This window comes from Aulonocara sp. 'chitande type north' Nkhata Bay, linkage group LG5, assembly GCF_057382095.1.
Source record: "Aulonocara sp. 'chitande type north' Nkhata Bay isolate Kocher_YH1m ecotype deep benthic linkage group LG5, A_spYH_male_GT1.1, whole genome shotgun sequence".
Lineage (NCBI taxonomy): Eukaryota > Metazoa > Chordata > Actinopteri > Cichliformes > Cichlidae > Aulonocara > Aulonocara sp. 'chitande type north' Nkhata Bay.
This window is the reverse complement of record NC_141348.1, coordinates 5066106-5137197: the sequence shown is the minus strand read 5'-3', so window position 1 is coordinate 5137197 and position 71092 is coordinate 5066106. Positions and strand designations below refer to the sequence as shown.

Sequence of the window (71092 nt, the reverse complement as noted above, 5' to 3'; positions counted from 1 at the left end):
TGGCTGTTTTCATGCATCTGCAGCACAGCCACACGCCAACACGTCGGTATGTGGAAGCCAATAACTGTGAGTAAAAGTTTGGACGTGCACACTTTATAGAAGCTAACACTATCCAGCCCTCGATCGAAGCAGTTAGACAATGATGGAGGAGTCAGATCAGCCTGTCGTCGGTCAACATGTCCAGTCGCCCAACCTTAGCGTGCACTTTGTTACAAACACAAACCTTTATGAGAAATTCACTGACATAAAAATCGGATTGTAAATGATGGCATCAACTGGTGAGGCTCCCCTGATGTGCACCATGAGCAGGAGCTTGGTGCTAGCTGGAACCACAGGCCGGAAACGCTGCAAAGCTTAGAACGACGAAGCTGGCGTGCACGTGCCAAACACTCACGCTCCTCTACGTGCCAAATACGCTCCAACACACCGTCGTCACAGACGCGTGTTACAATGCACAGCATTACAAAGCATGTGGCTTGTGTAGTGTTATAAGCTGTTAATATAACTACAAAAGAAAAATAGAAATTTAAGCCTATTTCCAACAAAAGCTGTGTTCACGATAAGCGACCTGAAACTCAGCGTGAGCTCTGTGAAGACTCTTCATTGTTAAACTTTGACGAAACATTCGGAGTCTGGCCAAAGTTTTTTAACCAAACCTGCACAGCAGATTCAAACTAAGAACAGTGGGGGCTTCAGATCAGCCTTGTCTGGCTCTTATGGCCGTGTGATCCTCACACGCACTGTCAGGTACCCCCGAGTTGTGGTGTCATGTTCTCATAAACAGCATCCAGCATGTGTATGTGCAAAGGTGTGTTTGTTAGAAAAGCTGAGATCCATAAGTATGAGGCATGTTTCCAACCTGCACACTTACCCTCTTTACTGAGTGACATTGCCTCTGCAGCCTTTTTGCCATTCTTATTGCAGTCATCCACATCAGGCCCTGAAACACATGTTCAAGACAGCCACTGTCAGCTGTGATGTTGGTATCACCATTAGTAATGCTCATCTTACATCACACATAGCCCATATTAATAAGCTGTGTTATGTAATTGACTCAGATCTCGTTTCTTCAGGAAGTACTCGTAGTCCAAGTATACGATCAGCAGGCAGTAGCTAATGGCACTGGGTGGTGGGGAGACTATCTGACAGTTAATGGGCAGAGCAGCACTGGAGAAACGCCAAACAGTGACTCTAAGCTAGCAAGAACACTGTGGGCAGAAGCCACATATATGAGGAATCGTGTGGCGAGTCCACGAGTATCATTGTTTAGGAAGCGAAGTGGGAACGACACGCAAAATGTTTCCTTCTATCACAGGATGGGCCAGCGGTGCAGAAGCGTCAGACTCCTCCTCCGTCACCGGCTCTGAATCCGGCTGCTGCTAGCGTTAGCATGCTGATGCTAACTACCTCGTCGCCACCGGCTAGTCGGGCTCGCATGGTAGCTTGTATGCTCGCTTTCCACGGCCAGCCGTCCACACTAGCTTCCTTCCGCTCTGATGTCAGCCAGCCCTGCCGGTTTTCTCCACACGAATGGTCTCCCCTAAACGCTGCAGACTGTTTTATGACCACACAGGTGGAAATCATGCTACAATGACTGTGTCCTTACAATTATAATTTTTGTAACCTAGTGAAGACCAACATGTTACCCACCCAGCACTAGGACCCGGTAGGGTCTTTGTTTGGGTAACATGTTTAGCTCCGTCCTGCGTTTCCGCGAAAATAAACACTGCTGCTTCCGTTAAATGGCTCCGTACCGATCAGTGTTTGTGTCAGGGTGTTTCCTTACCATCCGCCGGCGTCATGCCCGCCCAATCGGCCCAGGCAGTCCAGCTTTGACCCACGAAATCATCGAGGCTAGGAACCCGCCGATCCAGAGCAGCCATTACTTTTACTGCGCGTTCACGAACCGCCATCATCACTGCGCGGCAAGCAGCTTACGTCATCTCGCGTTCTCGACAGGAAAGGAACTTCCTGCGTGCGCGTGCTGGGGACACCCACACAAACAGAAGGCTTGGCTCTAAGAGCTGTCCCACTTTTGTACCGTGGAAATGACAGAATGTTATCAACACAGCACACGCGTGGACGTAGTATGGTTGAATGCGCAGTGAAAACAGAATGACATGTAAGAAACATCACAGCTTCCACAGATCCGCTGCCGCCTGTCTTTACACCTTGTCGCGTGTGGTGAGGCACATGATCAATAGTTGGTCCACGACCCTGTTATGGGACAGAGGCCACCCACTTTGTCCCCTCTGCATAGACTGGTACTCCTCTATCATGTACCAGACAGCCTGGTTAGAGTGCCACAGCTGCACACCTGCACAGGTACATTATCCTCTGAGCTTCCTCCATTCATCCTTCTTCCACCTGCTCCTGTCTGACACTTACCTCCACCAGACTATTTGATCTTCTCCTCCATTTCACTTCCTGTCCACACCATGATGGAACAGTTGGAACTTTGCTTGCTCTCCTGCATATATCGGCCTTCTTTCCTTCTGTCTCCATCATATCAGCCAGCTCTCTCCCTGTAACAGTCCCTCACTGCCACACGCCTGCCTTTCCTTCTCTCTTGTTGCCTCTTCTTTTGTCTTCATGTAAGAGTAGCACATTTGTACCGGCACCCTGCTGCCCACCAGCACCTGAGGCGATCATTGTTAACCAATCTAAAGCCCAGCACAAACAGCAGGACCTAGTTCGGCGTTCTGTATCGTACACTCACACGGGATAATGTTTGCCAGGAGGTGGCACAGATCAGTGAAAGGATGTGGTCTTGGTGAGGAGAAGAAGAGAATGAGTCCAGGCAGCGTTTCCAGTAATCCACATGGATATTGCACCAGTGAAAAGGGAGCATTGGAGGGTGAGCAGGCAGGCGAGTGCGGAGTTAAGCAGCGTCCTGTGGAGGCGGCTGAGTATGACAGGCACTCCTATAACCAGCAAAGGCACACACAGGAACCTGGAAGGGAATTTTACCAAAGGAGCAGCCTGGTTAGTTAGTTAGCTTTTAACACGCTGATCTTTCCTATTGGAAGTCAAACTGTGTAGTCAGGTGAGCGCAGTAGTCCACTCCAGCGTTGTCCATTGGAGACAGCGAGCCAAGGTAAAGCCACACCTTGCAGCTGATGTCTGTGAACGTGTTATTCATGTGTCCATTACTTGCAGACTGGACTGCTGCAGTTCTCTGTACTTTGGTTTGGACCAGGCCTCTCTTCATGATCTCCAGTTGGTCCAAATGCAGCTGCTCGCCTGCTGACGGGCACTAAGGAGCCTGTAACCCCAGCGCTGGCCTCCCTGTTCCTGTCTAATTTAACATCCTACTTTTTGGTTCTAAGTCAGTTAACAGCGAGCTTCTACCTGTCTGAGTTGTGTATTTATGCTCCAGAAACAACTATAAGCTAACGTTAACGAATCCACAGACTAAAGTGTGGTGGTGACCAATGTTCCCTCTAATGTTTCATGTGTCTGAACACACAAACTCCCTGAGCGGCCCTTGGCCCAGGGTGAGCGACAGCAGACGTGGTCACTGTGGTCACGCCAGCATCCAAGTTACATGTTTATTAAAATAATCAAATTACAGCATTTACATTTATGTTAGACTACTTTTAATTAACTGCTTTATCCCACTTACAATGAAAACAAAAATCTTGTTCATGACCTGTGCAGCATGTTAACACTGTTGGAAGGAAAAATAACTTCAACTGCAATTTTGAAAACACAACTTTGTTTTTTTTTTGTTATAAAGCTCTGACTGTATTATGAGTCTGACTCTGTGGGAGAGGGTCTGTAACTCTGTCTGCAAATACAGGATATAATGACCAATGTTGGGCAATTAATTATATAGTTACTTCTTCAAAAAAGTAACTGAGTTTTGCAAACAACAAAGTTCCGTCTGTCCTGCTCACATCTCCAATGGTCGTACCAGGGGCGATTTTAGCCCATTTTTGGGGGTGCTTCAGTGATTCCCCAAAATGAATCAAAGCACCCCCAAAGATTTCTTACTTCTTTTTTTTTTTTTTTTTTACAATATTTGCTGTTTGTGTGACACACTACTAAAAATATAAAAAGCATACAGTGCTGTACTTGTTTGAGACGTAACACTTTAACAACAAAAGTATAGATAACCCCCCCTCCCTTCCAAAATGGTTTGTTCCAGCTCTCCCCTGCTCTGGCTCTAGCGCTCTGTCTGCCAGAGCGATGGTGGCTGAGACGCAGCGAGCGGAGGTGGAAGTGCCTGGCTTAAAAGAGTTAGGTAGGAGTCAGGCCTTGTTTATTTTTATTTATTTGATTTTATTTGTCACTGAATGATTGATTTATTTTGAACATGACTAAAATAACAACAAAATACACTTTAAACAACAGTGAGACAAAGAAAGGGTTGGTACAAACAGACTTAAAGGTAAACTCATTTGATCCTACCTCAACATACAACATACATATAATTACATACAATTCTATAAGTCTACAAACAGATGTCACGCATAAAAATCCTAATGATGAAGCTAAATATTGGGTTTAATTGTGCCTCATTTACAGTGACAGAGTTTTCCCTTCCTTCCTCTCCTTTTACATAAAGTATAATTACCATTATATAAGCAATCATATATCTGTGTCTATACATACATATACCTAAATAAGTATATACAAAGGAGGGGGAGAAAAAAACAAACAACCCCCCCACCTGCCCAGACCAATGTGTAAAATCTTGGAGCAGATATGGTGCCACAAAAAGTGCCATTACTGGGTCTGTGGGAGCTGTTTTTTAAAAACATTTAGACCAGCAGGTGGCGATATTAGGACATGTCCAAAACATGTGACAACGAGGCAGAATTCTGGCCACATCGATCACAGCTTGAGTCCGCCCCTGGAAACATCTGTCGTAGGATCCAAAACGAAATTAAAATCATCAGTTTATGGGTGTCCATATTAGGTAAAGAGGATATAAATGATTTAATAAAACCTGCATCATCAACATTAGGGCATAAATATTTGCTAGTGTAACCTGATTGTTATAAAGTTTCCCTGTAACTATGATATAACGTCCACGTCTATTCTTAGCTGTGAATGAAACACCTGCGCTCCATCCTCCACGTAGCTTCTGATGATCCTGTTTCTCAAACGGCTTTCCTGCAAGTATCCTGTATCTGTCCCCAGCTTTTTAAGGTGTGCCAGAATGTTGCCCCGCTAACAGCACCATTGAGTCCTTTACAATGCCATGACACAAAATTTACTAGGTTTTAATAATTATCAATAACCATTATTTAACTTGTAAATAAAGATTTGCAACCCAATTAAACCCTTTCCCCCTCCTTTTTAATAAAATGGCCTCCAAACAAAATACAAACAAACCCAAACAGAACACTGAAACAGTCTCTGCTCCTCCCTGCACAGAGAGGCCTCCATACAACCAAAGTATTTAAGTCTCAGCTCAGAGACACGAACATCTGACTTACCACTAAGCTCCCAAAGATTTATATTATTCATATCCAGTTTCATTTTGATAAAGTTTGATAAAGCACACTCACAGTAATAATAATATCAATAATAATAAAATTAAAGGGAAAGAAAGTAGTTCAGGCTCTGCCATTGACCTTAACCCTTGTTATGATGGTTTACATACAAGGAGAGATTACATTGGTAAGAGAATAAACATCATCTTGTAACTTAAATCACCTTAATATTAATCCATTTAAACATTAGCTATGAATTTACCTGCGGACACATAATTCATTCTCCTTCTATAATCTTATTCATTCTCTGAAAACAGAACAAAGAAAGGAAGAAGATGTAAGAATGTCCTGAGCAGCATAATAACATATTTGACCTGAATAAGAGTTTACCACCTCAGTCAGTGAGCGTCACCGTCCGGTAACGTCTTTCTCGAGCAGCTGCCAGCGCCTCCTCCAGTTTCACCTTCCGATGTGATCAGCTTGTTGGACGGGATACATTTCTCGTGTCTCTGGAGCCGTTTGCTGTAACCACCTGGCTGGATAACACAGCTGTGTTGGATGCTGCGGAGTTTCTGCTTCAGTTGATTGAAGGTTGCTCGCATCCGCCCAGCCTCAGGACTTGTGTCGGGGAAAATATAAACTGGAGACCCGTCGAAGTGTAAGTTTCCTTTATTACGAGACAGTCTCAGGATCTTCTCCTTGTCTGTGAAGTAGTGCAATCGGATAGTATCGGGCCTCGGTCGTTCCCCGCTGCGTGGTTTGGGGATAAGGCTTCTTCTCGATCAATAACAACAGGGCGGTCAAAGTTATCTACTCCAGAAACTTTGCGGCAAAATCGGTGACGCTATTCGCTTCTGCGCCTTCTGCAACACCAACTATTCTGATATTCTGTCTGCGACTTCCATCCTCTCAGGCCATGTGTCTCTTTAGCTGAAAAACATGACACCAGGTAACCTGCAGTGTTGGAAACGTGTTTCCCGACGATGTTTGCTGCCCTACAATCCGCCCTGCTCTGCAGTGAAATCAGCACCGTCCTGTTGCTCCCATTGAAGTGTATACAGCCTGTTTAAACTCTAAAACTCAACACTGTCCTGTTTGGAATGGGTACTGACTGACTGGATGCCCATTAACCTTATAACTGTTGTGTGTGTGTGTGTGTACAGATAGACAGCCAGGTGCATATAAGGAAGGTTTTTCAAAAAAAGGAGCCACATTCAGGTGAAAGTGTAAAATCAAATGACCTGTGAATCAGGAATAATGTTGGATCAGTGTTTCAATATTTATCCTTTATTAGATGTTCGTGTGGTTTGGTTATTTGCCTTTTGCTTGAAAGTACACTGAGAGGACTTTTCATTAGTGATCTTAATAGTAGTTTTTTCATATTAATGTAATTTTTCATCTAATTGAATCTATTTGTGTATGATTGTCAGTCCAAAGAGGGAACGTGAGGAAGAAGCAGGTAAGCAAACAGACAGGGAGCAGTGACAGGCAGAAACTGTGAACCTGACAAAGAGGAAAACCTGATTTTACTCACAGTCTGGAAGTTGTGTCCTCCCTGTATTAAAGCTGCTAAACAGAATCTGCTAAACAAACTGGGCTGAAACACTTTGAGCCTCTTTAACAACATCCCAACATAACATTATCATTGATCGGGGAGATTCAAGTTAATGATATATTTGTATGTGGTTCAGCCACAGCTCTACTGAAACCTCAGCCAGTAACAGGTCGGCCAACCTTTGGACCGTCCAGTTGTCTGTATGACTGCTGCAGTACGTGCATCACATTTGAAACACTATCAGTGCCAAAGACTGTCCTGGTGGAGCGAGCAGCTGTAAAGAGAAGCAGATGCTCTGTTTCTAAAAGTGTTTTAAGCTTGTTTCAAAGATTCTGTACTGCAGCTTTAAATGTTTTCCAAAAGCACACACACACTTATCAGTGTTTCTCACACTTGTTACAGTGTGGACCACCTGAGAAAAGGTCAAGCTCTCCCAAGCACCAAAGCATGAAACCCATAAATCTTACAACACAAAATTAGCATCTGCAGTAAAGATGTTTTCATACATGCTACCACAGGCAGAGTTGGCTCCATTTTTTAAATGAATATTTTGTAATAATTTATTCTGTTTTTGGAGTGTATTTTTATGTGTCTGTATTATATTAAACACACATTAAAAGTGAATCTCTGTCCAAAAAATACAGTCAGTTTACTTCTTACTCACTGTGAGCATCGTTCATTATTCTCCCAGTAATGAAGGTTAGCATATGTATTTATTTATTCCAATCCATTCTTCTTTGGCAGCATTTAAATAACCTTGATCAGATTTGATGGTTTTGTTACAGACTTTTCAAAAAAGTCACAAATGTACAAAACAGTGACGTCATGTTTTGTGACGAGGACCCAGGCACAGAGAGACTTGAGGAATTTAAGAATCTTATGATTTAATAAAGAAATTTGCAGACTTGCACAGAGATGGTAAAGTTATGATGACGGAGATGAAGACAGCAGACGAGGAGGACAGGGAGGAGCAGGGGTTTAAATGCACCGAGGAGACAGTCAGAGGGAACTCGGGACAACATTTAAGGACGCAGGGACTGACAGAGACGGGTTTATCTTGGCTGGCTGGGCAGCTCTCTGGGTGCTCAGCACCCCCAAATCTCTGATCCTAGAATCGCCCCTGGGTTGTACACGTTGTCATTAACGTGGCTTCACGCCACATCAGCCGCTTTGCTCGCTACAACACCGGTGTGGGCGCATGAGGACGCTGTCATAGCCTGTCAGCGACGTTGATTGGCTGCGTATATGCGAATGTGAATGGCATCATTGGCTGGACTGTGGGATAAGGTGGCATGGTTCTGATCCCATACAGGAGCAGCCAGTCACTGACTCACACTGCAGGACAGAGTTGTTCAAGTATTCACGTTAATTGCAGGTTCGATTTTTGCAGCTTGGAGGGACCATGGTGGTGACAGAGTGGGAGGCCCACACTCTGCTAATATCAGATCTGCACAAACACTCGGACGTTTGAAATCATTACTAACGGCGCGTTTTTATGGCCTGGCTTTTAGCACGCGTTGACACAAACATTTCGCTTTTAACAGCCTTAGTTGTTGTTTTTATTGACGTTCTATATTTTACTGCATCATTGTTGTGCATTTTATTATAGTGGCCTTTTACATTGACAAGCACGTTGTGCAGCATGGCCTGTTGTGCTGTATAAATACACTTGAGCTTGAATGTGTGAGTGGCAGCACGGGTCCATCTGTACTGGCAGCGCAGACGGCTTCTGCTGCGCTCCTGCAACACTCACAGGAGGCTAATAACACAGAGCCGGCAGACTACAACTGTAATAAGATTCTGGACCTTCTAGGGTCTACACTGGAAGTTCAAAGTGGTCTTCAGGGAATGGTATGACTCCTCCTGTGCATCTCCCCCGTTTCTGTCCCTGCCCTTTGTTTCCCCTGTCTCTGTGGTGACCTACTTTACAGAGACAGGATCCTCCTGGGAGCTCAGATTCTCCTGGACACACCTGAATCAGTCTGACAATCAGCTGTCTGCCATTTAAGCTGGTCCTGACGTTCAGTTAGTCACCGCTGAGTTGTCTCCCTCCTCCTCCTCAGTGTAAGAAGCCCTGACTGTGGCACTGATGAGACCCTTACACGGCTCCATCCACCGGCTCACTCTGCTGTCAGAGGCGGCTGAGGTTTTTTAACATCTGTCCCACAATAGGATTTTCTATGAGTCTGCTGTAGCCAGTGCCATCTTCTATGCTGTTGCATGCTGGGACAGCAGGTTAACAGCTGTGCATGAACTGATGCACAAGACCAGTAACGTAGTGGGGACGGAGCTGGACTCTCTTAGGGTGGTGTCTGAGAGGCGGATGTTGTCCAAGATAAAGACAATGCTGGACAACAGCTCTCACCCACTCCATGACGTGCTGGCCAGTCACAGGAGAACGCTCAGTGGGGGACTGAGATTACCCATGATGCACCACTGAACGAGACAGGAGATCATGCCTGCCGTGGACATGGCTGCACCACTCCTCCACTGAATGCACTGCAAACGCTGATCGTGACACCGCTACCTGCACATCCTCTGCAGAGGAAATAAAGTACAGTTTGATAAGAGGGGCACCTCAGTGCCAGCATACATACTTAGCACTGTAATATGCATGTGTAATATACGGGGATGTTTACTGTTCTTACTGAGACAGCAGGGTGGAGCTTCTGCAGCAGCACAGGCTGCTTGGAGGATCTTTTAATAGAACTTACAGGTGGCGTCAACACCTGAAATACAAACGTGGACACGAACAGACGACATCATGAAGCACCAGGAAGCCCTGAACTGAAGCACAGACCAGAGGAAGAGCAAAGATGTGCTAAAATGTGAGTAACCAAAGCAGGCAGAAGTACCTCCGCTTATATCCACCTGCTGACAAACACTACGACCTCTGAGCCAACTGGAGGCCACAAAAAAGCTTTTTGTTTGTGAAAGAATCATTTGAAAGACAGGATGTTTCTAACCTTAGACACACTGCAAAAATGGAACAAAGCAGTGCTATACAGTGCCTTCATATGCACACTGTTACAGGCTAGCGCTGGTCGTTGCACACTGCGCCTAGGCCTGGTTTGTCCAGACGAGCAGGGCACGTGATCAGTGATGTCCCGGCTCCATTTGGTGCATCGCTGCTTCTGTGCCTGATTCAGTGGTCTAAGGAAGTGAATCATGGGTCAGATCTTTGGTGAACCAGTCTGTGACATACTGGGAGTCATGGAAGCAGCGAGGATGTACTGCCTGCTCCTAAATCAAAAACAAATACACTAATGTGTTATTGCTTCAGCAGTGCATGAGCAACTCTAGCCCTGGAGTTTCATTATAACACGAGTTATAATGCACCTGCACATAAGCACAGGGAGGCAGGGCCTCACAGCACAGGCACACTCCCAACCTATTAAAAGAGTGTGTGCTTCATTATTCTAGGTTTTCTTCATTATGTTTACAAATGGCCAGAAGCAGAGAGCATGTTTATTGATCAAGCAGACACAAAGAGCAGCTGAGGTACAGAGAAGCTGCCAGTTCAGCTCTGAGCTGATGAAGGAGCTTGTTTCAAGCTTCACATGGTGCCAAACAGGACTGTGCTGAGGAATCAGCCTTTTCACATGACAGCTCGATTGGACCAGAGTGAGCATCTGACAGGTACCATGTTTCTCCAACAACCTCCGTTTGATCTGAAGTTAGAGTCCATCCAGGTCTACCTGACTCACCGATACATAAAGCTGAATATCATCTGCACAGGAATGAAACCGCACGCTACGCCTTCGAACGCTCAGCACTGTTCCAGCTCGACTCCACCACCCACCAGTGTGTGTGGACTTCATGTTCTCACTGTGTTTGTGTGGGTTATTACCAGGTACTCCGCCTTCCCTCCACAGTCAGGTGGAGTTAGGCTGTCTCTGTGTGTTAACCCTGCATCATATTTGCAATCAGTCCATGGGCCTCTCGCCCTGTGGTAGCTCAGAGGCTCCACCCTCCACGACCCCGATAAGAAGAAGAAGAAGAGGAAGAATGAATGGATGTCTCTGAGTGAGCTGATGCTGCCACAGGAGAAAGGAACTGGTCCCAGCAGTGCAGCTCAGCGTGTGACTCCCATCGTCAGGAATAAATGAAACTGCCACACTTAATTCATGCTGTAATCGCTCTAATAGGATGTTATGGTGGACAGCATGGAACGCTGCACTGAGGTGGAGCAGGACAAGCACAGAGATGAGTCCACTGTCAGAGAAGATCGTCTGTAACCTTCACTGAAGCCGTTTCTGTGCTGAGCTCTGAAACCTGACTGAAACTCTTCAATAAGCAGAGGATCTGTTAGCTGTTTACTCTCTCCACACTGAGAGGATGAAATCAGTTCATTCGATGTGTGTGCCAGTGTTGCACTAATACGAGCTCACCCCAGTGATACGAATGAAGGAGACAGAACATATTTCAGTCACGGCTTTTTCTCCTTTGGCATCAACACAAATTCAGCATCAACAACACAAACAGTAATCAGTGCGCTGTAATTACATCAGAGCCAAACATAAATAATGTTACTAGTGTTACATGGAGACATTTAAAGTACAGTGTAGTGTAATAGTACTGCAATGAGACAAACACAGTGTGTCCTGAAAAGCTCCTGGAGTCAGTGTGTAACCAGCCTGCAGTGATGCAAGGCTTCACAAACACAGCAGACTGTAGTGTGACTGTTTCAGGCAGCATGCGACAGCAGCTGCAGTGCTGAATCTCCAGAACAAATGTTGAGGGGCCCTGCTGGGAGCTGCCACCTGTGGATGTGAGCTGAGGGTCCTGACACGCTAAAGCTGGAGGGGGCTGCTACAGACCAGTGTTTCACTGGGGGGATTTCTCTACATCAGTGTGGGACATCAAGCTTTTCTTTAAGGGTGCGTGGCTGTGCTGGGGAACCCTAACTACATGATTAGGGTCCCGGGGCTCCGCCTTCCTGCATGGTGGTGGGGGGGGCAGGAACCTTGTGGAACGGAGTCTCCTTGTAAATGAACCAGCAGTTACCTGCCCACAGGATCAGGTTCAGAAAGCCAAAAATCTGCAGAAACACATGAAAACACAAGTGATGACATTAAAATGTAAAACATGAGAAAAAGAAGACAGAAAAACATTTCTGCCACATTTCAAAAGAGCCGTGAGCTAAACTGTTACCTTAAATCAAAGATGACTGAGCTGGCCTCAGTAACTACAGCTTCAACACACTCATTCACACAACATTTAAAGAGAACGTGTCGTTGTTTGGAGTTAACTTCTGCTGCAGCCTAGTCCTATGCAGAGGTTTTAAACATAACACATGAAATACTTCTTTACAAGTGAAAAAGTCCAAAGCAGCTTGTTTGAAGACGTTTCCATCAGCAAAGCCAGCTGAACCTTTATATTGATATAGTAAACTGGTGCAGGGGAACACAAGCGGTTTCAGTTTTACTGATAGTGAACAGACTGAAGCTGACTTTACATTTAAACCTGAACAGTAGAGCTGGGCGATAGAACGATAACGATATGTATCGCGATATAACTTTTACTCGATAGAGAAATTAAGCTATCGCGATAGACCTCGCCGCTCTTGTCCTCAAAAAAAAAAAAAAAAAAAAAAAGGTCAGCCAATCCAAATTCAGTAGCGCAGAGCCGAACCAATCACAGCCGCAGCGTCACGTCGCGTGACTTGTTACGTACAGCACAAGTGCCAAGCCACACGTGTGTTTGTTTGGGAAGCAGCCAGCGCATAATGGAGGAAATGAGTGTGCCGACTAGAAAAATCAACCGAGCGTGACCGAAGAGAAAACAGATGATGGTTCCAACGCCGGAGAGATTGTCGAACGGAAGAGCCATAGAAGCTCCGTAGTGTGAAGGTATTTCGGCTATTTCAAGTCTGACAAAAAACAGAGTAGCGTGCACTGTAAATGTGCCGAAAGCAAGTCTGGAAATACAATAAACTGGTGCATGCGTCACACTGTGCGCCACGTTATTGTTTCGGTGAAATGAATTTCTACAATACTGTTACTGTTAATTCTGCTCTCTGCAGTGTTTAAATGCTTACATATACACACAGTTACTGTCCCTCCACACATACGACTCGGTTCTGCTTCTATGCCCCAGCTTTGTTTACTTTTTCCCACCGAGGCTTCTAGACTTCTGATTGGCCAACATTTCTGCACGGTTAGGAATCTAGCGCCACCTGCTGCTTTGGCATGTTCATAGCAGCGTTTTCCTTCATTTCTGCCTTTATGTGTGGACGGGATTATTTTTTAAAACGAAAACGGAAAATCTCCGTTTTCAAAAATACCCGTGTACGTGTGGACGTAGCCTCAGTCTCTGACTGGAAGCGCTAATTCGTCATTCGGCTTTTGTCAGACTAAAGTAACTGTTAAAACTGTTTGAAAAGCTCAGCTATACAACAAGGAGAGATTGAGAATTTCCTTTTAGTTCTCAGTTTATTTGATATTGACAAAAGTTAGTCAGTTTTGTCTGTTCTTCTGTAAAACAAACTAAGATTTATTTTTAGAATTATTATTTTGTTTCTAAGTGGAATTGACAATTTAGTCTGTTTCATTTGTTCTATTTTGAAACTTAAACGCTTTAGCGGCTGCCTTTTGTGTAGTTTGCAATATTTGCCTTTATTTATCTGAAAAAGTCTCATGTTCCTTAAGTACATCTACCCTGTTGAACTTATTATGGGAAATAAATATTTAAATCAAAACAAGCTGCTGATTATTTCACATTTTACTTGTGAGCAACGGCACATTTAAATCTTACAAATATAGTTATTTGGCTGATATCGTGATAGATATCGTTATCGCCTGAAATGAAAAAAACATATCGTGATATGAAAAAATCTCATATCGCCCAGCTCTACTGAACAGCTGTGATCAGCTGACCCTGCTGCTGCTGCTCTGAGGTTTACTGATCTTACACAACTTCATTCAAACAAAGATGCAAACACGCTTCAGGAGTTCTCCTGGTTGGCTGAGCTAACAGCACAGCAGCTGATATGCAGCTGGATCATGAGCATCATGTCTCCATATTCTGTGCTACCCTTTATGTAACCCAACTATAGCAGCACAGCGTTACTGTGGTCAGCTTTATATCCCACAAAGTATTTCAATAACAGAAAGGCTGCTGGATGTTTCCCACTATGAAAGAAACAAGTCCATATAGAGATGTGACCTTTAGCAGGTGCATGGTTCCTGTTCTCAGCTATCACATTCACCTCGGCATCAAACGTCGCTTCGTTAGTTCAGTCACAAGCTGCCATGCTTTCCCACCCGCTGATGACATCAGCCTTTTACAGCTGGGGGCCAAACAAACAAACAAACAAACAAACAAACAAACATGAGGATTTTCCCGGTGTAGGACTGAGACACAACCTCTCTTCTTCCTGTTCTGTCCCATCTGTCTGAGCTTTTCCATCTCTGAGTGAACTTCACACAGTTTGTGCGTTTGCTGTTAATTGTTGAACATATTAAAGTTGATATGACCGGCCACGTAAAAACAAGTTGCTGCCTTTACACGCTCTCACCTTCTGCAGGGCTCGATGAAGCACCACAAACACCACTTATGAACCTTTGCATTCATTTGAAAAACAACAACCATGGACCCAGTTTGACCAGATTCCTCTCGCTGTACATGATTACACCACTGGGACTGCCTGTGTGTTACTGCTTAGGCTCACTGGGAAACTGGTGAACACTCCCTGTTCCACAACCTCTTACAGTTGATATCTACGGTGGCCCCTAGAGACAAAACACGTGCAAACTCCAAAACACAACGGAAGTGCTCCAGGACGCTAGGGGCAGTGTTGAGCTTTTGTTACCTAGTAACTACACAAGCCAGGAAGTACCAATGACCGGATTTGGGCTGTATCCCAATTCAGGGTTTGCAGCCTTAAAGGCCACATTTTAAGGTCGATTACATCACAGCAACATGACGAAGGGTGTCCCAATTCAAAGGCTGCTCGAAATGCGGCCCTCAAATGCATCCTTCATTTCCCTGAATTTTAAGGATGGGTCGGTGTAGACTTCATGGCCCAACATACAGTGGGGCAAAAAAGTATTTAGTCAGCCACCGATTGTGCAAGTTCCCCCACTTAAAATGATGACAGAGGTCAGTAATTTGCACCAGAGGTACACTTCAACTCTCCAGGAAAGCTCTCCAGCGAGTAGTGCGGTGCTCTGAACGGATAATTGGAGGTGAGCTTCCCTCCCTCCAAGACATCTACAGGAAGCGCTGCCTGAGGAAAGTGGGGAGGATCATCAAGGACTCCAGTCACCCCAGCCATAAACTGTTCAGACTGCTTCCATCAGGAAGGAGGTTCTGCAGCATCCGGTCCCGTACCAGCAGACTGAGAGACAGCTTCTTCCACCAGGCCATCAGACTGCTGAACACGTCATAGACACCTCAGCTTCACTACTGGAACTTCAACATTATGCACTCCACACTGTACAGTAATGCCACTGTTTTGCACATATTCAACTCTGTATATTTTATATATTTTATTTATTTTATATATTTTATTTATTGTTTACTCTATTTAATTTGTAAAATGTGTACACACACACGCACACACGTAGAAAAATATTTAGTATACACATCCAGAAATGCATACACTATTATATATTGTACATATATTTATTAGTTTCAGATGTAGCCATTCTTGTATTTTGCTTGTTTACATTATTGTATTTGCACAACTCTGTTGCTTGTGAAGCTCGCACACAAGAATTTCACTCACATGTGCTGTACCAATGTACCTGCACATGTGATGTGACAATAAAAGTGATTTGATTTGATTTCAACTGTGAGAGACAGAATGTGAAAAAAAAATCCATGAATCCACATGGTAGGATTTGTAAAGAATTTATTGGTAAATCAGGGTGGAAAATAAGTATTTGGTCAATAACAAAAATACAACTCAATACTTTGTAACATAACCTTTGTTGGCAATAACAGAGGTCAAACGTTTACTATAGGTCTTTACCAGGTTTGCACACACAGTAGCTGGTATTTTGGCCCATTCCTCCATGCAGATCTTCTCGAGAGCAGTGATGTTTTGGGGCTGTCGCCGAGCAACACGGACTTTCAACTCCCGCCACAGATTTTCTATGGGGTTGAGGTCTGGAGACTGGCTAGGCCACTCCAGGACTTTCAAATGCTTCTTACGGAGCCACTCCTTTGTTGCCCGGGCGGTGTGTTTTGGATCATTGTCATGTTGGAAGACCCAGCCTCGTTTCATCTTCAAAGTTCTCACTGATGGAAGGAGGTTTTGGCTCAAAATCTCACGATACATGGCCCCATTCATTCTGTCCTTAACACGGATCAGTCGTCCTGTCCCCTTGGCAGAAAACAGCCCCATAGCATGATGTTTCCACCCCCATGCTTCACAGTAGGTATGGTGTTCTTGGGATGCAACTCAGTATTCTTCTTCCTCCAAACACGACGAGTTGAGTTTATACCAAAAAGTTCTACTTTGGTTTCATCTGACCACATGACATTCTCCCAATCCTCTGCTGTATCATCCATGTGCTCTCTGGCAAACTTCAGACGGGCCTGGACATGCACTGGCTTCAGCAGCGGAACACGTCTGGCACTGCGGGATTTGATTCCCTGCCGTTGTAGTGTGTTACTGATGGTGACCTTTGTTACTTTGGTCCCAGCTCTCTGCAGGTCATTCACCAGGTCCCCCCGTGTGGTTCTGGGATCTTTGCTCACCGTTCTCATGATCATTTTGACCCCACGGGATGAGATCTTGCGTGGAGCCCCAGATGGAGGGAGATTATCAGTGGTCTTGTATGTCTTCCATTTTCTGATGATTGCTCCCACAGTTGATTTTTTCACACCAAGCTGCTTGCCTATTGTAGATTCACTCTTCCCAGTCTGGTGCAGGTCTACAATACTTTTCCTGGTGTCCTTCGAAAGCTCTTTGGTCTTGGCCATGGCGGAGTTTGGAGTCTGACTGTTTGAGGCTGTGGACAGGTGTCTTTTATACAGATGATGAGTTCAAACAGGTGCCATTCATACAGGTAACGAGTGGGGGACAGAAAAGCTTCTTACAGAAGACGTTACAGGTCTGTGAGAGCCAGAGATTTTCCTTGTTTGAGGTGACCAAATACTTATTTTCCACCCTAATTTACGAATAAATTCTTTACAAATCCTACCATGTGGATTCATGGATTTTTTTTTCACATTCTGTGTCTCACAGTTGAAGTGTACCTCTGGTGCAAATTACTGACCTCTGTCATCATTTTAAGTGGGGGAACTTGCACAATCGGTGGCTGACTAAATACTTTTTTGCCCCACTGTATCCCAGACTTCATAGTGCGGCGGTGGGTGTGGATAATTTTGCGGGAAAAAAACCCACAAAAAAAAAAAAACAGTAGAAGCGGAGCGGCCGAAGAGTGAACTTTCAGAAGTAAGTACTGAATATGACGTCACTTATTTATGTGCAAATGTTTAATAATGAAGAACATTAAAACATGACTGTTGGCCACATGTCGGCAAAGTTATGTGACATTAGTGATGTTTGTACTTTCAGCGTTAACTTGGTTTTAAAGCCTTTTAAATATACGCCGTTCAATAGTCGACCTTAATCTGACAGAGACTCTGATGATTTCATGGATAATTAAAGTCAGTCATATATCCACAAACACAACAGGCTGAAAGTCAGTGATGCTGCTCGGTTTGCAGTCCTGAACATCACGGCACAAGCAGGATTCACTGCACTGTTAATGTGAGCTATGTTATATTGCTGCCTCTGTTCGGTGGTGTCGAGCCAAACGGACTTTAACGTGTGTTTGAACGAGCTGACGGTTCACTCGTTAAGCTGAAAGAAAGATGCTTTAATCACAGCAGTCACACATGTGTCCACTGCACCATCTGGAACTCTTCTTGTTTACACTCGTAATAACACAAACACTAAATCCTGCTTCTCTGTGCTGTTGTGTAGCAGTGTGTACACCTGAGACTGTCACCTGTCTGTCTGTCCTGCACTCTCTCTCTGTTTCTTTCTCTCTGATTGTGGAATAAAAGTATGAACATGTGTTTATAAGTTACACTTGTGTCTGAATCCTGCAGCTTATCACACATTTGATTTCCATGTGTGACGACTGCAAGTGTCCAGAGTGAGGACAGACTGAGGGAGCCACTGCTGCACATCATCTGTGAGGCTTTGCACCCCTGATGATCCACCAGGACAAACTCAGCAGTGTGTGAGGAAGAGGAGGAGGAAGAGCCAGCAGCAGCTGACAGATGGAGAGAATAGACAGACTGTTCCCTGTTTGTGAAGGACTGCTAGGAAAGTTTAACATAACTGTCTGTGCTGAATCAGTCTTATTAGGTAATGTTCAAATAATGTGATCATCCCAGTGTTTCCAGTGTGGGAGAAAGTACTCAGAGTACTCAGGGCCTTCAAGTTACACACTATGAAAGGCAGCAACAAGTTTAATGTTCAGAAACCTAAAGTCTGTATCAGCAGCAGAATGGAGCTAAAATAAATGTTGGTTTCAGTTCTATGAAGCTTTGAGTATTTTGGATCAGTAGCTGCTGTGTTTGTTGCATCATATTGCTGTAACTGTTTATATGCTTTATATATTCTGAGCTAAGTTGATCTATAGTGTTACATCATATTCTATAAGGATGTTATGTGTTTGTAGACTTTCTGCCCAGTTTGACCCATTTAGCAGACGTCAGCCTGTTTAAGGCTCTGATATCTATTCTGTGTGACTTACAGCAGTTATGACATGGTCTGATTTTCTCACCCAATAAAGGAATATTTCATATATCAGTCGACTCTTCATTCTATCAGAAACAGTTATCACAGCTCCTACATTTGCTTTTTACACATGTATGTAAGCATTGAGCCAAATTTAGTACCAACATATTAAAAGAACAATATTTGTCTCTTATATATAACACATCTGTATACACACTGTCACAGATACTTGAGTGAAGATTTAAGGTGACAGGAAATATAAATAACTGCAACTTGAATCTTTACTGAAGCTCAGTGTTTGACACAGAGTTCATGTTCACTGCTGTAATAGCTAACAATGTTAATAACTATAATATTGTCCATATTATATTTACATTACCACAGTGAGATGACTTTAGTCTCATGAACAACATCAGCTAATCTTAAATGAGTGTTCAGCACAGAAATGAAGCCCAACACTCATGTTCACAGTCCTGTGGTCTCAGCCTCAGATAACTAATCACACAGAGCTCGTGTAGAAACAAACAAATGAACAAAATCTGTTCTCCTTCATTAATGTCAACCACAGTTGTATGACACGTTTCCAGCGGTTAGTATCACGGTTGCTAGACCGTCCCACACAGCCCATGTGTTTGCAACCAACTTGCCGTTTATTTTGCAAATCGAGCTCAACACTGCCCCTAGCGTCCTGGAGCACTTCCGTTGTGTTTTGGAGTTTGTACATGCTTTGTCTCTAGGGGCCACCGTAGATATCAAACTGAACGAGGTAGTGAGGACCGTGTGCACAGCTGTTCATTCAGTCACTATGAAAGAAAGTCAGAGGTCCCTGGAGATCCTGAGAACCTGCATCAGTCCCTCACGACAGGTTAATGAACTCTCAGGTGAGCTCAAAGGAGCACTGAGCCGTAAACTGGGCAATGAGGATGTCATTATTAACAGCAGCAGCAGCATGCTGTGGTCTTCTTTAAACAGCTGGAGGACCCCTGGTGTCAGACAGAATGAGCTCTGAGCCTCAGGCTCTTCCAAGGCTGGATACACAGAGACAGCACAGCACTGGGATCCATTCAGGTGTCTGGATATCAGCCTGAAACACCATCCCACCATGGGACAGTCTGTTTCTCCTGCCACAGGTTTAAGCAGGTACTCAAGGGTACAAACAGCTGTGTAACCTCATCTATCCAGTAACTCTGTCATCTTAAAAACATCCTGGATGGCTTGGGCCACGACTCTGTAGTGCTCAGCTTGTGTTTAATGTGGAGCCACAGTGTGTGTCCAGACACACTGACACAGTGGATGCAGCACGAGTTTCTCTAGTGTCCAAAACAGCAGCACCTTTTACTGGAAGTGCCGTAAGAGGCTGTAGCTGGTGGTCTGTTCCAGAAGCTTCAACGTGAAGACCAGCTGCCTTTTTTTTAAACAGAAAAATCTACAGTAAATGGTAAATGGCCTGTATTTGTACAGCACTTTACTCGTCCCTAAGGACCCCAAAGCACTTTAATCAACCTGTCATCCACCCATCCACACACACATTCACACACTGGTGATGGCAGCTACATTGTAGCCACCCTGGGGCGCACTGACAGAGGCGAGGCTGCCGGACACTGGCGCCACCGGGCCCTCTGACCACCACCAGTAGGCAACGGGTGAAGCGTCTCGCCCAAGGACACAACGACCGAGACTGTCCGAGCCGGGGCTCGAACCGGCAACCTTCCGATTACAAGACAAACTCCCAAGTCTTGAGCCATGATCGTAAAGTTAAAGGATCTGTTATGCAGCACGTTTCTACTCTAGCTGAACACCCATTCATCCGTTCACACCAGCACATGTTTCTCACATTAACACTGCAGCCACGAGGAAGCATCGCGGAGCAACAGGTTAGGCTCGCAGGCTGGAGGAGCCGAGGACAACTCGCTCTATCCGGGGCTACAGTCGCCCCAACATGACATGGATGCAGGTGAACTGACCGGCAGCCTGCTGAAGAACAAAGACTGACTGGCTGCTGCAGTGATGAGGCGAGTCTGAGGGTCACACACTGACAGAAACACAAGACCTAACAAAGTTCACGGCTGTGGAACGCCACTGACGGCATGTTGTGTCTCCTTCACTGATTTCTCAGTGCAGTAAATGGAAACTGCTTCTTACATGTGCGGCGTCATGTTTGTGTAACAAATCTGTGTGACAAACAAAGGACGGATGAAGGGGGCAATCCTTTTTCTGTGCGAAAGCCTGACACGAAGCAGAGGACCGGCTTGTAGCACCTGCTTTCCATTTGATTTAGTTTTCATGGGATTGTAACTTATTTTTCAATTCAAGGACATTTCTTCCTTAAAATATTTGATGTCATGTAAACACAACTTTCTTTAAAAGCAAACAAGCAAATACTGCGTGCAGCTACATTAACATGTGTAAGAAGGAAACCAGTGAGCGCTTCCTTTGTGCTGTTGTTGTCTGGACGTTTTGATCTCATTACTCGACACAGTGATGCTTGGAGCTGTTGACTGTTCAGTGACAGATGAAGCCCTGAAGTATGTCAGCCTTGTATCGACCGCTCAAAGCTGGAGAACAACTTTCCCACTGTTCTGTTGTAAATGTGTCAGTTTAGCGTCTCGCTGCTCTCTGAAAGAGCTTCCATGGTCTCACGCCTTTTCTTTATTTTTTGCAAACCCTCGGCCTGCTCAGTGGGCTTCGTGATGTCGTCACCTGACATGGTTTCACCTCACAGGTGAGCCTGTCAGGGCTCATTTGTTGCCTTCGTAATGGAGTTGGGACCATCAGTTGTGTTGTGCAGCAGTCAGGTTGGTGCACAGCTGACAGCTCTGTTTGACAGCTGTTAGAGTTCATATTATGGCAACAACCAATCAGCTGAGTAAAGAGAAACAGCAGCATTACTGTAAGAACTGAAGGTCAGTCAGGCTGTAAAACTGCTAAAACTTGGAATGTGTCCCCGAGTGCAGTCGCAGAAACCATGAAGCACCACGATGAGACTGTCCCACACGAGGACGCCCCAGGACAGGAAGACCCAGAGTCCCTCTGCTGCTGAGGACAGCCAAGTTAGCAGCAGCTCAGATCAGAGCCCAGATGGATGCCTCACAGAGCTCCAGCAGCAGACACATCTCTGCATGTTCAGAGCAGACTGTGAATCAGGCCTTTACGGTCAGACAGCTGCTGAGAGACCACGACTGAGGACAAGCAAAGAGCAGAGATTTGTTTGGGCCAAGAAACACAAGCAGTGGACATTAGACCATCTGTGCTTTGGTCTGATGAGTCCACAGCTGAGATCTTTGGTTCCACGCGCCGTGTCTTTGTGCAGAAAAGGTGCACGATGGTCTCTACATGCATGGTTCCCACTAGGGCTGTTCGATATAACGATATAAACATCCATCGTTTCATTTACGCTATCGTTTGTTTGGTGCTGTTGCAAAATAAACTGTTTCCAGCTGTTTTCATGTTCTGATGGTCACTGTAGCGGCTTTATTAAAGGTCTCTCTGTCTTAGATTTAATACAACCACACTACGGACGACAAGCGCCTGTTTTTATGTGTTGTTGTTAGCAACAACGACAGTAACAGCATCACGTGTCCGCTTGTTTATGTTCCACATAAACCTTTCAGAATAAAGTTTAAGATCCTGTTGAGACTTTTCAAAATAAACTGAATCACATAAAAGATGCAGATTATTTATGGATGAGAAGTAAAAAAGACGCCAGGTGCTAAAAATAAAGCTCAGACTCAAACGTTAGAGCAGGCTTCTCCGCGCAGCACGCCGTGTAATAAATACTCACAAAGAAAACGGCGCCGTTACAACTTCTGTCTAAACGTGTCGTTTCATGCATCGTTAAAACACTCGACTCAGCTACACGACGCACAGCTGGAAACACTTCACGCAGGTCGAGCTGCCCGAGATTCACAGACTTTACAGAAAATGTTACATGTTTGTGATTTATATCGTTACCGGACGATGGATGTCTGATATCAGGATATGAGACTTTGGTCATATCGCACAGCCCTGGTTCCCACTGTGGAGCATGGAGGACCAGGTGTGAGGTGTGGGGGTGTTGCTGGGGACACTGTTGGGGATTTATTCCAAGCTGAAGGCAGACTGACCCAGCATGGCTACCACAGCATCCTGCAGCCACATGCCAGGACAGCACAATGACCCCAAACACACATGCAGGCTGTGTGAGGGCTGTTTGACCAAGAAGGAGAGTGATGGAGGCCTGGCCTCCACCCACTGAGATGGTTTGGGATGAGATGGATCCAACAGGTGCTCAGCATCTCTGAACTCCTTCCAGACTGTTGGAAACCACTTCAGGTGACGACCTCATGAAGCTCATGGAGAGAGAGCCAAGAGTGTGCAAAGCAGGAATGAAAGCAGAGGGCGGCTGTTAGGAAAAATCTAATCTGACCACATGCAATTTTTTCCCGGTTTCAGTACAAGTCTATGAGAGACCAGTCAAAAAGCTTGGTTTTTGGCTGCAGACCTGTGCTATCAGTACAATTCTAACATAAAGACAAGATTATAGACGTTAGGTATGCTGAGAATAAAGCTAGCTTTGGTGGCAGCCTTCTTCACAAGGATCGCAGCTCTGCGTGTCTCTAACACAAGCCTGCTTTATATTTCTGTCATCCACATGCATCAGTCAGTCAGATCTCCCTGACAATGAGCATCTAGTTGGTGAAGGCAGAGTCCGTGTGAAGCACAACACATCCCAACAGGTCATTTTACACGGTGGGCCACACACAGCACACTTTCTGTCAGTGTGAAGATGAAACTGTAAGCAAAACGCTCCTTTCTGTAGTGCAAAGGAAACGTTTCAGTGTTTCATGACTTTGTGGAGTATGAATAAGAGACGGCTTCATCAGTAAACAAGCTGTAGAACACATGAACACAGCTAAAGGTGCAAAGTTTCTGCTTGTTTGTGGTTCAGAAATACAACAGCACGTTCAGACACTGAGCCATGGCTCTGTGCTACATGCACATACATGCTGATTGGCTGCACAGTGTGCCCATCAAAACAAAGTCCCGCCCCTGCCTGCATGGATTCTCAGCAGGGCTAGAGTGGGCTCCCACATGCTGACGGGCCATTACTAACTGACATAGGGAGTTATACCTTTGTACAAGTTTGACAGGCCTGCTAGAGGTCAGTGCAATGAGCTGGTGACAGCGGTGCTTCCAACACTTCACGATATAACTGCCAAGAATATTTGCTTGTCTGCTTTCACATGCATGTGCATCTTTAATCCACAGGTTGACTATGGTATCGGCCCACCATCTGCAGCTCTTCTGGGAAGGCTGTGCACGAGGTTTACCAACATGTTCATGGGAAATTTGGACAATTCTTCCAGAAGTGCACTCGTGAGGTCAGACAGTGATGTCGGCTCAAACTCATCCCAAAGGTCATCAGCACTGAGGTCAGGCTCTCTCACATTAAGCTCGCTCAGCTTTAGACACCTTGCTTTGTGCACTAGTGTGCAGTCAGGTTGGAACAGGATGATAACCCAACGTTTTCCCACAGTGTTGGGAACATGGAATTCTCCAAAGTGTCTGGGTATGCTGAAGCATTATTCTTCACACGTCTACCAAACACTTGCCACCAAACCCAGGCTCATCCATTGGACTGCCGGATGGACAAATGTGACTTGTAGCTCCAGAGAACACGTCTCCACTGCTCTAAAGTCTGGTGGTGACATGCTTTACACCACTGCATCCAACACTTTGCATTGCATTTGGTTATGTAAGACTAGGGTGCAGCTGCTCAGCCATGACTGCCAAACCCATTCCATTAAGCTCTCTATACACTGATCTCGAGCTAGTCTGCAGGCCACATGAAGCTCGGTGGCATCTGCTGACCCTGCACTGTGATTTTACCTGACCTACCGCTTTGTGGCTAAGCTGATTGGGAACCAATCGCGTCCACTTTATTATAATACCACTAACAGCTGACGGTAGCAGGGAATATTCACAGCTGGATTTGTTGCACAGGTGGCATCGTATCATACACTCCTGAGAGCGAGCCGTCTCTTCACCTGTTTGAAGACTGCATGCTGCAAGAATCAGGCCACGTTTTAATACAACGTGGTTGAAGGTGCAACACCTTCATCCAATGATCTGGAAAGAGATGGTTGAATACTTTTGGCATGTACAAAGATGCTGGGGCAACCACACAGTACACCTACAGGAACTCTGTGGCCATGGTAAAAGTTCCAGGACTACATTTATTTACATTTTGAGGATATTTCTACCAGCTGTGTTTGTGCAAAGCTAACTAAACATTGTGCCATATTAATATAATCAAATGACTTTATTTCAGTCTAAATTTGATTTTAATTAATGTACTCAATGTGAACCAGTTACAGTACGAACCCATTCGACCCACCCTCACTATACGCCGGCTCTGTGCGGCGTCCTGCCCCACCACCTGATCTAACTCATCAGCAGCTGGTCATCAGCTGACAGCTCAGCCCCTCTCTGCACTCCAGTGTCCAGAACGTATAAATCTGGGGTGTCCTGGAGCCGTGTGCACTTAGGGACCGCCTTACGGTCAAACATGGTGTTTGTTATGGACAAACTGCGCTTTGCACACTAGTCCAGTAACAGAACACCGCCCTGGTTCAGGTCAGGCTGGCCGTTCCTCCCAGTCTCACCCTAAAGGTCTAACTGTCGTTGCCCACATGAGTGTTGAAGTCTACCAGTAGGACGACAGAGTCCCCGGGTGGAGCAGCTTCAAGCACCCCACCCTGGGACTCTAAGAAAGCTGGGTCCTCTGAGCTGTCGTCCGACGCATTTTTGTTATCATCGAATTAGACATTTTATGTGGGGGTGCATCCCTGATCTTAACGCTGAACCTAAAAATCATAGTTTCCATTTCTATTCTATTTTTTGAAGCAACCAAAATCTAAACATCTGATCTCCCAGTTTGTCAAAGACTGTGCTGGTTAATGCAGCCCCTCCCACAGGGGCCTGAGCCAGTGCTGAGCCTCTCCAGGTATGGGCTCATTCAGTTTAAGGCTCTGCATAGACTCCATTACTCGAAGACAAAACTCAATGAAACCTTTGGTAAAGTCTCTCCCCTATGTGATAAATGTGCATTTTTGAGTGGTTTTTCAAACAGTTTGCTAGGAACATCCAGCTAAACTAACCTGGCCTGTTTGCACAGCCCGCGTGCACGTCTGGTTTCATTCCCTTATCTTTGTGTAACACCTGCCTACCCAGAGTTTCTTGCTTCATTGTGTTTTCTGTTGGTTCATTCTTCCTGTGTATAAACGTTACATGAATTATAAGAAGCATCAGTGACTGGACCTGGTCCACTAGGCTGTAACAAACCATCTAAAGGTCTGAATGGCCTCCTACTCAGAGCGCCTTACAAAATTCAAACCGGAAAAACTGTGAGAGTTTGTTGTTCCACAGATCTATGGTACTGTAAGAGTCACAATCTGAAGCTCGTCTTTGTTCAGTACCATTTTTTTCTAAAACTAACATCGTGTTCAATAACACAAACAAGCACCTGCATATTTGTAGAAAAATACGAGCTATGTTGAGTTACATTTGTGACTGTTGAGAACGAGTTCATGACCTGTGGACAGGACTTACAGTTATTCAGTACACGATGCATCCTACTGCACCAGCAACGAGTTATTTAACAAACAGCTTGTTGCACATGTTTCGACATCAGCATCAGTTGAGCAAAGCCTCACGTACAAAAACAGACTTATTTTTGCTTCATATTCTTACAAGAACATGCTTTTTACATGTTTGCCGTAAACGTAGCCCTATCACTGATATCATCGATGTAAGCCTTTGTAAGCAACACTTACCACAGAGGCGTTGAGCCTGCCCATGGAAGGAAACTCTCCTGCTTTACAGCTGGTACACAACTGCACCAGGCGGTTGGGGTCAGTGGCATATTTAACGTCGGTCAGGCCTTTGCCCCAGGCCGAGGAGGACACGAGCCAGAGGAAGGCAAAGGCAGCGGTCAGCAGCAGGTCCTATCAAACACAAATGCTCACCAATGTATGCATGTATAGTTTTCAATGACACACTGATGTGGAGTTACATTTGCAGATTATAGGATGTGAACATTTTTACTTAAGCAGCATAGAGGAGGACAAAGCTTTCTCCGATGCTTACACCCATCAGCCATTAAACCCACTCCAAGATGAAGCCAGTAACACTGGTCGTCTTGTTACCATGCAGCAAACCTTCCGTCTGTAGCACCCACATGCTCACTGCTCTACAAAACGTGTACTCACTATGACGGGACCACGGCTGGTCTGCAGGTAGACGCTCCGGTAGCCCAGGTAGACTATGAGTGTGGCGGTGCAATAAAGGAAGGCAAACACACCAACACACACAAAGAACTGTGCTGAAGAGGAGAAGTCGCCCTGCAGATAGGTCTCAGTGCACGAGCCGTTACATGATGGTGGTAGACAATACGGTTTCATTGCCAACCTGAGGAAATTAGAGAGAAAGAAGGCACATTCACCCGCTGCTCCCAACACATCTGGTTTTATTATTTGACTTCAGAGAACACAGCTGCTCACCTGAGTTACTCTTCTATCCAAGGAATGCAAGAGGAAAGAAAGGATTCATCAAAAGAGACTCCGAGTAAGCCTTCAGCTCCACTCCATTACACAGTTTACAGGGACTGGAGTATGGAAACTGACAGCTTTCTTACAAGAAATTTGTCATCTGTGCAACATCTGTAAGTGTGGCCCCCTTGTTCTTTTTAAATGAGGAAACAAATGGAAACTCTCCTGATGTGATATGCTACATTGTGCCAATAGTCCTCCACTGTGTCTGCTTGGGATGAACAGGCTAAGAAATGAAAGCTCTTTATTGAAATGAATAATTAAACAGCATAGAGAATGCAGCATGTTTAGGTGGAAGCTAGTGAGCCAACTTCCTGCTAACTTCTAACTCTGTTAAATGTAATAAATCCTGTTTCCATGGATGTTAAACTTCATAGTTACACCTGGTAAAGCAGCAGCGCTGATCATTTTATTACAGATGGAAGAATTTAGACAGTTTTTTTTTAATAAATTTTATTTTCAGTCACAGCAGCATGTTAACAACAAAACATTGAACATACAGTAGTTTGCTGTTCAGTATTTACAATACCCCAAAAGATAACAGAAATAGAGAAGGAAAAAACAAACAAACAAACCAAAGAAACCCCTACAAAACAACGAAAAACAAACAACAACAAACAAATAGAAAAATAAAATGTATAAGGGACATTCAGTGTACAGTTAACTATGATAGTGATATAGAGATATGGCATCCGGTCATGATAAGGTGGTCATTTTAAATGTTTCCATGTACATCAGGAATGGCTGCCACGCCTTAAGAAATTTGGTGGTTGAACCTGCCAGTGTATATCTCATCTTTTCTAAATGTAAAAACCTCATGAGCTCCGCAAGCCACTGTTCATGTGTGGGAGGAGCTTCCTGCTTCCATCTTAAAAGTATAAGGCGCCTTGCGATAAGTGAAGCAAAGGCAATAGAATTCGAAGTGATGTCTTGAGGTATCACCCCAAAGATAGCCGTTAGAGCAGAAGGATCATATTTAACGTTATACATCTCTGACAGAGTGTTAAATATAGACACCCAATAGGTATGAAGATTGGGGCATGTCCAAAAGGTATGAAGGAGCGAACCTGTTTCTGCTTTACATCTGTTACACAGAGGGTCAGCTCCTGGATAGAACTTGGCTAACTTTTCCTTGGAGATATGTAATCGGTGTAGGACCTTGAATTGAAGGAGCCCATGCCTGGCACATATCGAAGAGTGTACCCTCTGGAGAAAAGATTGCCAGAGCTCATCTGTTATAGTCATCCCAAGGTCTTTCTCCCACTGTGCTTTAAGGATGGAGAGAGAAGGAGATTGAAGATCTAATAGTATAGCATAGATTTCTTTAATCGCCCCTCTCTTATGAACGTTTATATTAATAATTTTATCCAAAGAAGTTTCCTCAGGTAGTTCTGGAAATGAAGGAAATCGACTCTTTACAAAGTGACGAATTTGTAAATAGCGGAAAAAATGTTGCCGAGGAACATTAAACTGCTTCAGGAGCTGCGTGAATGAGGCAAAAATCCCATCTACAAAAAGGTCTTTGATATTTCTAAGGCCATTACTTTCCCATATTTTAAAGGCAGAGTCCATCATGGAGGGTGGGAACATATGGTTTGAGCAGATAGGTGCTTTAATTGACATTAAGTGTAACCCCAACCTTTTCCTACATTGCACCCAGATTCTGAGCGAGTCATACAACAAAGGGTTACGTTTATAGGTGTATAGTTCTAATGGGAGAGCTGAACTCAACAAAGCTGATAGGCAAACTTCGCCACAATTGGATGACTCAATTTGGAGCCAAGCTGGAGTCTCTGTAGTAACATTACTCATCCAGTACAGCATATTACGAATATTTGCTGCCCAATAATAAGACTGAAAGTTTGGCAAGGCTAATCCACCCATTGGCCTAGTCCTCTGCATGAAATCTTTACGAATTCGTGGACTTTTGCCATTCCAAATAAATGCAGAGATATGCTTATTCAGTGTTATAAAATACTTATTGGGTAAGTAGCATGGGATACATTGAAATAAGTAAAGGAACTTGGGAAGTATGTTCATTTTGATAGAATTGATGCGGCCAATTAATGACAGTGGTAAATTGTTCCATCTCTGAAGATCTGTCTCAGTATTTTTAAGCAGCGGGACAAAGTTTCTTTCATAAAGATCTTTGTATGAGTGGGTAACCTTAACCCCCAGATAGGTCACATACCCTGATTTAACGTTAAATTGAAAACCTGAAAATGAAATCTTTCTGGCTATAGAGTTGACACAGAGAAGTTCACTTTTATGCAGGTTCAACTTGTAACCTGAAATATTACCAAAACATTCAAAAATGGCAAGAGCACGGGGAAGAGAGCATAAAGGCTCTGACATATACAGCAGGAGGTCGTCAGCATATAAGGATATTTTGTGCTCCTGGTCACGTCTGAAGATGCCCTTAATGCAACTGTCAGCTCGCAGTTTAATCGCCAGTGGTTCAATTGATAATGCAAAAAGAAGAGGGGATAGGGGACAACCTTGTCTCGTACCACGGAGAAGTGGGAAATAAGAAGAGAATAACGAATTTGTTCTAACACGTGACATAGGTGAGGAGTAAAGTAACTGAATCCATGAAATGAAATTAGGGCCGAATCCAAATTTATGTAGAGTATAAAACAGATAATCCCACTCCATCCGGTCAAATGCCTTCTCAGCATCGAGTAATAAGGCAATTTCAGGGGTTGTAGTTGACTTGGTGTGTAATATGTTTAAAAACCTGCGCAGGTTGAAAAAACCATGCCTACCCTTCACGAAACCTGTCTGATCTGGAGAGATTAACAATGGTAGATATTGCTCTAGCCTGAGAGCAAGTGTTTTTGACAGTATTTTTAAATCTACATTTAAGAGTGATATAGGACGATATGATGAACACTCTAATGGATCCTTATTTGGCTTCAATAGGAGTGAGATGGTCGCTTGTCGAAGCGTTAGGGGAAGACATTTTGAAACCAATGACTCAATGAGCATGTCTCGTAATAAAGGTGATAAACTTTAAAGGTCTTGAAAAATTCAACCGGATACCCATCCGGACCCGGGGGTTTGCCATTCTGCATTGAGCTAATCGCCAATTTAATTTCTTCCACTGTAATTTGCTCCTCCAATTGGCCTCTGAATGCCGAGGTTAAAGTCGGAACTGTCATTCCATCAAAAAAAGCCTCAAACAGTCCAGGCGTGTTTAAAGATTCAGAATCATAGAGACTGGAATAGAATATTTTGAAACTCTCTTTTTTTTTTTGTGGTGTAGTGGTGACATGTCCAGATTTAGTCCTAATTTTAGGGATTATACGAGTTGCTTCTGATTTACGAAGCTGATGTGCTAAAATTTTAGATGCTTTTTCTCCGTGTTCATACCATCTTCCTCTAGATTTAAGAATTATAGACTGACAGCTGGGTTGAGATTAAATTAAATTCAGTTTGTAACGTTAGTCTTTGTTTATACAAATCTGGAGAGGGGGTTGTAGAGTGTTGCTCATCCAATTGCGAAATAAGGTGTATCAATTCAGAAAGACGTTTCTGTTTCTGTTTTCTAGTACAGTATATGAACAGTATGATATAATATGGCCCCGTAAGAATGCTTTTAAGCTTTCCCAAACCGTACTATAGGCCATACCAGGCGTAATATTGGTTCTTATAAAGATATCAATTTGTTTGGAAAGATATTCCACAAACTCCTTATCTGACAAAGAAAGAGGATTGAGTCTCCAGGAGTACACAAAGGGTTCATCCAGGAAGCCGAGTTCCAAAACAAGTGGACTGTGATCAGATATTACTATGCTATTGTATTTACAAGTCTTGATATTGGGAAGCAATTTTTTGTCAACAAAAAAGTAGTCTATACGAGAATACGTTTGATGCACTGCAGAAAAAAAGGAATATTGTTTAGTGGAGGGGTAGAGAAATCGCCACGCATCAACAGCCCCATAGGTTTGTAAATAAGACTGTAACACTAATGAGGATTTAGGGAGTGGAAGTCTTTTATCTGAGGAGCGATCTAGTACTGGATCCATAACAGTATTCATGTCCCCTCCAAGGATCAATTGGTGTGTATTGATCTGTGGAAGGGAATTAAGAAAGTCATTGAAAAAAGTTGAGTCATTCCAATTCGGAGCATATACGTTTGCTAAAATAAGTGAAGTATTAAACAGGGACCCTGTCACAACTACATAGCGACCATTTGGGTCAGCTATTGTGTGAGAGACTATAAACGGAGTATTCTTATTAATCAAAATTGCTGCACCTTTGGCTTTACCATTGAATTTGGAATGAAAAATTTGTCCAACCCAATTTCGTCTTAATCTGGCATGATCTGTATGCTTAAGGTGTGTTTCTTGAAGAAACGCTACATGTACTTTAAGATAAAGAAGATGAGAGAGCACCTTATTTTGTTTCACTAGGTGGTTCAATCCCTTCACATTCCAACTAATAAAGTTAACATGGCAGCCATTACTCACAGCAGTTGAAGTATCATCAACAGAAGTCATCACCATATAAGTACATGATGAAAAAGGCGGTTCCAAACGCAAATACCAATCCTATCATGGGTGTACACTGAAATGTTGTTGTTAACAATAATCTGAGCAAATAATATACAACAAAAAAGAGAAAAAGTAGATAAGTCCCTCCCACCCACCTCCCCGTGTTCAGTGTTGTCCCCAAACGACGCACACCAATTTCCCACAGCTCCCCTGCTTCTATTAAGAGTCCCAATCACCTTATTCATAACCACAGCCCCACATGAGCAGAAGCATCTGAACTATGAATCACACATGTAGTCCAAAACATATTCAAATTAGAAAGTCACAAAGTCCAACACAATAGAGTAAAATAATTAAGAGAAGGAAAGAGAAAAACTCCCACGTCGCATTTACCCGTAGCCGAAAAACGGACCTTTTCACTTCTCATCAAAGCTGACCCCGGAGTCCCTTTTAAGTGACAAGTACTGGAATATAGTTAACCTCCCAGGAAACAAGGGCAAACTCACCAACATCTGAGATTTCTAAATGAACATTGAACAAGAAACTAAGCTAAACCAAAGATCGTCCGTTTATTGATTGACAAAAATATAGTCACGATGGTATGAAAGTCCCGGTGGTTCTTATGAAATGTCATTTGGGAGATGACTCAAACTTGGAGTCAATGAAATCTTTCACTGCTTTAGGAGAGTCGAATACCTGTGTTTCTCCATTAAACGAGATCCAAAGCCGGGCAGGATAAAGAAGACCGTAGCGAACTCCGTCTTTTTTCCGTAGTAGTCCCTTCACCTCGCTGAAAGCAGCCCGGCGTCTGGCCAGGTCGGCGCTGTAGTCAGGAAAGATGAAGATCTGCTTCCCTTGAAACTCCAGCCGGCCTTTCTGTCTGGCTAAGCGCTGTATCCGCTTCTTCTCCTGGTAGTAATGAATGCGAACAATGAACGGCCGCGGTCGCCCTCCCTCCGTGGGCAGTGCAACCGCCGCCCGGTGAGCTCTGTCCAGGATCGGAGCCTGCTCCAAACCGCCAGGACCACCCAGTACAACGTGCAACAGATCAGCAACAAATTTAGTGGGATTCCCTTGTTCGGCTCCCTCCAGCACTCCTAATATACGCAAGTTGCATCGTCTTCCCCAATTCTCCAAGTCGTCCGTTTTCAGCAGAAACTTCTTGTATTGGTTACTCAGATCTGCGAAACATGTCTCCATAACTTCTAGCCGCTTGTCCAGATTATTCAAGCCTTCCTCGTGTTCGCCCAACTTCTCAGTACATTCGTCAAGAGTGGTTTGGATGGGCGAAATGGCTCGTTTAATTTCGTCCCGTAGGTTGTCATTTTCCTCTTGAATCACTTCTTTGACAATGTCGCGGAAAGCTAGCAGTGTCGCTGGGTCAACGGTAGTTTTGCTAGCGGTCTCTGAGCAGCTAGCCTGCGCTCCTTTAGCAGACTGCTTAGGAGGCATTTCACTTCGAGATAAGGCAAAAAGACGGAAAGAACACCAGCTAAAATAATGCTGACTTTCTTAATAGAGCTTAAGAAATCTCTGAATTGGGCCACAATAGGTGAACCATAAAGTAATTTAACAGATAAATGGGACCTAGTGGTTTGCACGTCTACTCCATAACGCGCCCCCTAGTGGACCCCCCGAATTTAGACAGTTAACTCTCAGCATTCGTTTGGCTTTGGGACCTGAAGAGGCGGAGTTTAGGACCCAGATCACTCTGCGAGGCTCCTGACTACGGTAGCCGTAATGCTCCAGCAATCCATCAGGCTGTGCGGCTTCGTAGCTTAGCAAAGTTGCACTTTCTGAGCGCCGTGTAGCACATAAAATCGGTTCGAGGTCAGTGAGCACAACCAGGATTCATACATAAGGCGCACTGACAATTTTTGAGAAGATTAAAGGATTTTAAGTGCGGAAAATATGAAATACAGCGGTTCCTCGTTTATTGCAGGAGTTACGTTCTAAAAAGAACCCGCGATAGGTGAAATCCACGAAGTAGCCAACTTTATTTTTTACAATTATTATAGATGTTTAAAGGCTGTAAAACCCGTCACTGCACACGTTATACTCTTTTCTCAGACAGGCAGGAACATTTTCACACTCTTCTCTCTTGTTTAAACTCTCACAGTTCAAACCTTCGTAGAAGTCCAGTGTTAAAGAATGAAACCAACGGCACCTGCTGGAGCCTTCGACGGTGCGAAACGATTCGTCAACATTGTTGTTTGTTGAGGAGAAAACGTACAAACATACAGTGCAGCACCTCAGAGTCACACTGCTAGGATCGAAGATTTACGTTTGACAAGCTGACCGCATCCTGTCCTGTACAGGAGACACGGCACACGATTGATTGACAATGGTCTACAGCCAATCAGGACGCAGAACACAATAAGCTGTAAAAAAACCCCCAAAAAACAGCATGCAGGAAAAAAAGGCGAAACAGCGAAAGGTGAACCACGTTATAGCGAGGGAGCGCTGTACAGAAGACAAGAACATATGGTGATAGATATCGTTACGGCACATGCTTCAAATTAGCCCATGGTATGGACTTTAGGCCACATCGCCCTGCCCTACTATAAACCTATAAAAATACAGTTACAAGTTGAAAACGTATGTGCCCTTTCCCGAAGCAGCCCCCAGTGCCTCACTGAAAACTTTGTTGGCCTGACTCTGACCTGCAGGCCTCATGGTTCACATCCCTGGTTATGATCATCTGAAAATCCCCCACAGAGTTAAAAACACAGGAAAATAATGGTTTCATTCCCTGCTGAATGGGCAGCCTGGGAGGTAACAGAGGCGGAGTCATCTCCAACTCAACGGTGCTGCACCCACTCTGACAGGCTGATGTAAATGACAGAGTGGTCCACCCTACCTGCTGGGACAAAATGGCCCCCAGGCTCTGTTCAAGGTGTCCGTCTGCAGAATGAATGGGAGGGAAGCAGGGCTTCCCCACAGAGGGCCTTCTTTGCCTGTGGCACTGCTCCGTCCACTAGACCAGATCTGGGCCACCCTTTTGGTCAGGTCTGCAAAGTTCAGCACAAACTGGTGGTAGTAACCAGCTAGCCCGAAAGAACCGCGGCACCTTGGGATGCTGGCAGGATATGATGGCTGCCGTTTTATCCATCTGCAGGTGCTCCTGCGTGGCCACGTGGCACTGCAGTGGCTGGGGCTCTGAAAAAGTCGAACACACGTGACGAACCAAGCTGTACGGAGCGGAGAAGGACGCTTTTCCCTTCTGGAGACACGGCAATCTGCCAGCAGAAAAACAGTGCAGTGCCCAACCTGGGGCATAGGACACTGATCCTTCATGTACCCTGCAGTAGTCAACACTTCCTTCACTACAAGGACTATGTAGTGAAGGAAGGTGATGTGCGACTCGTCTATTACTTCCATCTTCAGCATTTCAGCCATTTCTTTCTGCACCATCTTTCTTTTGTGTTCAGGGTCATGAACGCACCGTCACAAGGTGCGTAACAAAAGGCTCTATGAGGTGCAGCCACGCAGAGGGGAGAACACAGCTGTGTGAGACGGTCAATGGAGGGAGGGGAGCCTCTCTCCATCCTTTAAGGAGGTTGATGTGATACACCTGTGTGGCTCCTCCCCTGGCTGACAGGGTCACAGCAGTGATCTGTGGCAGTGGACCCACCAGTGGTATGTGCAGAAAGCCCCGTGACAAATAGAGTCACAAACAATATTGCCATGGAAACGCTAGCAATTGTCCACCGGTGCAAGGCCTAAGCCGTCCACTCCCGCCTGGTGGACATCTAGCTGGGTAAGCTGAGCACCACCAGCTGGGCACTGAAGGACAGCAGCAGGCTCAGCGCCCACTGAGTGCCCACTGAGTGCCCACTGAGTGCCTGGGGTACAGGCTGCAAGGCCAGATACAGATGGGTGGACCAAGTGTTGCATCCTTCACAGAGCTGCTGCATGAAGCAGAGATGACGGAGCAGCCCAGGAGGTAATAACCCAGGGAGTCAACCATGTGCCTGATTACAAATTCAGCAGGTGATCAAACAATTATTTGCCCCATGACGACTCTAACATCTGTTCTTGTGTCACAACAGCATTTCCATTTGTTCCCATTTCATTCTGATCACACTGGTATAGAATCACAGTCCTAATGTTACATGTGCATGTCTGTGTCCAACAGAACTACTAGAATAAAAGTAGCACACACTCTTCTGGCTTCTACATCCTAACTGCAACATGCACTTTATTATTATGTGACTGTGTTATTGAGAGAAGTGATGCCTCAAAAGGGTTACGAATGCGTACGATGACCTACAAACATAAACAAAGATATAAACACGATTTATGAATCCAACATTTTTCCTCTTTGAAACACCTTTCTGTGCATACAAGCATGTAAACCTACACAGAGCATCCCTGTCACTTACAGAACCTCCATGCATGTGCACCAATCCCCCTGATATGCACAGACCACATTACATGCACGTCTCCCCTCTGTTATAAAACATACATTTAACAATTAAAAGCATTACACAGTAGAGTATGGAACTTCATATATGGTTTAAATAAACTGCTGCTACAAAAACTGATCAACATTGTGAAGTTTTCAGGATCAGTCAATAACCTCCTAAGACCCAAACTCTTCCACAGCATTTCTCTTTGTGCTGATTGGGACCTGATGAAGGTAAGAGCACAGGATTACCTGATTTTTGTTTCTGAGAAAAATGAAATGCACATGTGAGGACGTTCATTTTAATAGAACAGTGGCAGTATAACGTCTCGTACGTGGATATCAGGCCTTTGTAGAGCAAAACTCTGTATTTTGGTCTAGACAACCCAAAATATGATGTCCACATGTGGACGCCAGGTCCTAGGAGGTTAAGGTCATTAAGGTCATTGGTAGAAAGTCCCAGGGCTTAAATGTGGGCCTCTCCACCAGTCGCTCTTAGAACTGAAGAAGCTTCTCAGATGAGAGCTGACCCGTCCTGAAGAAACTTAAAGAAGTCCACATGTTAGCCTGCTACTACCAGAGAATGGCTAACATCACAGTGTTATTCCACATCACCTGGATTAGATCTATATTCAAACTATGCAGAGATTAGCATGTACTGACTCCAGAGGATGACCTGCAGTGATGTACAACCATCTGCAGCTGTGCACTGACTGACTTGTTCCAGCAGGTTATATTGTTTGTTTTATTTAAAACACAAATGAGCAGGAATAGAGAGGAAACTGTTTTACAGTTGGTGGACATTTATGGGTCTTTGTGAAGCTGGTACCACGAACCCCAATGTGATCTGGCGTATCAGGACATGTGTTTAAGGTTTTGTAAGTGAGCAGCAGGGTGGTTGGAGTAGTTTTGGACATTAGTGTGGACACAAAGGTTAGAAAATGATCCAATTCATCAAGCTGAACTGTAATGACCATTTATTCAGCTTTGGACGGACACATTAGTAAAACAGCTGTACCTGTGGTCCCTCTGTGTAAGTCCTCAAACACATCTGTAAAGCAGAGTTTATGCTTGTGGATCATATCGTACCATTCATTACACTAATGAGGTAAAGGTGTGGACTGGACCTATCAGGACACTGCATCAGAAACTAGACTGGGAGAGTGCCAGTGCTCTTCAGTACCTGAACGGGTAGGCAAAAAACGCCTCTACAGGTTGGTCTCCGTCGGGACAGCTGACTGTGAGGTGGGTTGTCCCAGTGTAACCTCCGATGGTGGCAAAGGCAAAGATTGAAAAGACCTGTTGAAGGCAGAAAAACAGGCATAAAGATGTGTCAGGCGAAGCAGGCACACACAGGGGGAGGCATTCATCTGAAAAACAGGAACTTCAATCTGGTTCAATAAGGATGCATGGGAGGAGACATCAAGCAAAGTCAACATTTATTCATAAAACGTATTTTCATAGCACTACATGTGTTGTTAAGGACCAGCTGTGGTCCCTGAGGACACAGGGATGGATGCACATCTTCCTCCCAGTTTAACACGACCCACTGAAACCATCTCATCATTTTCTCACAGCCTTCTGCATCTCCTCCTACTCCTTCCTGGCTGAAGTATGCTACAATATTATTACTTTTATTGTATAATATATTTGCTAAACAATATTTCTATAGTAACAATTTCCTGTTAATGAGAGTGCTGGAGGAATATTTAGGAGAAAGTAGCAGTACTGCACTATGAAAACATCACCATTAAACTGTGTTACTGTCAAACAGCATTACATGGTAAATGGTAAATGGCCTGCATTTGTATAGCGCTTTTCTAGTCCATAGGACCCCAAAGCGCTTTACACTACATTCAGTCATCCACCCATTCACACACACATTCACACACTGGCGATGGCAGCTACATTGTAGCCACAGCTGCCCTGGGGCGCACTGACAGAGGCGAGGCTGCCGGACACAGGCGCCACCGGGCCCTCTGACATGGATCAATATCACCACCATGGATGTTTAAGGCTCACTGCACTAACCTCCTGTTAGTCTGTATGTAAATACATCCTGTTCTCTGACAGTTTGTAATGAGCTCCACACAAACAAAAGATGCATTTCTGCAATAAAACCCAGGAGCAGCGTATGACCCGACACACACTGCAGCAGCAGTGAGTGCTCTGTCACATCGTGGCATCAAGAATACCGGACACTTTGACTTGTTTTAATTCTAACCTGACTAGTTGGCAGAATGTAACAGAAAACACAAGATATTACTAAAATACATCATTCTTCCTACTATTTCTAATGTTACTTTTCACTATGTTACAGAGATCTGGGCCTTTTTGTTCATGAACCCTACAAGCTAAACTTTATCAACATTGTTCAAATTTCTACATGAAGCACTACATGTTTAGTTTCATACTAGGGCTGGGCCATATCACACCATTCACGGTAATACCAGTATAACGTCAGGCAACGATAAGAAAATGAAATATGGCGATAGAATATGGGTAAAACGCGCACATAGAGGAAAAAGCATGGCGGTGACGGAGAATGAGAAGGGCGAAAGCGGATCGTTTAGTGAAACAGATGAACCAGAACTGGTTTGTAAAAATGCTGCAGTGGTGTGGAACTGGTTTAGCTTTCGTCCGTCAGATACACAACAAAGCACATTTTTTGTAGAACATGCAAGCGGCCGTCGTTATTACCGTGTTTGTCGGACTAAGGTGCTCGTCAATCTGGGAGTAATCTGGGTCCCAGACTCTGTCTGCTTCAGGTCCCAAAGTCAAACGAACACTGCAGCATCACTGAGAGTTAAAAACTGTTTAAATTCTTCCATCTGTAATTAAACGATCAGCATTGCTGCTTTACCAGGTGTAACTATGAAGTTTAACTTCCAGGCATCCATGAAAACAGAATTTATTACATTTAAGGAGTTAGAAGTTAGCAGGAAGCTAGCGGAAGTTAGCTCGCTAGTTTCGCTAGTTACCTAAGCATGATATAGCATGTTCTGACTGAGAGATTTCTGAAAAAATTCAAACGTACAGCTCTGCTATCACTTCCAACATAAATGAAGACAGGAAACTAAACAGCAGTGACGTTTGTAGGGTTACTGAAGTTGGGCTAGCTGGTATATAATGATGTGCTACGTGATCGCTAGCGACACAGCTATGTTAGCATAGCATAAACAGTGAAGCTGGAGGACGAACACTAACACTTTTCCACTTATAAAAGTTAACGTGAAGGTTCTTCATGGTTAGAGACAAATGCAATCGCATGGCAGGATGCTGTAAACGGACCAAACTTCAGTCAGGAGAACAACTGAGATAATCCATCCACAATACGAGGTTAGTCATTAATATACTGCAACAACATGGGAATAGAGCAGCTGCCAGAGAATTCAACATTAATGAATCAATGGTACAGAAGTGGAGGAAGCAAGAAGAATGAGTTTAATAAAGTTTGATTTATCTGACTGCTTTGTTTCGCTTAATGTGCCTTATAATCCCGTGCACCTTATGGTCCGAAAAATGCGTACTGCACACTGCAGTTTAATGTTGCAAAGCACCTCTTTTTAACTTCAGTGGATATTATACATGGTTATGCTCAGGATATGTCAGCCCATTTCTACTGGAAATGCCTTTTGGTTAAACTTTCAGCAAGGAATTTGCATTTGCACTGTTACATTTTTATAAAGCTTTAATGTACATAAAAACCAGCTTCTTGTTTAAGTGAAAATAAATGGAAGGTTGTCTTTTTGCGCTGGTAAAGTTGTGGAGTTGTATTTTGTCTCGCATCAATTATATCGTCAGTTATATCGTTATCGCAAATTTTCAAATATATATCGTGATAAATATTTTTGGCCATATCGCCCTGCTCTAGTTCATACCCTACATCAAGATATGTTCAAAAGCAGCTTTGCACTGAAATAATAGTGATCCCACAGGCAGGCTCACTGACTCTTACTCGTGCTACATCACCTATTAAACTGTAACACCTTATGATATAAACACTCGTCCTCCTTCCAGTACATCCTTCCTGCAATGACACGATTTTCTTTATCTGCCAAATCACTGAGATCCACTTCAGCACAACAGTTGCAAAGAAGAGCTGCAACACAGGAGCAGAGCCTTGAAACGAACGGCTCTCTGTGCTGCAGTATAGACACCGAGTTAAACTCCCCAACCACAGACGCAGGAACTTCGCAGCCATTAGGCTGGCTGAGGATTTTCAGGAATGAGTTTCATCTTTCAGGTGTATCAGGTTCTCCACTACATTTCTCAGCTCATCTCAGCCTTGCTTGACCCACCCCAAATAAAGCCTCGGGGGCAGACCCCTGTCCACACTTCGCTTTAAACAAAATCCTACATTCGTATGTAGTATATCGAGGAGATAGATGTCAAAGGTCACCTAAAATCAGACCCCGCAGGTCACGCTAGCAAAAACAGCCCGAACACTGGCTCTCTGACAAACTCACGTTCATGTTTACAAGGTGTGGCATAGACAGCAGTCTGACATTCAGTGGTGTCACTGTAACATCTTCCATGCAGAGGAATGCAGCTCCAAGGCCCACAATGCCATGAAACAGCACTCAGCCCGCTGTGTAGGAAGCAGAGATGTTCCAGGACTCATTCTTACTCCACTAACCACCACAAACTAAAACACTCAGATATTCAGCTAAATTAGAGAACAGTGTACATTACTGTTACAGCACCATGTGACCTGCTCTACCACCTGAGCTACAGCCACCACTTCCCAGTTTGGTCCCAGCTGCTGTCTTGACTTGAGTGTAGAACAAGGCTCAAACAAACAGAAGCAAAAACAAATGAAAACCCTCAAAGCTAAGTCGGACAGCGTGGCGTGAAGGCACAGTTCTGTTTCACCCCTGCACCCCTCCATCCCTGTCACCTGTCCAAATTGACTCCTGTGGCCGTCAACTTCTTCTGAATGACAATTTCAGCAGGTCGTAAACGAACCTTTGGACTATCAGAACAAGCTAAGCTAGTGGATGTTAGACTACGTTCACTCTGCAGGTCTTGATGCTCAATTCCGATTTTTTGATCAAATCCGATGTTTTTGTCTGCTCGTTCACACCACAAATAAAATGCGACAGCAAACGCGCTCTAGTGTGAACACTCAGAGCGCCCGCATGCGCAAAAGCAGACGTCACACACAACGCGCTCTGTTTAGACCCAGAGCAGCAGTATGTTTGACTGATGGCCTTAATATAAAGACTTTGGACTTCACGTTTCCCAATTTTTGCTTTAAGTTATTTTGTTATTTACATAATAATGTGAATAACCTAATAATGATCCTTATTGCTGCTTCAAAGGATAGCTGCAGATTTCTGTCAGAATCTGCAGATTATACAGGACAAATAAAATGTTCACGTTTCTCCAACGTTGTCTTCCCAGCAGTCTCACCGGATGGCCAGGATGCGTTCGCGATGTCTTATCGGGCGCTTCTCCGGAGCTGATAATTGGCGTCTGTCTTGTGTCAGTGACGTAAAAGACGGATTTAATGCGACTTGACCGTTCACACAGCAGTCGCTTTCTAAAACATCAGATATGTACCGGATTCAGGACCACATACGAAAGTGACCCAGATCGGATTTGAAAATATCGGATTTGTGCCGTTCACACTGTCACACCATGATGGGATAGATGGGTCGCATAGGGTCAAAAACATTTTCGGATTTGAAAAATTGGGATTTGATGCGCTTTCGCCTGCAGTGTGAACGCAGCCTTAGACTAATTCATGTCCTCCAACAGGCTCTTTATGCTTTTCATCGCTCTACTTTCTCACTGCCAAAAAGTGACTAGTTGAAAGTAGGGCTGGGCGATATATTGACTTTTTAAATATATCAATATATTTTTATATGAGATGTGACAATATCCTTTATATCGATATAGTCTATGTTACGTTATAATTATAGTTGTGGAGCTGCAAGTTTGCCTCTCTTTTGTCTCTGCACTGCGTTACTCCGCCTCTCCTTCACTGAACAGAACCTCCCCCCTCGCTTCTCCTGCAGGCAGGACGGACACGGCAGCTGCCTCAGAGGAGCTGCTCGGTAAAAAGAAAACAGTTGGACATTTAGTGCTGCAGCGTGACGTTAACGCCGTAACTGCATTAACGGGGCAAATCTCTGTTAAGGAGTTACCGCGGATCGCCCCGTGCGTGGGGCTGCACGGCGTCAACGTGTTAACGAGCTAACCGTGCTAACGCCTAAAATCCTTTCATTTTCTCAAAAATCGACAGCGCGCCTTATGTATGAATCCTGGTTGTGCTCACTGACCGCGAACCGATTTTATGCGGCACACTGCGCTCAGAAACCTTTCAGGTTTAGACATTAGCTTTGCTGAGCTACGGAGCCGCAGCGCTTGATGCATTGTTGGAGCATTACGCTGAGGAGCCTCGCGGAGCGATACGTACTCTGCTTCAGCGTAATGTTACCGTACTGAGTGCATAAGGGCCATAAACGGCTCCTGTTCAGCGGTGGTTACAGAGAGGATCACGCAGTAGACCCTGGGAACAGAGCAGCTGCTTGTTATTCTGCTCAGCCTCTGGTAGTTTACATTTTGACTGCACAGCTTTTTGTTATGCACAAAAACAGCACTGTTTCATTTATGGAGCATGATTATTTAATAAATGCTGATCATTCTGAGTAATGTTTTCTTGTACATCTGCGCTGTATGTTAATAAAAGTGTGACATCTGGGACACAGTGTGACTAAGAACTCTGTTCTTACTTTATGGCTTTAAAAAACATGAGTATATCGCCATCCAGCTAAAGATGAATGAATGAATGAATGAATGAATGAATGAATGAATTTTGGGTCATATCACCCAGTTGAATGTAATCTAAAGCAGAGAACGAGGTCAGTGGGCCCTGCCATTATCTTTACAGGCTAACTGACGCATCGCTAACCAGACTGACCCTCGGCCAAACCCCTGCAGCCCAAAAACTCGGCGCTCAACTGTTTCCCACCAGACCACCGAACCCACGGCTTTGAAATGTCCTCGGTGAAGGAGAATCATCTGTGACGGCCTCGCAACTAACAGTGGACTCACTGGCTCCACTATAAAGGACCCAGAGCCTGTAGTGATGAGCCGGCTGTTGCTAACAGTGTGGTGAACACGCTGAGGGGCGGGCTTATTAGTTGTGTAATCTCATTGGTACAGGGTTATTTGATGCCCCATGCTGGTACATTTTGGCGTCCTAAACGTTATGCAGCCATTCTTCACCGTTGTTGAGAAACGCCATCGATGTGTTCATCTAGGTTCATCTTTTGTTAACACTATTAGAAGGACATTGCGGCTACAAGTGGCCCGTCTCTGAAAGGCGGAGTGGACTCTGCGTTAGCAGTAGGGTGAGGAGTTGAGTCATTTGGGGGGACTGAGATAGAGCTGCTACTCCTCCACATGGAAAGGACACGGCTAAGGCTGACAGCAGCCGTCCCATGGTACATGGAAGCAAAGACTGAAAGTGGCCGTGGGATGTACGAGAACACGTTCATTTCAAGGCTTCTGTAACACTTTTCAGACTGAAAGCATGTTTGAGATATTTTATAAAAAGCTTTGTTCACAAGCCAACACAAATATAGATGGTCAGTAAGGGTCTGAGCCACAGGCCTGAGGCTGGGTCTATCTATTAATGAAAGGCCTGGTTTTCAGCAGTGAAAGCCTGCATGGAAGCACAGGGCAAAGCTCCAGCCACACAGACACACATGCTCATAAACATGAACACACACCACCTCCTCATCCAGGGGACCAAACAGCGTCAGCACTCTTGTTGTTTGCTGTCAGAAAGACTCCAAGGACAGAGGAACAGTGATTTACATTTATCAAGGAGGATGCGGCAACACCGCCAAGTTCTTCCACGACAAATGAAGAGCGTCTCAAACGCTGCATGTGAACGTCTCCCACACCACAGAACACGTCAAATACCCGTCTTAGCTCGGGTGGAGTACGGCCGACAGGTCGGACAGCCACTTCGGTGCCACTGAAGTCTTGTTAATGCTCGCTCGCGAACACTAATCTTCTTCACTAACGGGGACCTGGATCTGATGCTGGTGAGGGGAACCTGGCAGAGAGCCGGTGAGTCCAGCTGTTTTATTCAGCTTTTACCTTCGGACTGTGAATATCTTAACATGCTGAGGAAGACTGCGCGTGGTGGTGGAGTGGCGGCTGTTTTAGGAAGAAGCTGCCCTGCAAGCATCCCCGCCCGACACTCGGTGCAGCTGTGTACAGACCTCCGTAATATCCCAAGGACTTTGTTCAAGACTTTTCACACTTTTTAGCTGGTCTCGTACTTTGATAAACCTGAATTGTTGGAGATTTTAATATTGATGCGTGTTGCCCCTCCAGTCTGCTGGCCAGAGATCAGTCTGATAAGACTGTCTGTGTCGGGGCCTAAACAGGCTCATACATATTGTGCTGTCTCTACAGTTACCGGTCCTAAACATGAAAATATGTTGCCATCCATCCATCCATCCGCTTCCGCTGATCCTTTTCAGGGTCGCGGCGGGCGCTGGAGCCTATCCCAGCTGTCATAGGGCGAGAGGCGGGGTACACCCTGGACAGGTCGCCAGTCTGTCGCAGGGCCAACACACAGGGACAGACAACCATTCGCACTCACATTCACTCGTACATTCACACCTAGTGGCAATTTGGATTTTCCAATTAACCTATCCCCACAAGCTGCATGTCTTTGGACGGTGGGAGGAAGCCGGAGTACCCGGAGAGAACCCACGCAAACACGAGGAGAACATGCAAACTCCACACAGAAAGACCCCGACCGAACTCAGGACCTTCTTGCTGTGCAGCAACAGTGCTAACCACTGTGCCACCGTGCTGAAAATATGTTGCATTTGATATATTTTTATCTCACACCTCTTATTCCAACACATCGTTGTAGTGTGTTTAACCCATCTGCAACAAAAACGTTGTAAGATCTCCCCTCGGCTTTGGTACATCTCATTTTTATAATAAATGCAAAACTGTCCTTGATGAGGTTGCTGCTTTACAAACTATGAGTGTGAAACCACAACCGGACCCGTGGATAAATGACACCACTCGTTCAGCCAGACGAGAGAGCAGGACGGCTGCAAGCGGAAAGACGACGTCGTTTCCCATCCTGAGCGACCGTCTGTAACAGCAGAAGAGTCCATGTTTTTCTGATGTTGTTGAGCTCCAACAATCCTCTGGGTCTTTTTTCAATGACTGACTCTGCTCTGAATATTTCCCAGTTCAGTTTGTTATCAATAAGATAAAACAGCTGCCCTCACACGACCTTTCTAAAATATTCACCAGCTGTTTTTGATCAGTTTGAGCCTGTGTGCCTTGATCAGATGGAGGAACGATGTAATGGCATGAAGACGTCATTTTAAGATATATATTCTCGATTCCTCGGTCCCCTCAGAGTCCAGGCCTATCTCAGAGCTTCCCTTCCTCTCAAAGATTTGGGAAAAGATTGTGTTTGTTCAGCTGCAATCTTTTGTAAATGGACACGATGTTCTTGAGAGGTTTCAGTCTGGTCTTCAGGCTCTTCACAGCACTGACACTGACATTCGAACGTATCGCGATATATATCGTGTACTGTGATACAGCCAAAGAAATATCGTGATATTAGATTTCTATTCTCATAGCAGCCTAGTTCTGCTGGAGGTTTCTTCCTGTTAAAAGGGAGTTTTTCCTTCCCACTGTCGCCAAAGTGCTGCTCATAGGGGGTCATATGATTGTTGGGTTTTTCTCTGTATCTATGAAGCGCCTTGAGGCGACTTTTGTTGTGATTTGGCGCTATATAAATAAAATTGAATTGAATATCGCCCAGCCCTGCTCTGAACCTCTCCTGAATGACTGAACTCCGCCTATCACAGAATACATCCACCTTTCCAACAAAGGCGTGGATCTTAGATGTCCAGTAGTGTTAACAATAAGATCCAGCTAGATTAACAGATTTATGTCGATCTATTCAGTGAATCGTAGCAGCCCTAATATTTACTTTATCTACTGAAGACATTCTTAGTTACTGTGCATACGCTTTCTGTCAACATGCCATGCTGTCTCATGGTGCTGCTCTTTATAAACAGGGTCCGCAGGTGCGCATGCGCTGTCAAAATAAAAAACGCGCACCAGATAAGAAGTTGCAACGCACGTTTGCGTACATAAGATTTTCTGGAGGAGGACAGACATTTGTTTAGAACTCTTAGAGATGTTGAAGAAGCTCCTTTAAGCAATTACTGTGATGTTCCTCCACCTCCAAAGAAATGTCAGGAGGAGTCCGAACCACAAAAGAAGCGCGTATTCTCAGAAAAGTGGTTGCAGGAGGTGAGCTGGCTTCAAACAAATGATGAACGCACAGAGATGTGGTGCAGAATGTGCCGTGAAAATCCCACTCTAGTGGACAAAAACAGTGCCGTTTATATAGGAACTAAAACCAGCGCATGCACACCTGCGGACCACTTATGTGCAGCCCTGCTTATAACCTCTCTGTGATGCTGGGGGGTCGGCAGGGTCAGGTTTGGATGGACAGCATCACTCTGTAACTGATTCTAAAGAGTTTGAAAAGAAAAAGCCAAATAAATCGTGTCTTTAAGACAATGACCCACAGATGATGTAATTATTGTCCGATTCTACATATCAGGTGTAATTGTAGGTAGGGCTGTTCGATGTAACGATATATAGCGGACGATGATATAAAAACGTCGTTTCATTTCACGCTATCGTTTGTTTCGTGGTGTCGCAAAATAAACTGTTTACGGCGATATTTTTTCATGTTCTGATGTCGCTGTAGGGCCTACATTCATTTCTTAAAGGTCTCTCTGTCTTAGATTTAATACAACCACACTACGGACGACAAGCGCCTGTTTTTACATGTTGTCGTTAGCAACAACGACGGTAACACCATCACGTGGCTCCGCTGTCCGCTTGTTTGTTTTCCACATAAACCTTTCACAATAAAGCTCAAGATCCTGTTGAGACTTTTCAAAATAAACTGAATCATGTCAAAGATGCAGATTATTTACGGATGAGAAGCAACAAAGAGCCGCCAGGTGCTAAAAAATAAAGCTCAGACTCAAACTTTGAAAGAAAACGGCGCCGTTACAACTTGTGTCTAAACATGTGTCGTTTCATGCATCGTTAAAACACTCGACTCAGCTACACGACGCACAGCTGGAAACACTTCACGCAGGTCGAGCTGCCCGAGATTCACAGCCTTTACAGAAAATGTTACATGTTTGTGATTTATATCGTTACCGGACGATGGATGTCTGATATCAGGATATGAGACTTTGGTCATATCGCACAGCCCTAATAACAGATAGCACAAAAGTCCTCTGTGTTAACTTCAAAGAGTTCACACTGGTGTTGACTGTCTGCCTTAAATATGTAAAACAAATGCAACTACAAACCAACTACACAGCGTCAGCTCTGAACACAGCACAAACAGCCAAATCTCTGCTAGCTGTAGCTTCCTCCTGGAAGGGCAGGTAAACCACTAACTGCAAGGCTGATGCTTTGATTCCCGGTGGCTCCAGTGCCAGCTCTGAATGCCAAAGCTTGCTGGGTGAGATACTTAACCTCAGGTTTTCCTCCAATGCACAAATTTACTATTCAAATGTTAGACAGCACATGTGCGAATGGGTGTACGAGGCTTTGTTTCTCTTCTTCCAGGCTGATTTTCATCTTTCAGATTAGAATGTCTGGCAAGCAAATAAAATATTGTCAATAATAAATACAAGACTGTATTTATGGGCTTTTGTGTCGAGCTGTTAGGAAACAAAGGGTTTATATATATATATGATTCACAGGTCAGTGTTAAACAGCTGTAACAAAGAAAGCCATTTATAAATGCTCAGCTATGAGACAGCTGCCGTCTGTCAACAAACCAGGGCGGCTCAACACTTTGGCACAGTGGATAATTCTGCTGGCTCTTTGTTTACGTTGTTGAAACAAACATTACTGTGCATTCCAATGGAACCCACTGACAGGAAAAATCAGCAGATCCGACCTTAGAGTCATTTAAACAAGTCCGCGCGTGGATTTGGTGGTGCTCAAAATACACAGAGCACCACCATATGTGCAGGCACACAGGGCTCAATCCTAATGTGTTTCTTTCCTTCATGATCAGTCTATTCGGAGTCAAAGGGCAGTTCAAACACAAGTGAGATTTACAGCTTGATCCAACACAAGCCAAGCAGCTGCCACTCCACATCAAATTCACCCCACGGTTCAACAACAGCAGGTACCAGCCGCACTGGGAGTGCCACAGTGGGATTCCCCAGTCCTACACATAATCAGGTGTTATGGTGTGATAAAAGCGGACACCCTGTTCTAGGTTAACATGAGGAAACTGAGAAATAAAACTTACCAGTTTTATTACTGGTGCCAGGAACATGGACAAATGACTCCTAGGAGACATCGCAGCGAATATTCGACACTTCACGCTGATTGGGATGAATAATGTACAAAGACATGTTTGTGACAGTGCTTACCCATTCGAGGACACGAATAAATCCCAAAGGCTCCTTCAGCGGTCCAAGGTCCAGAGAAAACCCAGCCATCGCTTTCTGTGCACCAAAGACACGCAACCAGGTATAAACGAAAAGTACCTCTGCAAACGGCGAGACGTGTTGGTCACCTTGCAGCTAACTGACGCTGCCCTGGTTAAAGCAGCTGCATGCTAACGCTAGCTCACGTCAACTTAAGCACTTTAAAAGACTCACAAACCTGAACAGTGTCCATCGAAGTGTGTAAAAACTAGCAGTCAGTGTCCCGGTACTACTTTTGTCAGTTTGCATGGAAAGCTAACTTCAAGTTGCTCCGTCTGTTTTCTGCCGACGACATAGGAGCTAACAGCAGGGGGCAGTCTCAACTGTGCACGGACTAGTGATGCGCGAATCATGAACGAATCGTTCAGTACTCGAGAATCACTTTACTGACTCGTGAATCTGACTCACTGACGCATCCCTGTTGCTGTTAGCAAACTAATTCCATTAGTAGAAATATATCTAGCTTATAATTAAAATTGTGTGGAAAAAACAACAGACAGTTTCTTAACAAAAACATTTCTGCTCTGAACATGAAGAACAAACCCTGAGTAGAAGCTCACCTCAAGACAACAGCTCCTCAGTTCACAGTAGCATCGCTCTGCTAACATGCTAGCAGCACATTTAAGTTACTCACCCCCTCCCTCCTGGCTCACAGCTTCTTCTTCTTCTTCTTGGTTGGCAACCAATGTTAAGGCGCATTACCGCCCCCTGGCTCACAGCTCAGTGGACATTTAGATGAGAAAATATATATTTGACACATATGAGGAAAATACTAATAAAATAAAAATAAAAATAAATGTTCCCATTAGAAATCTTTTTTTTGCTCTATAAAACTAGTTGTTTTTCTTTTTCAATCACTCATCTTAGCAGTAGGATTTACATGAAAAGAGAAACAAATTAAGTTTGAGTAAAAATGTATATTTTTTGCACTCTCTGGGCAACTGACTCTGTGACTCATATGACTCAAACACGATTCACTTTGGTGAGTGACTCATTCAAACTCGATTCAGTAAAAATAACCGAATTTACCATCACTAGCACAGACCCTACTGTCCAGTTTTTACTTTTAAATAAATAAAATAAATAAAATAAAAAGCACATGTTTGAAATCAGAAAGCGATGTCTCATTTTTCTTTCAGTGTGATTATTAGTTAGCGTTTCTGATGTTGGAGGGAGCTTACGGTAATGCGAATTCTGCACAATGAAATGTAATTTTCGAATGTCCGATCTTTCCTTGCGACTTGAACACAGCACGCAGCCCCCCTCCTCGTATTTGTATTCCACCGTCGCCATTTTGCTTGAGTCAGAGAGCAGTTCTGGTTTTCTTCGAGCGGGTTCGGGTTTTTCTTGCTATATTCTACAAGTTTTCAAATATCTTTTTAAATTTTAAACTGGTAATTGAACACTACATACACTGTTTACATCATATGTATGCAGTTACATTGAAACGTTACAACACGGACGTGAATACCACGGTAATAAACGGCCGTGTGAACGCTTAGCTAACGATAAGGTCGCTAACCGTCCAAGGTTTCGGTAGGCCTCTGTTATGTACACGAGCTAAAAAGTGCTCATCTATTAATCATAATAATTTAAGAGTTCACATTTTTAAACTAGACACTAGTTAGCCAGGTTAGCTATAAAGGCAAGGCATTTTCCGACTGGGAGTCACGTAGTTCATTAGCTTTGAGACACTTTTTGTAATTCAACAGTAAGTATGTGAATGTTTTCTTGGCTGTCTTGGTCTTTAAAGTGATCTTTTCCTCGAGTTTGAGATTCGTTATTGTTATCTGAGTGTTTCGGTTTAATTGCTGTTTGTGTCCTAATTAAGATGACGATGATAATTAAGGCCGGTTGTCACTGGCAGGCTGAGGCTTGCGTGTGTAGAGTGAAGCCTCCCAAAAACGACACTTGTAGATTTTCCTGCATGAGACACTTGAAGTGTAAAAGTATGTGCGTGTGTCCGAGCACACTTGTTTCATGTTGCTGTGTGGAGTGTTTGTCCTGTTTGTCTTTCAATAACCACCTTTCAGTTCCCCGGGGAGTGTTTCTGATGTATTTGTAGGTTTAAACCCGTCCTCTTGGCCCTCTTTGGGGATCCCTGGATCCGGATAATTTGCCCCCAGTTGATTGGCAGAAGAATTTTTTTTTCTCCAGCATTTGGTAACCAAGACATGAAAGTCCTGCACGGTTTTCCTCCCAACCTCCAGCATTCAAATGTCACAAAATGTGTAAATGCCAACAAGCCCAAGAAGAAGCTGAGGATTTTCCCGCCAACCACGCCACCTTTCTCAACTTTTTTCCCACATCGCTTAGAGTTTCTTCTATTTTTTCTTGTTCATGCTGTTTATGTCCCCCTACTTATTTATTTCAGTAGCCACCAAATAGTATCAATGATGGTTTACAAGCAATGCCCAAAGGACTTGATTGCATCAGCATCAGTATTGTTTAGCGGTTTGGCAGAGATCAGGATGTCTCAGAAATGGGAAGTCGTAGGAAGACTAATGTCTTTGGGAGACCCACCCCACTTTTCCTCTTATCTCATGGATCAAGTGTTCCTTCAGGATTTCCTTACTACTGTGGAGACTCCGTACCAGCTGTGCACTCAGGAGGCAGACCACTTCTCTACTACCTCAGGTAAATGAGCAGCAGTGCATCTCCCACGAGTACAGGTCAGCTTTACAGATTACTCTCACTGCACTATTGTTGCCTTTTCTACAAATTCGTCAAGTTGTTTAAGTTTTCTTGTTGTTTGACTTGGAATCTAGTTGGTGATGTACAGATTCAGAACTTTTACAAACTGGTCAAATATCTTTGACCCCAAGTATCTTTATTTGGGTTTTTAGTGCTGCTAAACTTGGTGGTGGTCCTCGGTGACCTTAGCAGTGCTTAATTTAATTCATTTTTTTGTACAAAGCGCCAAATCACTACAACAGTCACCTCAAGGCACTTTCTATTGTAAAGTAAAGAATACAATCATATGAGCGCTTTGGCAGAAGTGGGAAGGACAAACGTCCTTTAAACAGGAAGAAACCTCCAGCAGAACCAGGCTGAGGGAGGGGCTGACAACGACCCTCTGTGGAGGTGCTGGGTGCACGTCGGGGGTTGGTGCTTTATAAATGAAACGAACTGAATTAAAAATTGAGTGAAGAAGAAACAGTCATCGTGTCATGGGGAGCACCCAGCAGCACAACTAGGGGAGGATCCAGGGTCACCTGGTCCAGCCCGAACTATTTTGAATTCTGGATTTAACAGGAAGCCAATACAGGAGAAATCTGCTCTCTCTTTCTAGTCCCTGTCAGGACTCTTGCTGCAGCATTTTGGATCAGCTGAAGGCTTTTCAGGGAGTTTTTAGGACTTCCTGATAATAATGAATTACAGTCGTCCAGCCTGGAAGTAATAAATGCATGAACTAGTTTTTCAGCGTCACTCTGAGACAGGATATTTCTAACTTTAGAGATGTTGCACAAATGGAAGAACGCAGTCTTACATATGTGTTGAATACATACACGGGGACATATTGTGGTTATTGTCGTGCACCAGGAGGATCCCAGGACCCACTGCAGCAGCGTAGGGCACCAGTGGTGGACCTGGAGGTCATGGCAAACCACAAGCCTCAGGCCACCCTCCTCAGTCCGTTTCTGATTGTTTGATCAGAGACCTTCACATCAGCAGCCTGCTGGAGGTCATTTTGTAGCTCTGGCTGTACTCAGACTACTGCTGCAGCTGTCGATTGTTTTAGTAATCGATTATTCAATCGAGTATTCGGATACAATTACAGTGCTGGCTGCGGTGAAGAAATGCCAGCATATCAGTATTCTGAGGTTCGCCCTGCACTTTGATGCAACGTTTTTGAGCTGCTGAGAACAGGACGGTATGATGGTGTAGAATTAATTGAATAGTAATTGATTGTCCAGCCTAACGACCCTCAGGTCAGAGAGTTTCACTACTATTGATGCAGGACCAGCGCTGCTGTTTGGTCCTCACGGTGTGTGCGCTTCCACATTAAACTATGCCATTGTCATCACTGCTGCTGTTGTGTATCAGTGTGTGGAGCCTTTTCATCCACAGCTGCTCCTGAAACGCTCACACATTGGCTCATACACAGCTCTGTGCTAAACAAAGTATCCAAGTAATGTCTGTTTTTGTTTTGTTTGTTTACAAAAACCAAAGCATTTGTAGACATTTGGGCGACGCAGCATCCCTGTGTGGTTCCTGGTACACACTGACACTGAGTGTTTAAATATTCTCTTGTAGGGCTGTGCGATATGACCAAAGTCTCATATCCTGATATCAGACATCCATCGTCCGGTAACGATATAAATCACAAACATGTAACATTTTCTGTAAAGTCTGTGAATCTCGGGCAGCTCGACCTGCGTGAAGTGTTTCCAGCTGTGCGTCGTGTAGCTGAGTCGAGTGTTTTAACGATGCATGAAACGACACATGTTTAGACACAAGTTGTAACGGCGCCGTTTTCTTTCAAAGTTTGAGTCTGAGCTTTATTTTTAGCACCTGGCGTCTTTTTTACTTCTCATCCGTAAACTCTCTGCATCTTTTATGTGATTCAGTTTATTTTGAAAAGTCTCAACAGGATCTTGAGCTTTATTGTGAAAGGTTTATGTGGAACATAAACAAGCGGAGACACGATGGTTTTACTGTCGTTGTTGCTAACAACAACACATAAAAACAGGCGCTTGTCGTCCGTAGTGTGGTTGTATTAAATCTAAGACAGAGAGACCTTTAATAAAGCCGCTACAGTGACCATCAGAACATGAAAACAGCTGGAAACAGTTTATTTTGCAACAGCACCAAACAAACGATAGCGTAAATGAAACGATAGATGTCGTTCTATCAAACAGCCCTATTCCCTTGAAAAGCATCCAGAGTGTACCAGAGGTGCTGGCTTGGTTTGAGATGTGATGTCTGGTTTGCTCTGTGTTGTCAGGGAGGTTCCTGTCGGCCCATAAGAGATCCAGCTGCTGGGTTTAGAGGTCGTTCCTGTACTACAGCTTTACTATGACCAGCCATGGAGACGACTGCTACTTCTTTTACTATTCTACCTGCAGCAAAGTAAACAAGCCTGCTACATGCACACATTGGGCTAGAAAGTGTTGGTGACCAGAAAGAAGAGTCCAAGCTTACTGTTTGTCTGTGCAGGGAGACAGTTGTCCGTTCAGACACTGCGAGGCAGCTATGGGCAACGAGACCACCTGCAGCCTCTGGCAGGAAGGACGCTGCTTTCGTGCTGTCTGCAAGTTTCGCCACATGAAAATAACGGTAAGCAAAATGTAAATGGAGGAAAGCTGAAGTCCTCTCCTTCAGGCTTTGCCCAGTCAAGGCTGTGTGTGTCTTGAATGGCCATTAATGAAGAGTAAAAAAGCCTCCCTGTAAACCAGGATCTCCACTCCTGACTCCTTCTGTCAGATTTGAAGTGCTGTTCAGAAACACGAGGCTGGTTAAAACGGTGGCACGTTCCCTCTCATTCAGATCTTAGCTACATAGTCCAGAGTGGTGTCATTAGGAGGAGCCATTCATGACAAGAGGGAGGCTCTGAGCCTCCTCTGAGAGTGAGGAGCGTTTCTCCTCATGCATGTTGTTTCACGACAGATGGACACCACAGAATGTTTACATGTTAATGTTCTTCATCAAAACAGAAAAATCGAAAGGAGATCTCGTGTTACTGGGAGAAGCAGCCGGCAGGCTGCCAGAAGCCACACTGTGCCTTCTACCATGAAAAGCCTCGCTACATAGAAGGCGTCTTTGTCCAGCCTGATAAAAGTGAGTTCAAACACACACATTTTACATCCACTACAGCAAGATGCTGGCCCAAAGTATTTATCACCATATACATTTGAAAATGTGCCATAACGATATAACTGACACGAGACAAAATGCTTTACAACTCCACAACTTTGTTAGTGCAAAAACCCATCAATGTATTTCCACTTAAACAAGCAGCTGTTTTTTTTTTAAGTAAAAATATAAACATGTAACAGTGCAAATGCAAACTCCTCGCTGACAGTTTAACCAAAAAGCATTTCCAGTGGAAACTGGCCGACACATCCTCAGCATAACCATGTATAACATCCACAAACTTAAAGAGAGGTCATACACACACAACACGGTAACATTATGTTGAAGCACAGTACGTATCACTCCGCGAGGCTCCGCCTACGATAGCCATAACGCTCCGACAATCCATCAAGCGGTGCGGCTTCGTAGCTTAGCAAAGTCGCACTGAAACATTTGACAGATTTTCGAGCGCCGTGCACATAAAATCGTTTCGAGGTCAGTAAACACAACCAGAGTTCATACATAAGGACACGGGATTATAAGGGGCTCTGTCGACTTTCAGACAAATCAAAGGATGATTTTAAGTGCGCCGTATTTTCCAAACAACACGGTAATAACGACGGCCCGCTAGCATGCGCTACCAAAAATAGTGCTTTGTTGTGTGTCTGACAGACGAAAGCTAAACCAGTTCCACACCAGTGAAGTTTAGGGCCGCCACAAACGATTATTGTGATAGTCGACTAATCAGATCATCATCCTTTGGACGTACAGGTACAGCTTATTGCACCAGCAGCATCTGCTCTCATATAACTATCATTAGCTTACAGCTTTAAGTGTTTAAGGTGCTAACTAAAAATAAAGACAAGATGACAGTTTAACTTTTAATGAAATTTGCAGATTGTTTCGGTGAAGTTTAATAAACTCCTTGCTTTCTAAAATATAACAGGACACCGGAGTAGATTCTGGAGCATCTCACACTTCTGATAATCAGCTGTCTGCTTGACGTTTATTCAGTGTAAAAACTTTAATCTCAGCCAAACTGATTTACTCAGGAACAAATAAAATACTGAAAAACAATAACAAACAACAACATTGTTAAGTTATCTAAGTGACTTATATATCATGTTTAACCTGAGTAGTGAAAGACGGCGGGGGGTTTGAAAACGATCTGCCGGGAGTCCGGTGTTCTCACGGCTCTAGTGACCTAGCCCCCGGCTAACTATCGAGCTAGTGGGTAACAGACGTCTCCGAAAACGTCGGAGCGCTTTTGAAAATATGTGGTGTCCTGATAAACTGAGCCGATATTTGAGGTTTACACAGCTACATTCTCACCTGAAAATATGTTAAACGTTTATTTTGTGATCCAGAAAGAATAATAAGAGTAATATTAAAACTAACTAGCTGCCGCCATTGTTGACAGCTGAGCAGGGCCGCAGCTGTGTCCCAAACGTCGGCTGCATCCTCCTGAGGCCGCATTTGAAGGCCGATTACGTCACAGCCAGACGACGAGGCTGTCCCAATTCGTCGACTCCTCTGAATGCAGCCGACAAATGCGTCCTTCATTTCCCCGAATTTGAAGGATGGGTCGGGTGTGTCCTTCGTGGCCCACCATATCCCAGAATTCATAGCGTGGCCCAGCCAAATTTCAGCTGCCAACAATGGCGGCCGCTACTAAGTTTTAAAATTACTCTTACTAATCTTTCTGGGTCACAAAATAAACTTTTAACATATTTTCAGGCGAGAAAGTAGTTGTGTAAACATCAAATATCTGCTCGGTTTATCAAGATATCGCATATTTGCAAAACTGCTTCGACGTGTTCGGAGACGTCTGTTACCCACCAGCTCGATAGCGAGCAGGGGGTTCAATGGTCACACAGCCGGCGAGAACAGCGGACTCCCGGCTTCGTCGTTTTCAGACCCCGCTCTTTCACTACTCAGGTTAAACATGCTATAAGTCACTCGGAGAACTTAAAAATGTAATTGTTTGCCTTTTTTCTCTGTTTTATTTGTTCCTGAGTCAATCGTTTGGCTGAGATTAAAGTTATTAGATTAGATAAAATAAAACTTTATTAATCCCCTGGGTGGGTTCCTCCTTGGTTTTCACACAGCTGACTAAACGTCAAACAGAAAACTGATTAAACAGAAGTGTGAGACAGTCGAGAGTTTACTCCAGTGTCCGGTTAGATTTTAGACAGCAAGGAGCAGACGGCGAGTTTATTAAACTCCTCCGAGACAGCGGCGACGCTAATCTGAAGGCTGGACCGTCACATTTCACAGCCTCGCACTTCCGGCCTTCTCGGTCTTTGAAGGACCCGGCCCACGTAGACCGCAAAGGCCGGGTCCTCAGGAGGATGCAGCCGACGTTTTGGGACACAGCTCACGCTATGAATTCTGGGACACAGCTTCTTCTTCTTCGGGGTTTAACGGCAGCTGGCATCCTTGTACATGCAGTGCTGCCATCTTCTGTTTCAGTCCGTTATTACACTCTTAAATCCTGCTACTGATTCCTGCGTCCTTTGTGATCTTACAAAGCTTCAAACGACGCGTCGACTATTAAATCAGTCGTGATGATTTTGATAGTCGACTACTCGTAGCAGCCCTACTGAAGTTGCAGCGTTTTTACAAACCAGTTCTGGTTCATCCGTTTCACTCAACGATCCGCTTTCGCCCTTCTCATTCTCTGTCGCCGCCATGCTTTTACTGCCATGTGCGTATGAAAACAAAGGCACTGCACATGCGTGTTCTCGTAGCGTGTATGATATGGCCCAGCCCTACTAATGACCATGGCTGTTACCGTCCCAGACGCAAGGAAGGAGGAGGAACAGCACCACGAGGAACAGACTGTCCCGGCAGCCACAGTGAACCCTCAGCTCAGAAGTGTCAAGACTGATACGCAGGAGCCGGTGCCGAGCCCCACCCATCCACCAGTCGTGATTAATCCAGCAGACGATGATGAGGATGAGGACGGTGAGCTGAACCTGACTTTAGAAAACATGTATTTCTGCAATGAAGTTAATGTTTTTTTGATTCTCATCACGGATGTCTTTCAGACCAGTTCTCAGAAGAGGGAGAGGAGGGAAAGGGTGGCCCTTCGCCTAGAAAGCTGCCCAAATCAGGTGCAGCAGCAGAGAGACACAAGCTCACACCTGACATCGTATCTGGGTTTGTGAGTTAAGCATCTTAGCCTCCCACATCTCCTAAAACCTTTTGTCTTCACAGACGATTCCCTGAACTTTGGAGTGAGCACGTTGGAGGAGATCCGGCTAAGGAAAGCCCTTAAGGCCAGCATGAAGAGGGCCGGTTACCCCCTCCAGACTACCGAAACATCCACCAGTGTGGAGAAAGAAAACATCCAGACGTTATTTCGACCAGATGTATTTGACTCACGAGATGGTAAAAAGTGTAACAGCTGTGTTTTCCCAGTCTTCTGTGTAACGTTGGTGGCGCTCCTGTTTGCTGCTGCTGAGGCAGATCTACTTTAAACTTGAACTGTTCTGTGTTTTAACTCTCATCTCTCTGGTGTTTGTAGAGCCTGGGGGAGCCAGAGTTAGTGTGACTAAAAGACTTGGGAGAAAGATTAACAGCACTGGTAAACTTGCTCTCTTGCTGCAGTTGTCAGATACTATTGTGAGTAATAATGTAGAGATTAAAAGCTCATTGCTTGTCCTTGACTTAGATCTAAGAAGTGCAGAAGATGTCCCCCTGAAAAGGAGTCTGGCTAAGCGTTTGGGTAGGGTGGTGGATGTGGACCAACCATTTCTGCCCCCTCACAAAGGTCAGTGCTGTAAGAGCTGCAGCTGTGGCCTCTGACTCGTTATGCTGCCATTCACACTGAAGCCTCGTCTGTCTTCTGTTTCTTCAGCTCTCAAACCTGTAAAGGAAAGACTTGGATTGCTTTGTGATCCCGTTGCAGCCAGTCAACCAGGTAAGCAGGCTGATATGAGCTACACTCACATCGATTGTGGAATAATATAAATCACAGCCATGCGCTAGAACGTGTTGTCATGGTTGCAGCTGAGAGCAGTGCGGTGTCACAGAAGGTTCCTGAGCTTATCCACATAAAGACTCTGGAGCAGATCAAACAGGAGAAGGCGGTCAGGTCCCAGCGCGACAACCAGAAAAGCACCAGAGCCACAGAAGCCACCGAGAGCAAAGCCAGCAGTGGAACAAAGCGAGCCATCGCCATGAACGACGCCTCCCTCTGCAATGTCAAAACATTTTCTGAGATTCTTCACGACAAGAAGAAAAGACAAGAGGAGGAGCTGGAACAGAAGCCCCGCCCTGAGGTCAATCACACAGCAGAGCGAGATCAGGGCAAGAGCCAGGAGGAGGCCCACACAGCTGGGCCTGAGGTCGCAAACGTGGGCCGGATTAGAGTAAAGACCCTGGAAGAAATCCGCATGGAGAAGGCAGCAAGGAGTCAGCTCGAGCAGGCAGTGGACGCTGAAAACAGGAAGAGGTCTAACGCTGAGGAGAGCGGTGCCAAGAAGCCCCGCCTGCTGCGCATTAAGAAGCTGGCCCCCCAAAGTAAGGCTGCTTTTTTGCATATTACATCTGTGCTATTACAGGAAGTGCATGCACATCTGTTACACTGTCTTTCTGATGGCCTTTGGTTTTGACTGGTCGGCACCACTTGGGGGGACATTTATATGAACTGTTGGTAAGACTGTGTAACACAGGCCGTGACAAAGGCCATAATTCCCCTGGGTGGGTGAATACATGTTCCATTGTTCATTCCTTCTATTGTGCGCGACTCCTTTGCTGTAAAATGGCTGGAAATGAGGCGAGATTAAGCCGCTCCATAACGGCGTTTTTATGCTTACGCGTGCCCCTGACGCATAGCGCCACATGCTGCAAACGAAGTATCATTTTCTCACACAACACACACGACCGAGCCATCACATCGTGTGCCCAAGCAAACCACACGTTCTCTAAAAGCCGATAGATCTCACAGAGTCCAAAGGGTCTGCAGGTTCACTGAACCAGCCACAGAAGACCACACACGTGTCCACAACTGATAAACATAACATCATAAATCAGACCTACCTTTGCTGTCGCGCCCATCGGAGACTGCAGCTGGTTTCCTCTTCACAATGCCTGTTTTCAGTTACAGACGTCTGATTGGACGAGGCTCATAGATTGTTTACACAGAGATTGTAGACCATATAGGAAAGTGTTGCTGGATTGTTTTGTTTTCTCCTAACATGGTTTTGAAACACTAACATGAACCTTATGTTGAACTTAGCTAGCAGCATCGCCGCAGAGAAGAAGCCACACAGAAGTGCATCTCCTGAACCCCAGGTACTGTCTGCTTTCTGTTTTTCTTCAGTGTTGGTTTCTTTGTCATCGGGCTGTTGGCAGTGCTAATTTTCTCTCTTTGTAGACCAGTAACAATATCAAGGTGAAGACCTTTGAGGAGATCATGCGGGAGAAACGCCTTCGAAAGCAGGAAATGTTGGAACAAGGCAAAGTGGGAGAACCTGAAACGGAGCCTTCTCACAATCAGAATGCCAGCAGTACCGTCAAAAGGAAGGCTCCTTCATCACCGCGCTCCTCCTCCTCGCCTTCCTCCAAAACTCCATGTGCCGGTTCCACCGAAAGAGTTCCTGCTCACAAGCTGATTACTCTCAGGTCAACGGCTGCACCGCCTGGAAACGGTGTGGCCGCTCCTGAAACAACAGCTGCTGTTGTTACTGTGCAGAGCTCTTCACCACAGCAGGCTGGGACAAAGTCCAGCTCCAGGGTCGCTCCAGACAAGAAGACGCAGGTGTCCTCTGCACTGTCACCACTGGAGCAGCCTCGTGTGACAGGAGCCTCTACTGCCGAGGAAGCGATGGACACGAATCGGGAGTCCCCAGAGCACACTGCAGATACCAAAGGTACTGTATCACTCGTGCTGTCACTCATCTTTCTAAGCCAAGTGCACTCAAAGCACTTGATCTATGCACAGGTGCTTCCTCTCACACATTCACACTCCGGTGGATGCATCAGAGAGCACCATGGGGTGAGCACCATGGGGTGAGCACCATGGGGTGAGCACCATGGGGTGAGCACCATGGGGTGAGCACCATGGGGTGAGCACCATGGGGTGAGCACCATGGGGTGAGCACCATGGGGTGAGCATCTTGCCCAAGGATACTTGGCTTGCAGCCTGGAGCAGGGATCGTTTTAATGGAGAGGGGCAGAATATCAACCAGGAATCCAGAAAAGAAAACGCATTACATACAAGCTATACATTGGTATGGTGTAGTTAAACTGTACCATAATGGATTAACTCACACCCACAAAGTCCCCCTGAGTACTCCAGGAGAGTAGAGAAGCGCTGTGTAAGAATCAGTCCGTAACGTGTACACCATGCAGAGCAGGCTCGTGGTCACACCAACAGCAAGTCCTCTGTCATCAGTTTGACTCGCGGTGTTTGAAGGAGCAGCTCCGTTCTGTGGAGGTCTGCCAGGGAGCAGTGTGACTCCACTGCATGGAGTGGGCCGTGCATGGTAACATCTTGGACAGCAGCCTGCTTCCCTCTGCCAGAACACCTACGATCAGCCAGTGTTTGGTCCTTTATCTGTGGGAGGAACTGAAACTTCGAGTGGCCGAGCAAGAAAAACCCCTCCTGAGAATTTCTTAAACGCGGTGACCACCTAAAAGAAATGTCTTAGAGTTGTACCTGCCAACAAGGATTAAACACAAATTAGAAGCTGTTCATTTCTTTGTAAGTGAGCAAACATGCAAATTTAGCAGGGGGTCAAAAAGTCCTGTCCCTGCACTGTAAGCTGACCTTAAACGGACCCAACCAGGAGGTGCATGCTTAGTTTGAGCCAAACAGTTTCCCAGTGCTTGTAGTTTGTAGCGACACACTGGGGTTCGCTCTGATAGTTCTTGGAGTGTGAAAAGAAACAAAAGCATGTGACGTCTAACCAGAGTGACCAAACTATGGTGTGAGGCAGGAAAGTCTCTGCAGACTAAAGCATTACTTTGTACTTACAGAGAGACCGAAACTGAATGTGAAACCGTCTGTGATGAAGCCTGCAGTGCTGGTTAAGCCTGGCCAGAGGAGGCGGGGAGCACAACAGTCTGCTGTAGTTGCTGTTAAACCTCTAAACAGCCCCTCTGCACCGAAAGAGGAGCCACGAACCAGTGACAGACATGTAAGGGTGCATGTGTCCAGTGTGATGCACTTCATGTTTAATTTCTATTGTGATAATCCTGTACAGACGAATGCAGATGAAGGAGGAGGGACTAATTACTCGTGTGCTGTGAATTTGTTTTGCCTCGTCAGACTCTCCCATCCACCGGCGTGGATGCTGCATGGAGTCACTTCACCCAGCTGGAGTCTGCCTCCAGCTCTAGCCCAACAGGAGAGGAGCTTCAGACCGTCCCTGTCTTCACACAGAGTCTAGGCCCAGAGAGCAGTCTGCCCATCAGTGGTGCGACCACCAGAGAGTCCTGCACGGTGCCCCAAAGGTAAACGAGAGTCCAGACAGAAAAACAGATCAGCGTTAGTGTGCTGCTGCCCCCAGCTCAGTGCTCATTGGTTCCATTCAGTCTGGCTTTGGGGAAAGAACAATAAAAGTAGCAAGTGACAGCAGAAAATAAGTATTTATGTTCGGTATGCACTTCATTACAAACACAGTCATTACTGTGGTAGAGACCGAACACAGTGCTGGAAACATTCCTCAGAGATGTTGGTCCACACTGATGTGGTGCTTTGCATTGTTGACTGCACATCAAATGTGCTATGTTGGATTGGGATCTAGTAACTATGGACGCCGTTTGACTACAGCACACTTACTATCAGGTTTGGGAAACCAGTCTGAGCTTGTTTGAGCTTTATGGTTGCTGCTGGGACCACCGTCACCTTCACCCTCCACACCTGCTCCAGCTCTTCTCTGAGCCCTTGGTACTTCTCCAGCTTCTCATGTTGCTGTCATTCGCTGCATCCATCCCTACGGCCGTCTTCCTCTGTTTGTCTACCACCACCATGTCCGTCTGTATCTGGAAGTCCCACAGGATCTTAGCTCGGTCATTCTCCGCCCTTGGGGGCATCTCCCATGTTGACCTCAGGACTTCCAGCTAGGGCTGTTCGATGTAACGATATATATCTGATGACGATATAAAAACATCGTTTCATTTACGCTATCGTTTGTTTGGTGCTGTTGCAAAATAAACTGTTTCCAGCTGTTTTCATGTTCTGATGGTCACTGTAGCGGCTTTATTAAAGGTCTCTCTGTCTTAGATTTAATACAACCACACTACGGACGACAAGCGCCTGTTTTTATGTGTTGTTGTTAGCAACAACGACAGTAACAGCATCGTGTCTCCGCTTGTTTATGTTCCACATAAACCTTTCACAATAAAGCTCAAGATCCTGTTGAGACTTTTCAAAATAAACTGAATCACATAAAAGATGCAGAGAGTTTACGGATGAGAAGTAAAAAAGACGCCAGGTGCTAAAAATAAAGCTCAGACTCAAACTTTGAAAGAAAACGGCGCCGTTACAACTTGTGTCTAAACATGTGTCGTTTCATGCATCGTTAAAACACTCGACTCAGCTACACGACGCACAGCTGGAAACACTTCACGCAGGTCGAGCTGCCCGAGATTCACAGCCTTTACAGAAAATGTTACATGTTTGTGATTTATATCGTTACCGGACGATGGATGTCTGATATCAGGATATGAGACTTTGGTCATATCGCACAGCCCTACTTCCAGCCCACACTCGGCACAGATGTTCCTGTACACTATGCCGGCCACTTGGTTATGGCGTTCCATGTATGCCTTGCCTGCTAGCGTCTTGCACCCTGCTGTTATGTGCTGGATTGTCTCAGGGGCATCTTTCCACAGCCTGGGGTCTTGCCTGGTGTGGTAGACCTCAGCCTCCATGGATCTGTGCTCAGAGCTTGTTCCTGTGCTGCCTTTCAGCCACTTCCTCTGTCTGCCGGTGGTACATAGCGTGCAGAGTCCTGTCCTTCCATCACTGTTCTTCTCCTCGCTCCTCTTCTTTCTTGGGTTTCTGCTCAGTGAGGTATTCACTAAGCGTGCGGTGTGGTAGCCGTCTCCTGATGTACTCATGGATGTTTGTCTCATCCTGGGTAAAAATGATCCTATTTTTCAGTGCTCTCGTACTCAGTGCACCTTCAGTTGTAGTAGGAGCTTGGTACCTAATCTTGGGTTTTTGTCCAGTTGCTGCAAGCTCCATGGCAACCCCGTGAGCCACGGGTGTCAGCTGTACGTGTCTGACCTGTTGTTTTTGTAGTGGTTCCCTGAGATTTATTTGTGTCTCTGCTTTTGGTGAAGAGGTTCCTCTCTGAGAGCATGTCAGTTTTTCTCTGTTTGCATGAAATGAAGTAACGAGGCTTTCTGTCGTTCAGCCCAGTACAGAAGACACCCTCTCAGCCCAGATCAAGGAGGCTCAGCACTGCAGCATCCCGGGCTGCCTCCAGCTCGAGCGCCGCTGCCTCCACCTCTGCCATGGATGACTTCGAGGAGCTGATCAATGAGTTTACTGACGACCACCTTGATGATGATGTGGACCCCAGTATCGGAGAGGACGACCTGCTGCAAGAGCTTTCTGAAATGATTGACAGCTGAGAGGACGCAGTCAGCAGTCGGCCCTGTGTCTCTCTGGGCGGTGGGACTTAGCTCCATGGTAGATGTTGGGCTATTTAGATGTATTTCGTTCTTAAAATAACTTTTTAACCTATGAGTCCATATGTTGCTCTTTACATTTTCATCATCTTCTCTCAAAGACAGTCTTCTATAATTTGCTCTTCAGGTGAATATTTGATGATGGAGGAATTACTCTGCAGGGCCTCAGTCCTCTTCATCATGTGTGTTTATGATCCCACTCCAACAAAAGCTGTTGTGTTAGAGATGTGCTTACCACGATCCCAGGTTTGTGTGGATGCTGTTCATTTAGAGAGAAGTTGTATCTGTATACTGTGTATGCAACAGAACTGTGTGTTTGTTGTTCTGTGAGTGGACGAGCCTGTTCACACATCGTGACAGTGATGGAATAGATCCGTTTGATTTCAGCGAGGACTGTCACAGAACCTACGATGATCACCGTTTAAAGTAATTTATTGGAAAGGCGTGTGTGCAGTCATTCACATGTGATCGAGTCTATCCCGTGACTGTACTCACTTTATATGTTTTATTAATGTGTGTTTCTTTCATCACTTACGTTTAGTAATGGACGTCCTTTTAACCTAGAGCAGGTGGTGTCAGTGTGTAAGAACTCTTTGTTATTTATGAACAGCTCAGGGACTGTTTCACATGTTTCTATGTTCTTTATACAATGAAAAAAAGGGGGAGGGGCTTTGATTTTAGCAGTACTGCCTAGAGATGATTTTTTTTTGTTTGGTCTGTTAGTAGATCAGCTTACTTTGTCTCTGTCCTGACCCTCACACAGGCTGACTATTCAGAGTGACTTGTACATTTATTGTGTAAATAAAAATTATTTTAAATTAATTTGAATTCTTGTTTATTATTTACTTTTCATTTACACACACACACACACACACACACACACACACACACACACACACACACACACACACACACACACACACACACACACGTATATGTATACATACGTACATACGAGTCTGACTTTGACACTTAAAAAAGGCGTCAAAGTCAGACTCTGGTTGATCATTGGCTTCAGAAGGCAGACCAGAAATTTTAATAAAGATTTTACAAACAACCTACAGAATAAATATGATGGCATTGATAAATTCATATGGATACCAGCATGTTATGGTGTTATTGGCAATGAGGTGGCAGATAGAATTGTAAAGCAGGCTGTTAAGAGAGATCAAGAGGTTTTAAATATCAGTGCTAGCAAAGCTAAAATGAAGAGCATTGTAAAAGAGAAAATGATAGCAAAAGTGGTGGAAGGAGGAGAGGACAGGGAGATGGTTTTATTCTATTCAAAGAGAAACAGGGAGGACCAGGAGAGAGGAGACAATCATATCTCAATTCAGATTTGTAGAAAAAAAGATTAAGCTAGATAGAAAGGATTTATTGCAAAGGAACTCCAGATGTGAAAGTTTTATGGCTTTATTTCAGTTCCTAAGACTAATTTGTATGCAGAGACATGACGATATAGTAGTATTTTTTTGATCATTCATTTTTGATTATTTGGTATGAGCGAATTCTGGTCCACCCTCCAAGCCAGTTGGTGGCGGTAGTGCACCGCATTCTTGTTTGCCAACCGCCAAAAACACGTCGAAGAAGAAGAAGGCGAAGCGGAAGTGACGCCACCAGGCAGCAGGTGGCGTCACACAGCTCCCAGAAGCCGGTGTATCTTAGCTTCCGTCGGAGAGGATGTAAACAGAAGGACACCGAGTCTTGAGAGAAAGCGGTTGAAAACATGACCAAGCTGGAGCTCCTCAACGTGTTTCTGAACGACAGGCTCACGGCGGCGGCCGAAGACATTTTTCGCGCCGTAAAAGACACGGTGGTGGAGTACCAGAGTGAAATCCTGCGCTCCAAGGAGGAGAACGAGCGACTCAAACGGCTCCTGAATGTGGCCGTCCAGCGGCTACTGCTGCAGTCAGGTGAAGAGCATCGGCTCACGGCGCTCACTGGTAAAAACCAGCGCAAGTGTCCCAGCGGTAGCTCCCACATAGAGCTATGTGGGAGCTACCGCTGCTACCCACAGGTGTGCTAGCACAGACACACGAAGTCAGTTTGCTCTTTGGAAACAACACTGTTGGTAGTTTAACCTGTAAAAATCAGCTAAACCCAGGCTGATGACTACAAACATGACGTCAGAGAGTTTCCTGAGGAGCCAGTTTCAAACAGCCAGACACGTGATCGCTAACCGTCGCTGTTTTCGCTAGTCAGTACCAGACGTACTAGTCGTTTAACCTGGTTGTTAAGATTTTAACTGATGCCCAGTGCCGGTGTCGTAGGGAGGGTAGGTATCCCCGACAGAACTGGTTTCCCCTGCGTCGGGAGCGCGCACTGGGTAGGGAGAGCGGGTCCAGTTGACTCCGCCTCCTTTCTAACCACCTTGACGTGGAAACAGTGACGTTTGACTTTAGTGAAAGATGAGTGTCGGTACAGTAGCGACCAGTGTGTGGACGGGATTATTTCAACAAACCGAGGACGTTGTGTGTAACGAGACCATAGTCACGTCTGTGTGAACTCGACTCACGTCAATTAATAATACTGCGTTCACAATTTTTACTCTGGTTGTTGCAGATCGCAAAAGGTTTGTGTGCTGGAAACCAAAACACCCACGTTCAGTTTGTCCCTGTGAAACACGTTTCTGTAGATAGACCTCCAGACACCAGGGAGACACACTCTAACTGCACAATCTGTGTGTGTCCAGTCAACATGTGTAGGGTGTATCTGTTAGACACCCTTACACTGACCCTTACACTGACCCTTACACTGACCCTTACACTGACCCTTACACTGACCCCAACTGTATATCAGTCGAAAGAAATTTCTGTTTATAGCAGCATCCATCGCCTCAGAGTGTAAGAGTGTGTGTCTTTGCACTACGCTATATTATTCATCAGTATTAATCCCAGTACTGTGCTTTGCTGTGATAAATGACTTGAGGCTGTGAAACACTCAGGGTCACACATCCATTAGTTTATTAGAGCCAGCTCGGCTTGGATATAGGGCTGAATGATTATGGAAAATAATCGAATTGCGATTTTTTTGCCCCAATATTGCGATTGCGATGCGATATGCGATTATTTTTTAAGGTCTTTGTCTTCTGTATTATTAAACAAAGACAAGCAATACATCATATAGTATGGCCAATACTATATTACATTAATTTTAAACTGTTCTTTCCTGGAAGACAGACCTCTGTTATGATGACATGAGGTGATGCATGAATTGATGACTGACATTTTTATTTAACTTCTTCAATCACAACAGTATATTTGAACATACACAATAGTTTATTTTTAGCTTACAAACATCTGAACATAAAGTGCTGACAAGGAACCCTGGTGTAAACATTAAAATGAAAGTCAGTACAATGTGCAGATTGCAGAAATATACATAAACAAAATCAGTGGCTTTACCACACTCAGTTTTTCGACATCTGTGAACTACTAGACAGTCATTCAATTAAAAAATAATATTAAATAAATAAAACTAATAAATAAAAAATACACACATCTTACTGATCTCTGCAGTCAGTAACATTACACATAAAGTGCAAACATAATAGCAATTGTATAAACACACACACAAACACGCCTTTAAAGTTTAAAGGCGTGAAATTGGACGGTCTAGTTCTGATTAGCGTCACCGCTGTCTCGGTGGAGTTTAATAAACTCGGCCGTCTGCTTCTTGCTATCTAAAATATAACCAGACACTGGTGTAAATTCTCGACTGTCTCATACTTCTGTTTAATAAGTTTTCTGTTTGACGTTTAGTCAGCTGTGTGAAAACCAAGGAGGAACCCACCCGGGGGATTAATAAAGTTTTATTTTATCTAATCTAATAACTTTAATCTCAGCCAAACCGATTTACTCACGAACAAACAAAACACTGAAAAAAGCCCAACAATAACATTTTTAGGTTGTCTAAGTGACTTATATATTACGTTTAACCCGAGCAGCGAAACTCCGCGGTGATCTGAAAATGATGTGCCGGGAGTTGTGCCGTTCTCGGCCGCATCAGTAACCCTCGAGCTCCCGGCTAGCTGTCGAGCTGGTGGGTAGCAGACGCCTCTGAAAACGTCGAAGCACTTTTGCAAATATGGGATATCTTGATAAACCGAGCAGATATTTGATGTTTACACAACTACTTTCTCGCCTGAAAATATGTTAAAAGTTTATTTTGTGACCCAGAAAGATTAGTATGAGTAATTTTAAAACTTAGTAGCGGCCGCCATTGCTGGAAACTGGAGTTTGGCTGGGCCGCGCTATGAATTCTGGGATATGGTAGTAATTTGGACAGCCTTCGGCGCGTCGCTGTGACGTAATCGGTCTACAAATGCGGCCTCAGGAGGATGCAGCCCATGAATTGTATAATATAATCGCAGTATAATCGCAGCCTTTGCGGTTAGAAAATTGCACTTGATCATGTCGCGATATTATCGCAAATGCGATATATCGTTCAGCCCTACTTGGATAGCTTCCCCCCTTTAAAACAAGACAGTGTTTATATTTACTTATTAAAGTTCAATAAGGGCAGATCACTTGGAAGAACTGAACATGATTCACTGAGATAGAGAAATGAATGATTAGACTCTGATCACGATCATGGCAGATAGGATGTAGGACAGGATGCAGTGGTAGTGAAGATGAAGAATGAGGCTGACGAGGAGGGTTGTCTGAATGGCAGAGAGCACAGATTTAAAGCATGCAAAGCGGAGGCTGATTGGCTCAAAGAATGCGGGCGAGAAGATGATTGGACTAGAGCAAGAGTATCGAGCGTGGGTAGTGATGCAAAGAACAGGAGAAGCAGAGCGAAGCAGGTAGATGAGTGTTTCCAGGTGCTCCTCAGTGATGCCGAAGGTGACACATTTGGTGTGATGATCTGAAACGTGACGCGTGTTTAAAGAAAATGAGGAAGGAGGCAAATACAGCATTAAAGTGCTTTTACTTACAGTCAGTGTTCAACGTGTTTCCAGCTTCAGCCATCTTCACATGTGCAGATTTGTGCGTCCACTACAGCACCACTGTGAATCGTAGTGTTCACTGACCGTGCATAAATCCACCCAGCATGACTGTGATGTCTGTCACCTTTCAGAACCCCACTCTCAGGCCCAGGAAGACGGTCAGCTCTGTGCGTCTGAGTGTGGAAGGAGTGCAGGGCTGCTGTCACACGTCAAAGATGAACAAAGAAACGCTCAAAGTCACTGCTCGCACCAGGTAAGCAACTCTGAGGAAGGAAACTGCAGGAGCGTTGAGCCGCTGAGGTTAAATGCTCCACCTGCCCAAACCGCCTCGCTGCCTCCGCTTACATCCCCAGAGGTGAAGACGGAGACGGACGGGGAGGACAGCAGGAAGCAGCAGTGCTGTAACAGCCTGCCAGCGGCCGCTAACGCAGCTCAGAGTGATTCTCGTGCCACCGCTGCAAAGACACACAGGACTGTGAGAAATGAGCAGCAGGTGAAGGGGCTGCTGCGCTCAAACGGAAAGCAAAGTGCTCACATACTGCAGATTAAAAATGTAAAGTCTCTGAAGGCGTCGTCATCGCGGCCCCATCATCCGAGCCAGAGCATCCAGAGGTGGCACAGCTGCAATGAGTGCGGGAAGGGCTTCAACTTTGCCTGCCAGCTGGAGGTCCACATGCGCTGGCACACCAAAGAGAAGCCATACAGCTGTGCGGTGTGCCGGAAGAGCTTCACCACCGTGAGCATGTTGAAGAGGCACCACCGCATCCACACCGGAGAGAAGCCTTTCCGCTGCCACGTCTGCGGGAAATGCTTCAACCAGTCAGCTCATCTTAACACCCACTTCAGGCTTCACACCAGAGAGAGGGCCGGCTGGAGCCGAGCGCCACACTGCAAGTTGTCCCAGTAGGAACCCGCTTCATGTGTAAACACCAAGAACTGTTTCTTCTAGTGGTGTACAGTGGTGGTGTGTGCTTGTGTCTTGTTGTGCAATAAACATGACAACTGCAGATGCGGTGACGTGTGCTGGTGTTAATGAGTGTAGTTGTAGCTACGCAGACAGGCGAGGCTGGACATTAAAGATGGGAGAGTAAACCATGTCTCCTTTGTCTTCTCTTTCAATGCTGCACTTTTGTATCTTTGTATTATTGTGAGAATTAGCCGTGCTGTTTCTAAGGCCACAGACCGTTCCTGAACATGGTTCATAATGCTTTGTTTCCTTCTCTGCACTGTCTGTGGAAGGCTCAGTGTGGCAATCTGAGAACATGACATCCTACTCAGTCCACGAGGGCCGGTGTCCCTGCAGGCTTTGTGTCCTCCAACCAACACAGCTGATTTAAATGGCTACAGTAGCTCCTCAACGGCTGTGTCCCAATTCAGGGTCTGCACGCTTGAAGTACGCGCACTACGTACGGTGCGTACTAGGAAGTACGAGAAGTGCGGAAGTGAGAGGCTTGTGAAATGGGACGGTCTAGCCTCCGTCGCGCTGTTCAGGTTGCCTAGCAACCTTAATACTAACCGTGAGAAATGTTATATTCAGCTTTGTTTGACAGAAATGAAGGAGAAAAATGTTTTGTTGTTCATTCATTTTTATCATGACATCACTTTGATTAGTTGAGTATGGTGCAGTGGACACATGTGTGACTGCTGTGATTAAAGCATCTTTCTTTCAGCTTAACGAGTGAACCGTCAGCTCGTTCAAACACACGTTAAAGTGCGCCGAACAGAGGCAGCAATATAACACAGCTCACATTAACAGTGCAGTGAATCCTGCTTGTGCCGTGATGTTCAGGACCGAGCAGCATCACTGACTTTCAGCTCGTTGTGTTTGTGGATATATGACTGACTTTAATTATCCATAAATCATCAGAGTCTCTGTCAGATTAAGGTCGACTATTGAACGGCGTATATTTAAAAGGCTTTGAAACCAAGTTAGTACAAACGTCACTAATGT

At 44.9% G+C, this 71092-nt stretch overlaps 4 protein-coding genes across 10 annotated transcripts in view; 2 read left to right on the top strand and 2 right to left on the bottom strand.

Annotated features, from left to right (window-relative positions):
- Positions 1-2008, bottom strand: part of atxn7l2a (ataxin 7-like 2a) — a 15655-nt gene extending 13647 nt beyond the window's left edge. The window contains exons 1-2 of one of the 2 annotated variants that reach the window (XM_086291097.1): positions 1787-2008; positions 872-940 (exon numbers count right to left, since the gene is read on the bottom strand). In XM_086291097.1, the coding sequence (XP_086147223.1) occupies positions 872-940; positions 1787-1916 (199 nt within the window). In that variant the 5' untranslated portion in view covers positions 1917-2008. The remainder of the gene's footprint in view (positions 1-871; positions 941-1786) is intronic. The other variant, XM_086291096.1, reaches the window with a different exon arrangement.
- A 9471-nt stretch (positions 2009-11479) lies between these two features.
- Positions 11480-49542, bottom strand: sypl2a (synaptophysin-like 2a). 4 transcript variants are annotated; one of them, XM_086291059.1, is made up of 6 exons: positions 49378-49542; positions 48687-48761; positions 37382-37497; positions 26956-27154; positions 26521-26691; positions 11480-12040 (listed from the first exon to the last, which is right to left on the bottom strand). In XM_086291059.1, the coding sequence occupies exons 2-6, from the start codon at positions 48753-48755 to the stop codon at positions 11915-11917; spliced, it is 681 nt and encodes a 226-aa protein (XP_086147185.1). In that variant the 5' UTR covers positions 48756-48761; positions 49378-49542; the 3' UTR covers positions 11480-11914. The 4 variants fall into 4 exon arrangements, with proteins under 4 accessions (XP_086147185.1, XP_086147183.1, XP_086147184.1 ...); XM_086291057.1 differs by having other exon boundaries at positions 49304-49392; XM_086291058.1 differs by lacking the exon at positions 49378-49542 and adding an exon at positions 48922-49081.
- Positions 49543-50011: 469 nt separating this feature from the next.
- zc3h11a (zinc finger CCCH-type containing 11A) lies at positions 50012-65012 on the top strand. 2 transcript variants are annotated; one of them, XM_086291056.1, is made up of 17 exons: positions 50012-50137; positions 51308-51380; positions 53692-53816; positions 53904-54023; positions 54401-54524; positions 57342-57506; positions 57590-57655; positions 57759-57932; positions 58069-58128; positions 58216-58314; positions 58402-58464; positions 58554-59066; positions 59785-59840; positions 59923-60418; positions 61527-61687; positions 61819-62003; positions 63914-65012. In XM_086291056.1, the coding sequence occupies exons 3-17, from the start codon at positions 53763-53765 to the stop codon at positions 64131-64133; spliced, it is 2556 nt and encodes an 851-aa protein (XP_086147182.1). In that variant the 5' UTR covers positions 50012-50137; positions 51308-51380; positions 53692-53762; the 3' UTR covers positions 64134-65012. The 2 variants fall into 2 exon arrangements, with proteins under 2 accessions (XP_086147182.1, XP_086147181.1); XM_086291055.1 differs by having other exon boundaries at positions 50024-51380.
- Positions 65013-65760: 748 nt separating this feature from the next.
- Positions 65761-70483, top strand: LOC147329750 (uncharacterized). Of its 2 annotated transcripts, none has more exons than XM_086291054.1 (2): positions 65761-66103; positions 69273-70483. In XM_086291054.1, exons 1-2 carry the CDS (start codon positions 65917-65919, stop codon positions 70046-70048), a joined length of 963 nt encoding a protein of 320 aa, XP_086147180.1. In that variant the 5' UTR covers positions 65761-65916; the 3' UTR covers positions 70049-70483. The 2 variants fall into 2 exon arrangements, with proteins under 2 accessions (XP_086147180.1, XP_086147178.1); XM_086291052.1 differs by having other exon boundaries at positions 65761-66133; positions 69273-70482.
- Positions 70484-71092: the final 609 nt, after the last annotated feature.

Coding starts and splice junctions, on each gene's coding strand:
- sypl2a (XM_086291057.1), bottom strand. CDS start 49,351: ATGTTAGCAGAGCGATGCTACTGTGAACTGAGGAGCTGTTGTCTTGAG. Junction 26,692..26,955: donor CCAGCCGTGGTCCCGTCATA/GTGAGTACACGT, acceptor TGTGTTTGATAG/GACCTGCTGCTGACCGCTGC. Junction 12,041..26,520: donor GCAGGCTCAACGCCTCTGTG/GTAAGTGTTGCT, acceptor GTGTTTCTGCAG/ATTTTTGGCTTTCTGAACCT.
- zc3h11a (XM_086291056.1), top strand. CDS start 53,763: ATGACCAGCCATGGAGACGACTGCTACTTCTTTTACTATTCTACCTGC. Junction 57,507..57,589: donor CGATGATGAGGATGAGGACG/GTGAGCTGAACC, acceptor GATGTCTTTCAG/ACCAGTTCTCAGAAGAGGGA. Junction 57,933..58,068: donor TGTATTTGACTCACGAGATG/GTAAAAAGTGTA, acceptor TGGTGTTTGTAG/AGCCTGGGGGAGCCAGAGTT.
- LOC147329750 (XM_086291052.1), top strand. CDS start 65,917: ATGACCAAGCTGGAGCTCCTCAACGTGTTTCTGAACGACAGGCTCACG. Junction 66,134..69,272: donor TCGGCTCACGGCGCTCACTG/GTAAAAACCAGC, acceptor GTCACCTTTCAG/AACCCCACTCTCAGGCCCAG.